Raw genomic sequence first — 55302 nt, 5'->3', positions numbered from 1 at the left:
TTTGGTCTAAAATATTTTAGAGATTTTTGGATTGCAATCCCCCTCAGAAATCTGAATTGCAGCCCACTCCTAATCTATTAGTAGCCTCCCCTATAAACGTCTGCCTGCCCGTGATCCGACATCATCCATGGGTAGGATTCCAGTCCACTCCTAGAAATCCTAACTCCACCTAGGGGTGGATTGAACGGTAAAAACCCCAAATATTTATTAGGTTGGACTGGACTCGATCCATCCACAACAAATTTATATTGGATTGGGTTGGATTAAGTCAATTCTAATCCATTTATATAAAAATATGTGTCAATAGACCAAGTTTGGATTGAAACTAATCTAAATCAAAAATGAATTTGAACAGATTGGACAGTCCAGACATTAAATTAGATTGGTCCAAATTAGTCCAAAACATAACTCACATTGGACTGGATCGGATTGGACCAATTCCAGTCCGATTAACACTCCTCTAGTAAAGTGACACATAGTAACGAAGAGAGTAAACTCCTGCAATAAGTGAAAAATAGAGGCCCAAGGTTTGTGACGCACAAGTTTCACCACAAGTGATTGGTTCTGAGTATACATGTCTCTAATCCTAATCCACCCTCTTCCTTGGTTTGAAGGAAGGTTTCCCAATTCTTCAAATAAATATGACGAGAATCATGAATCATCATGCCAACCCCAAATTAGTAATCAGGGGACCTCGGCCTAGTGGGTCGTAAGGGTCGTAAGGGACAATCCAAGTAGGTTTCATTGGGGTACATTAGAGGCACAGCAAGTAATGAGGCTAAACGGACCCGGCCTTGTCAATGAGTATTACAGAACCATATTGCAGATTTTGTAAAATTAAGGGAAAATTCCTTATCAGTAACATTTACTTTGGCTCGAGTGACAATTTGATCCCCGAACTTTAAAATGTGACAATTCAGTACTTATCTTTTAAAATGTGACAATCCAGTATCCAAACTTTCAAAATGTGATAATCTAATACCTGTCGTTAACCAATCCGTTAATCAACATATTTGAAAAGTCAAAGACACCCTAAGAATGTCATCTAATTCTCTTTATCAACCATTCAAATATTGGCAATAAAATGAATAGTCCCAAATCCTAGATTCTTCTAAACAGTCACCAACTTTTTTGAACAAAAGAGGCTAGACTTTGGGACTGTTCAGTTTTTTGTCAATGTTTAGATGGTTGATAAAGAGAATTACATGACATTTGAAGGACATTTTTTACTTTTCAAATGTGTTGATTAACGGACTGGTTAACAGCAAGTATTAGATTGTCACATTTTAAAAGTTCAGATACTGAATTGTCAAAATTTTCACTCGAGCCAAAGTATAGGATATTGATCGAGAATAGACTAACCTGACCAAGTACAGAAGGTATATAGGAGGCCTTGTATTCTGCGAAGTTCCCGTGTAGAGCTCCGACCAGTGATCAAGATGTCACTGCAAATAAAATGCTACTAAATTCTCTGACTCCAGATTTTCCGAGAGAAGACGTGGTCCAGCTGGAGTCATGATATAACATATACCATGTTGATCATGATATCTAGGTGGAAACCAATCATTCCAAATATGACGGAGCAAGGGAATTTGGATTGATTTTTTATTGGATTGGAGTCATTGTACTAGGATATATTCAAACTAATCCAACTAGAAAAAAAAAATTACTTTCAATCTATTAAATCTATAATGGATCATCCGAAGTTACTAGTTATGAGTTGGATTGGAATGGATTAAAATCCAATCCACTGACATCCTTAATGTTGACTATAATTTTGAAGAAATAAAGTAAAATGCATTCCACCAAAAATGTGTAGAATATGGAGGTGCAACTCGTGTGTGGTAGTGTCTGTACAGGGGATTTTTATCCTTGATAAGAAAACAAAAAGTAAATACATTTTAGCAAAAAAGTACAAAAAAGTATTCTATCTTTGGACAGATAGATTAACATGAGAGGCTTATAAAAAGAAAAAAAGAAAATAGTTTAACATGAGAGAACCAGGCTCTCTTCTGTGTGTGCGTGTGTGTATGAACGGGGGGTGTGGTAAGAGATAAGTTGGGCACTCTGCTTTAAACTGTAAAATACCCGGTTAAAACTTTGATGTGTATAGTAATTTGGCAAATCAGTTTTAAACTGTAAAAGACAAATGTACATTACACTGGATCTATCATCTTCACCTTCTGATCATCATCATGATACTATGTGAAATATCATGCCCCACCTGATTCCATTCATGATTCAACCTGCAAGCTGGTTGGAATCCATTATGTATAAGCAAATTATATCAACTAGGTTGTTTGATTTTGAAGGTTCTATCTGGTTTTTGGTATATATAGGTTAAAAGAGAAAGCTGAATTACTAAAATGCTATTTGGGAAGTGTGGACCATCCTTTTGGGTCTAAAAACATTCTCTTCATCTCTGAAAGTTACTGTTAAAAAGTTGTTATGGTATATGATAGCAGTTACAGATTGAAGACTTCCCCTCCATGGCCAATACTGTGTTTTTCGTATTCTGTTTTGGGTTATTTTCTCTTGACTCTTGCTCGTAGCTTTTAATGTTTCATTTTTTGCTTTTAATGTTTTATGTTTTGGCATTTCCCACAATGAAAATTCCAAAATTGAAGAAACCATTAACAATGACCAAAAGCAAATATAAATTAATGAATTACTTGTGTTGATATTCTCATTAGTAAGCACAAATATAACTCATACAATGTTTTTGTATCATCATAATCTGTGAACATGGCAGTAAATAGTGTCTCTGGTATTCCATTTGACTTCTGGAATTTGCAGTAATGCCTCCTTGTATTCACATGTCTTGGTAGTATTCTGGCTTTATAAATGAACAGGTTCAGAACTATATTTGTTTACCCAATGCTCTAGTAATCATTATTTCATGCTGCACATGCAGGAGGAATTTCAGTTAGTGTTGTTTAAGAACAGAAAGAAGGAGAACCTCTTTGCAAATCGGGTATTATTCTATATCCTTTTCATTTAGTTCAGAAGTATCATATCTTGACTACATGATCTTATGTTTAATTGATATTTTGTTAATCAAGCATGTTGGTGATAAGCTAAGAATAAATTGAAAGCATCATTCAACTAAGGTCCTGTTCACTTTTCGGTAAGTTACTTACCCAGGTAAATGCAGTTATTTGGGTAAGTTTTCCTTGGGAAACACTTACCCGAGGAAGTGTATTTACCCATGTTCTTTAATTTCTTATATAAATAAGGTAATGACCATTTTAACCATAAAAATCCATGGGCATTTTTGTCCCATTCAAGTAAAATCCATGGGAAAGTTATTTACCCTCCTAGGAGATGGGTATCACTTACCCGGATAAGTGATACCTGATAACCCTGCATTTTGATGCCCTTAAGGCATCAATTCAGGGGTATTTTCGGCCTCAGAATAATCAAAGTGTACCATTTTCTCAGTTAAAATCAATTATGTGACCTCTGAGGGTCTTTGTGCAAATTATGTAGAAAACTGAAAAGTTTTCTAAGCTGAAGTACAGTTTTTGGGAAGCTGATGTAAAGATCAGTTGAGAAATGGGGTGTTTTTGTAAAGAACTGAGAACAGGAGGGCGCCTCCTATCTACTAAACCCACTTGGTGCCCATCCTATTGTATTACCATGCTCACCTCTCCTTAGAAAACCCTACAGAGCCTTTTTAACCTAATCTTTTCACTTTTAGCAAACCCTAGCCGCCCCTAGGTGTTCAATCTCCACCCTCCACTTCTTCTAATCTCAACCACTCATTTTAGGACTCTTCTTTATAGCTTTTAAACCCTAGGGTGCCACCTATTCTGCTAATCCTCACCTCCAAATCTCAGCCACTCCCTCCATCTTATATCCCAACCATTCAATTTAGGGCACCACCTATTCTTTTAATCTTAACCCTTCAACCCTAGATGTTCTAATCTACACCCTCCATTTTTGGGCGCCCAAATCTCAGCCCTACATAATATTGGGCGCCCTCTCCTTTCATCTTCAGCCATAGGATCACGATAAAACCATCTTATCCATCCATTAGAAACCCTAGGGCATCCCTAACTTTGCTAAATCCCAGCTGCTGCCCCCATCTTTCTCCCTATTTCCAGTTGTGTCCACCCTTCTGTATAAAAAGGGTCCCAGGGGCCCTATAGAAGGGGTTGGTCAATTCACCCAGTTAAGAAAAAAGGCTGATCTTGAGAAGTTCAAGGGTAGAGGAAGAGGAAAAAGCCCGAGCAAGAGGAGGGGTTCCTACTTGCAGTTCGCCAACACCACTACTGCCACCTCTGGATTTGAATCCCAACCATTTTTTCTTCAGTTTTAGAATTACTTTCTGTTCTTTAATTTCTAGTTTATTTTTCCTTCCTGCAAATTTTACTTTTATTATATTTAATTTGTACTATATTTATTTTCTGTAGATCTGAAATTCGGCCAGGTAAGACGAAAGGCCTAGCTCGAGAAGTTCGAGGGTCGAAGGAGAGATCCAGAGACTGCTACCACTGATCGGATTCTTAGACATTTTTATTTCGTTCCTTTTATTTATTTGTTTTTATTATTTATTTTTATGCACTTGTTATTCTCAATGTTGTTCGAATTTGGTTTTAATGAATTCCATTTTCTTCTTTTTAATTAATTAATTATATATTTCTGCAACTCCCCTTTGTGTTGTCTCTATCGGATCTAAGTACGTAATTATTTTTCCCTTGATTCCCTGTGGATACGACCCGTTCTCACCCATTTACTATGTTTATATTTTTTGTGAGAAACGGTAAATTTATAAATATTAAAACTGGTGTTCCGAAGTGGCTAACGACACGCTTCCAGACACACCAAGTTTTTTGCGCCGTTGCCTGGAAAGCAACGGAGAAATTTTTTATTTGCTTTATTCGGATATGTTTCATTATTTTTTTTTTCATTTTATTACTTGATCTGTTATCTTAGTTTAATTCTTTTTTCTCTTTGATTCTCCAGAACGGAATAGCGAAAGGTGAGGTACCGGAGCGTTGCAGGACTATAGGACGGAAGAGAAGATAAGAGAAATTGGATTGCATTTCAGGTGTAGTCGTTCCATTATATTTTTTATTTTCTTATTTTTATTTTTAAACTCTTTTTTTGATAGAATAGTTATTTTTGAATTTTTAATTAATTTTTTTTCAAGATCCAATTTATATTTTTTAGTATTATTTTGCTTCCATTTTGTTTCTAGATCTATTCTTCTATCTTTATTTTAATTTCTTGTTCAATTTTTTTGCTTTATTAGGTTTATGTTTTTCTTTTATTTCAGATTTAAAAAAAAAACAAAAAAAAAACGTTTATTTTATTTTACTTTATCTCTTGCTACATAATTTTCTTTTGTTTATTTTATTTTATTTTACTTTCGATTTAAATTTTAGATTTGTTTTTTTCTTTTATTTTAGATAAAAAACAAAAAAGTAAATAAATAATTTTTTGTTTATTTTTTGTTTATTTTTTTTCCAGCATAATTTTCTTTTCGTAATAATTTTTAGATTTGTGCTTTTCTTTTATTAAAAAAACGAAAAAAAAAACATAAATAAAAAAATCAGCATTTTTATTTTGTTTATTTTATTTTCGGTTTAATTTTTTTTAGATTTGTATTTTTTCTTTTTTTTATCTATTTCTTGAATAATTTTTTTTGATCATTTTATTTTCAGTGTAATTTTTAAATTAGCAATTAGTTTGTTAGATTTTATTTTTGGTAGTTGTTAATTCTGTTTAGCACAATTAATTATTGTTTTATTTTCTGTTTGCAATTAATATTTGTTGCTTTATTTAATTTCTTTTCTTTTAGTTGTCTAATTAATTTCTAAATAGGAAATTATTAAAATTTTCGAATTTGAATTTAAATTTTAAATCTGAATTTAAATTTTAATTTTAATTCGAATCTGAATTCGAACTTGAATTTGAATTTCAAATTTTGAAATTTAAATTTTAAAATTTCGAATTTAAAGAAAATTGAAAATAAAAAAAAATCAATTTTAAATTTTAGGAATTTAAATCTCAAAATCTGAATTTGAATTTAAACTCCCAAAAGTTTAAATTTTGAATTAAATATACATATATATATATATAAATCGAAAAAAAATTTTGAATATTTCTCTTGCATTTTCATTCCATTATTTAGGGCTTGATATTCTAGAGCATGCATCATATAGGGTTATTTATTTGCTGAAATTATTATTGTTAGTTGTGAATGTGTTAGGTGTTCTTTTTATTATTTTAATTGTTCCTTTTGCTTAATTTGTTTGCCTTATTCTTTTATGTTTAATTGTTGAATTGCATCTTAGAAATAATTGTTCATGCATTGCAGTTAGTTGTATTTTGTCTTTCAGTTAATTCATTTAAGGGCATCCAACCTAAATAAGATAAGGTGGGGATTTCATCACCCTTCCTTGGTCCAAAAATCCCCACCCTTCACCTGCGGTTTACCCTAAACCCTAATTTAAAATTTGGATAGCAAGATCCTTTAGGGAAGCCTCACATTTGGTTCAAAGGTGTGTTCAATTTTAGGAGAGCTTGAAATTATTTTCCATAACCAGCGGTTGGTGTCTAAGGAAAGAGGTTAAATGGTTAAGTCTAAGCGGGTTTTGTGGTTACATAATTAGGTCCTTGCGAGAGCAAGGGGAGCCTCCCACATCCCCACCTCTTACCTGGCTAACCAAAGGAAGTGGTGTAATTCCAAGTGAACCTAAAAGGATTCACAGTGGTTGAACCACTAGTTTAGGAAACCCTAGGTCAGCCCCTAGGTCGTGTAGTTGATTTGTTTGCCTTAAAAAAAATAAAAAATTTTTAAAATTCAAATTTGAATTTAAATTTCAAAAAATTAAATTTAAAAAAAAGTAAAAAAAAAATCAAATTTGAGTTTAAATTTCAAGATCTAAGTTTGAAATTAAAATTCAAAATTTCAATTTCAAATTTCAAAAAAAAAGAAGAAAAAGGGAGTTAAAATAAAATGAATTCAATGGCCGGAGTTTGTGAAATGAGAAACTACTTTCAACTTGAGCCACAAATTGATTGGAACCATGTGTCTCGACAACTGGACAAGATTAATGGTATGCCCCAAAGACTTGACGAAGTCCTTGCACATCGTCAACAAAGTGGCCCATACCCAACCTTGTCATCCTATGCATCATGTTCCATCTATGCATGGCCGGCTCATCATGTCAACCAAGTCCATGAGGTCCATAGATTTTTCTAACCCAATGCTAACCCATTCTCTAGTCCATATAACCTTGGGTGGGAAAATCAGCCCAATTTCAATTATAGGGCCCAAGTCCAAGAAAACCCCCTGCCAAATATGCACTCTTAGTGGTCTGGAGCCCAAACTCACTGGGAGTACAATGATTATCATGGAACTCAACCGGCTTAATCATGTCAAACCTACACACAGTCCCAACAATATCAGCATTCATCTAACTCCATGGCCCACCAATTTCAGAGGCCACAAGTACAGAGTTCATTCCAGCAGGTGTACCCTAGGAACCAATCGATCCAACCGTATCAAACTTACCCACAACCTCCTCAAGCAAATACAGTAGATGACCAATTCATGCAGCTTCAGCGGCTGATCCTAAATCAGCAGTAGTCCATTGATAGATTAGAGAGTCAAATATGACAGCTAACCGAAGCCAAGGCGAGAAGAAGAATAGGGCAACTACCGAGTCAACCGGTTGCGAACCCTAGAAATCAGCCACCTGGTTTTCCTCCACAACAAATTCAGCTACCTCCTAAGAACCCTCAGTGTGAAAATACCAAGGCCATTACAACCTTAAGGAGTGGGAGGATAGAGGACCCGTGTGAGAAAAAGAGAGTTAATGAAAAGGAGCAGGAAGACCCTAAGTTGTGGGGAGAAGAAGAAGGAAAGGAAACTTTAGAAGAAGAGACTATAGTAAACCAACCCGTAGTTCCCTTTCCAAATACACTCACAGTTGGGCTAGTGCTAAAGAACAAAGAAACTCACAACGAGGAGAGCCGGGAAGTCCATATTAACATCCCTCCCCTCAATGCGATCCAACATGTCCTGGCCTATGCCAAGTTCTTGAAAGAGCTATGTACTCAAATGATGGAGCCACAATCGGCCCCACAAAAATTGATGCTCTCGGCAAATGTTAGTGCAGCTCTCCTAAATCAACTCCCCTAGAATATGAAAGACCTTAATGCTCCTCTCATAAGTTGTGTCATCATTAGAATCACCTTTGGTCGGGCTCTATTGGATCTTGGGGTCAGTATAAATATGCTTCCATCCATTCATGACAGGTTCAAGATCGGCGAGTAAGAACCTACCTTAGTAATTATGCAACTCGTTGATTAGTCAGTCAAGACTCCTCGAAGTGTTATTGAGGACGTCATTGTCAGGGTAGAGGGTTGTCACTTCCCAGTGGATTTTATCATCCCAGACATGACCTTAACTGAGGATCTGAACCATATCCCGATAATCTTAAGATGTCCATTTCTAGCAACGTTGAGGACGTCATTGTTAGGGTAGAGGGTTGTCACTTCCCAGTGGATTTTATCATCCCAGACATGACCTTAACTGAGGATCTGAACCATATCCCGATAATCTTAAGATGTCCGTTTCTAGAAACAACCGATACAAACACTAACTGTAAACTAGGGGAAATGGGCACTTCATTTTGAGAGCAGGAGGTCCAATTAAATGTTTTTAGTGCTTCCAAATATCCAGACCTAGGGAGAGATGGATTCACGGTAGATATAGTGGATGACTTTTTAGATGACTTGTCTACCCCTTGGTTAGCCCAGTTTGAACCATGTTTGTATGAAGATGAAAGTGAGTCAAAGAACATGGGATTCTTGGTCAATGGGAACAAAAATCCCATTGACCAACTTTCCCCCCTCTCAAAATCTTAAAAAAGAACACCCCTTAAGAGTTAGGTAATTTTACATTTCAAGGTCATCTTTAAGTGGGAATAAAGAACTTTATTATATAGGAGTAGCAAAAGAAGTGAGTGTACAATGGCCATAGTTTCCTTTTATTTTACAATGGCCATAGCTTCCAAGGACAAGGGAAGTACATTCTGACATTCCAACCTACAATGGCCTTTAAAATTGCAAAATATGCAGTAAACGAGAACAATATAACTACTTAGATAAAGAGGCACCCTTGACTAGAAAGTCCATCACTGACCAAATTAATAGACCTAATATCCTAGACAAATCATGATGAGATGTTTATCAACTTCTCTAATGAAGTGACTAGATTTCCTCAGGCCACTCTAGTAACAAATTGTCCAACCAATAACAACCTAAGAATCTTCACTTTTGTCCTCTTAAATTCCATTTCTAAGAAGAGTATTCACCCATGCCTAATCAGATTGCAAATGTTACTATGCAAGAGAAAGAGAATTGAATGATGCAGTTAATGTCATTGTTACTGTCACCAAACCATGAATACCCATCATTTCCCATTGAACATCTCATCATAATTGAAGTCTTTTTCCAACTATATGGGATCAGCTTCTTAGTAAGTAAACACCTGTTGTAATTAATTTTAGTGGCTTTTGAGAATAAAGGAAACAAGGGGAGTCCAGGCCTATCCAAAGTTCATATGGAAAGAATTTGATTTTGAAATCAACTTCCAATATCCTTTTTTTTTTCAATCAACATGAATTCCTCTTTTAAGTCCTCAGTAGTTGTTGAAATCTTTCCACTGAACAGTTGTAGCAGTGCTGAAAATAATCAATTCAATAAACTCAGCCTTATTCGTAAGTCTTTGGGGTCAGTAGTTGCACTACCATTGTTACTAATATTTTTACTAAAACTGCATTACATGTATCTGCCTTAATCCAACCTATCTTGAAACCTTTTGATCATGCAGCATTTCCCCATTGTTCTAGCTTTGCATTTAACTCATCTTTAATATTAATATTACCAATCAATACCATATCATCGGTAAACAACATGCTTTATAGGACCTCCTCCTATTCTGGTTAGTTCATCCATAACTAATTAAAAAGATATAGAGTGCTGACTATTGATCCTCGGTTGGGTACAATCCTAAACATTCCCAGAGTTTCTTTCCTCCTATATGCCCCCAAAAATGTCAATTTGCTTCTTAATAATCTGATCAATGATTATCCAAAGAAAAACTATTTTCTGAGTATCACATATTTTGTGTATGTTGGAAGTCATGGCAAGAAAGGGATTAAAGATCCTTTCAAAGAAAAGAAAGATCAATCAATAGAGTCTGTTCTAAAGTGGGGTCCTTCATCTTGTATAGGATCTTAGTGCTATGAATTCTGATGACATGGCTATAAGTTTATTATTTAGCAGGGGTTTGTGGTCTTCACTAGGTCTTGTGGATTATATTGTGTAGATTCTTGTCTTACTAATAGGTGTTTATATTTTTTTCTAGGGTTGTTATTTTGGGTTTCACCCCAACACCTGTATTTTGTTCTTTTTTTCTTCTTATCTATTCTTTTTCTCTTTTTTACTAGGGGATTTTTTATTTGTTAATCAAACATAAAGAAAAAAAAATGGTGATTGGGTTTTCTGTTGGGATGTGACTCACAATCTATAAGAAATCAACTATTGTGGTAATCCTCAATTGAATTGCTATGAACTTTAATTTCTGTGACACAGATTTTTGACCTATTTGATGTCAAGTGAAGTAGCTGGTTTTGGTAACAAGCAGCCACCAAGTAGCATTCATGCAAAGTGATTAGAGATCATGATGAAATCATTTTAATGAGCTACTCAGGGCTATCTGGTTTTTGTAGCTCTTTAAGAGATGAACTGTTAGCAGTTCTATATAAGTTAAAGTTAGCACACAACAATGGATGGAGTGGATTTATGGTAGAAGGTGATTGTCATGTGGTTGTAAGTTTGCTGCTGTCAAGGTCTGAAGGACTTTGGGTTTCAGATATATAACTAGATAAGTACTTGTATTAGATTCCAATCCAAATTGCTCATTCAGATGGATTCCCAAGTCTGCTAAACAGTTAAGCAGATATTCTTGCACAATTGGATGTTAACAAGAATGAATTAGAATGGGGATTGCTTGGAATATGTGTAAATTTATAAACCTAGCCGATATATGCATGTACTAGTGTATAGTTATAGTATTTGACTGTTGTGCACATTCTGTCCTAATACTCCAAGAATTTGCAAAGTAGAATATTGTTTTATATGATGGAATATTAATGATATTCACTGTGATAATGTCATTCTTTCCAGTATGTGAAGCTCAAAGGTTAGCACTTAGCACGGAGCCAATCCTAATACTAGACCTTGAAAAGCAAATAGAGTCAAGTGCATAGGGAAAATAACGGTTCAAGGCTATGGAAGAATTTGTTGTCCAAGCCTATAACCTTACCAGTTACCAACGTCAGAAGCATTAGATATATCTCCTACGACCGTGAAGAATTTGTTGGAACCAATATTCTTATATGCAGCTTTATTCCCAACCAATGGAAATCTTTGATCCATGAGACAAATCTACAAGAACTAGCTTGAAATTTCCAACCTCATCCAAGAACCCCTTAACTTTCTCAACAATGATATCAGATGCCTTCTCATGGTTGAATTGAAAATCTGAGGTTGAAATTTCCAATTCCTTAACTTTCTCAACAAAACTTAGCCGGAATGTCAAGCACTACAGCATGTACATCCACTTGATAATGGATGAAGTGGATGAACTAAATGACTTATTGCTTTGGGTTTTAGTGAATGTCAGTAAGTAGATTGTAAGCTCCTTAGTAACTTCAGCTGGTATCAAATGCCCATTAGTAGTGAATACTCGATTTTGTTATGTTCTACCTTTCTATGATGCATAAGTGTGTACACATTGTTTTCGCCCTAAATTCTCCATATTTGTCATTCTGTTTCCTTATTCATACTTGCTGTTTTCTGAGGCTTGTTGTCAAGCAAATAATTTGTAGAGATCATGTTTCTTGTGTGCTAGTATATAAGGAATTAGGGTCATTCAAAATGCTCCATTCCTCCATATTTGATAGTAAAAAGTGACAATAATTATACCAATAAAAAAAGAAATGGTGATAATTATAAACTCTTTCCCAGAATCGTTTAATCTTTATAGCATTCTACTTCATTGGAATATTCTTTTGCATGGATTATCTATTCCTTTCTCCTTGCGTATTTTTAGATTGCCAATCCTCATATCTTTTCCAATTGAAGTTCAGTCAAACTCATAACACAAGCCAAAAAATCAGTAAAAACATACGCCCAGAGACCAAACACCCATGGCGGGCCAAAGGCCCATGCAGTCTTTGATTATAACTGGAAAACCTGATTGGAAATAATTACAAAGGCATCCCTCCAAAGATAAAGAAGACCTCTTCTCAACTATCTCACAAGAAAGAGACTTTGTTGGTAGAATTTGAAGCACTTAATCAAAATGGAAAAATATATTAGAGAGAGAGAGAGAGTTGTCCCATACCATCATTTATTAAGGTTGATATGCTGGCCACTAGTGCAAATTTAAAATACTTGCTACCCATACGACATACCAAGGTATTGATAGGTGCAATTTTAACTCCCTAAGCCCAAAATTCCATAATGCATTTAATATAACCTCATAGTTAGAATCTTAAATTTATTGATTATTTGGTTCTCATTCCAAATATAGAACCTTATTTCAATATATCTTCATAGAGATTGTTCATCATTATCAATTATAAACAAAGAAACATAGGATAGTTGGGGTAGAATTAAAAACCCATTTGGTTGATACTCAGTATATTCTTTTTATCATTTTTGTCTTCAAATTGAATATTGGGTTCCCCGTCCTTGACAGAGTGATGGGGAGTGGGTGTCTTACTATGAACCCGCCCGACACTGGGATAAGGCAAGGAAACTTCGAGGATTCCCCGTCCCTAATGGAGAGTTGGTGCCTTGTCTTGAACCAACTCGACATCGGGGACGGGGCAGGGAAAATTAGAGGATTCCCTATCCCTGATGGGGAGTGGGTGTCTTGCCCTAAACCCGCTCGACACTGGGGACGAGACAAGGAAATTTGAGGATTCCCTGTCCTTAACAGGGAGTGGGTACCTTGCCTTGAACCCGCCCAACAACGGGGATAGGGCAGGAATGGGTTAGAACGTCTTGACTATGGGACGAGGACAAGGAGCGGGTGCCCCACCCCGAACCCGCCCCATAGCCATTCCTATATAATTATTCATTATTAGTGAAATTAATAAAATTAAATGTTAGCTTTTGTAATTATTTTTATTTATTTATAGAAAATCAAATTTTCATTTAAAAATACTAAAAATAATAATAACAATTATTATGTAAACCAACATTAAATAAAAATACAAGTATTAAAATTTTAAACATTAACAATAACTTTGAATATGTTTAGTTAATTAACAACAAAATTTTATTATTAATTTATCAATTGAATAATAATAAATAAAATTATTCAATCCTTTAGATTTTTCTATGCATCACACAGGTCCCCGCTAGTTATTCTATAAACTATTTTATAAGAATTAAGTGGATCAAAATTTGGTTTATTATAACTAACACTTTTCATCTTGGTGGGAGTTACAGATCCATAAGGTTTGAAAGAAGTTTTATTTATTGATCTGTTTACAAAAAATTTGCAAGAAGGATATGGATAAGAGTTGGATGACTAGGCCAAGGTATCTACTTTACTCTTAGTATCGATAACCTACAACATGAGATTATCTTTGGGTTATGGTTCTTAATTCCTTTTATTAATTAATGACTCTAGGGAAAGCGATGAATATGAGAATGGAGTAGAAAAAATCATAGAATTTGCAGTAACCTATGGTGAAGTTGATGGGGAGATTTATTGTCCATGCAAATAGTGTGCAAAGATATTTATGAAGACTAAAGAAGATGTTGAAGGTGATTTGCTTTGGAGTGGAATAAAGTTGGGTTACATGACTTGGCATTTACATGGTGAAAGTGGTACTTCATTATTACCCGACCCTTCAAGTCAAGATGAGCCACCTCATGATGATATGCATGGGTTAATACGTGGTGTTTTGGAATGACAACAAATAATTCCAATATGGATAAACCTACATCATATGAGAACTTTCATGAGGCCCCAAACCCTGAAGCTAAAAGCTTCTTCCAATTATTGGAAAATGTTGAACAACCACCATATCCTGGATGTAATAAGTTGGCAAAGCTTTTTTTTATTATAAAGTTAGTACAAATCAAGTGCATGCATGAGTGGTCTAACAAATCATTTGAGGATTTACTCAAGTTGTTGAGGATCACTATCCCAAGGGGTGAGACATTACCATTAAACTTCTATGAGACAAATAAGATTATTCGAGGTTGGATCTCACTTATACTAAGATTGATGCATGTTCATATGATTGCCAATTATACTGGAAGGATAAATCTGAGGATGAGAAATGTTCACAATGTCAAACTTCAAGGTGGAAAGAAAGTAGTGATGGTTCTGAACTTCTAATGGTGATGAAAATGACACAATTGAAAATAAAAAGAAGATCCATGCAAACACATTATGGCATTTCCCTTTGATTCAAAGGCTACAACAGTTGTTTATGGAAGTACAAACAGCAAAAAACATGAGATGGCATGCAAAGGGTCGGACTCAAAATGGAATAATGAGGTATCAAACAAACACACTTGCATGGATATCCTTGGATAATCAATATCCAGATTTGCACTTGATAGTTGCAATGTACGCCTTGGTCTAACATCAAATGGATTTAATCCATATGGGAATATGAACATATCCCATAGTACATGGCCAGTTATTTTGATACCATATAACCTACCACCTTGGTTGTGCATGAAACCAACATACTTTATGTTATCTTTGCTTATACCCGGTCCAATTGCTCTAAGTAATGATATTGATGTGTATTTGCAGCCTTTAGTAGATGAGCTTCAGATGTTGTGGAATGTAGGAGTCATCACATATGATGCATTTTTGAAAAAAAAAAACATCCATTGTGTGCAGTCATGCTTTGGACGATCAATGACTTCCCTGCATGTGCAATCTTGTCAGGATGGAGTACAAAATGTAGGTTAGTGTCCTTATTGTAACAAGGGTACAAATTCTTTGTGGTTGGATAATAGCAACAAGTTCTGATACATGGGACACTGTCGGTTCTTGAGCAAAGACCAGAGATTTAGGAGTGATAGAAGAGGATTTAATGGAAAGCAAGAATGGAGGGAGGCATCAAAGCAATTGTATGGGAATCAGTTGTTAGTTGAGGTCAATAGAATAAAAGTGATATCTGGAAAGAAGACTAAAAAGCCAACTCGTCCAAAGAAAAACAAGTCTAAAAATATGACAAAAACCAAAAGAGGAATCGAAGCAAAGCAAAGGGAGAAGCACCTGTGAAAGAAGCACCTACGCAAAAACAACACAATTAAAAAAAGAAGAGTATCTTCTTTAACTTACCACATTGGGCAAGTAATCTATTGCGTCACAATCTGGATGTTAATCACATTGAAAAGAATGTTTTAGATAACATCCTTAAGACTTTATTGAACATGGAAAAAAAAAGACAAAAAATCATTTAAAAACACACCTAGATCTTTGTGACATGAAGATTAGATATTCACTTCATCCACAAATTATGACATTCGGTAAAACATATTTACCCCCTACAAGATTCACAATAACACCAAAGGAGAATGAGGTATTTTATCAAGTCATAAAAGGTGTAAAAGTTCCTAATGGGTAATGCAAGTACTATTTCAAGGTGCACTAATGTTCAGAAGAAGCACATTTCAGGTCTCAAAAGCCATGATTGTCATATTTTAATGCAACAATTATTCCCAATAGCTATACGTAGGACACTATTCTTGAGCTAAGAATAGTACCCATACGTTGCCGCTTGGAAAAGATATTCCCACCCTCATTTTTTGATATCATGGTGCATTTAACTATTCACTTAGCAAGTGAGGCAAGACTGGCGGGCCCAGTACAATATCGTTGGACGTATCCAGTTGAGAGGTATTCACCAACTTTCTTGTTTCATTATATTTTGTTAACAATTCCTAATAAAAATAAAATAGTTTGGAATAACTAATGTAAATGTATTTTATGCAGAGAACATAAGTTGGAAGTTCAAAATGCATATCCTTGAAGAACACGTATGTTTAGGGAACAAATCCACAATAGTGACTTCCCAAATTGGTTCAGGGAATGGGTTCATCATGCCATAGGAGATGAAATTTTTGTAGAAATTATGAGCCTTGCTCATGGTCCTGATACTATTGCTAGAAGATTCAACGGATATATTGTTAATGGTTTCCGATTTTGTACAATAGTTCGTGATGTGGATAAAAAAAAAACACAAAATTATGGGGTTATTGTTACTGCAAAAACATTGAGTTTTTCATGTGCGAGCGATAGGAATCCAGTCGCAGAGATTTAGATTACGATCTTCCTTTGAAAAATAGATATAAAAGCTTTTGAAATAATGAACAAATAAGATATCAAGAAGGAAATAATGAGTTCTCTCTCAATTATACAAATAAAAGCTTTTGAAATTGAAATGAAGGATTCCGTTTGACTACACTGATGCAAATTCTAGTTTTTCTTTGTGTTGTGCATTGACAAATTGAAATAAAGAGGCATTTCTTCTTGATGAAGGTCTGGAAATGGTGCATCTCCTTTTCTTTTTTAAATTTATGTAAATTTCTTAAACTACCCTTGTGGTTTAGCTAATTGATTAACCCTACCCTTGTTGTTTACATATTGTCTTATACTACCTTTAAGTTTTATGACAATTAACCAAATCCTCCACACCACTAACATTTGTTAATGGAAAGATGAAAATGACTAATCTACCCATTATTCTTCTTCAAAATTTCAATCCTCTATTTACTATGCTTCAACAACATCAACTCGTTGCAGCTACCGTCGACCTCTCCTCGAAGGAAACACTACAACATCAACTTAAGAGGTTCTCCCCTTTATTTCTCTCGCTCTACTCTCATTGGTTTTGTAATCAAATGCAAATGTGGAAGATTTGTGCTTGTAAAGGGTCATGTAACTAGTTTTTTATTTTGATTTACTTCCGTTTTTTGAAGCTGAATATGATGGAGAAGTTTAAGGAAAATTTTGGGTGAACGAGAGATCTCTTAAGTGGGGATGATTTGTCCTTGTAAAGGGGTATGTAAATGGTTTTTTATTTTGATTTACTTCCATTCTCTGAAGCGGAATCTGATGGAGCTTTTTGGAAAATTTTGGGGGAACGAGAAATCTCTTCATAAGAGATACAAGGAGAGTGGGACAGAGAGATGCACTCGCACAATCAGCTGTCGAGTTGCAGTGACCACAACACACCAGCACCTTCAGCACTACAGTCGCCAAGGTATAGGTGGGGGAAGAGTAGAAGTTTTACAACTGGCCAACAACCTTAGATTGGAGACCTTAAAAATGGGCCAACAACCTCATACGGTAGCAGACGATGAGATTTCGAGCTGAATGGTCCAACCCTTAGTAGTAGCAGCTGCAACTCTGTTACCAATGATAGAAGACGACAAAATTTCAAGTTGAATGGCGTTCCCCTCCCTCTGTCTTTGAATGTCCCTTTCATTTCTATCTTGTTTTTGGGTTTTTGTTTTTTCTTTTCCCTTATTTAAGGTCAATCACCATTGCCACTGCAACTAACACAACAGCCTTTAAGATGTAGATCTTGTGGAAGATTGGCTCCAATCCCACTCGTAGATATCGATGACTAGGTTTTGCAAAGAATAATGTTGGAGTCAAAACTAGGGTTTGCCTCGAATTTAGTGAGTGAAAAAGAGGAGATGGGCGGAACAGGGGAGGAAGTCTTCCTCCATGGAGTTAATGATGTTGGGTTATGAGGTTTAATTGTTTAATTTACCCTTTAAATTTTTATCTTGTTTTGATCACTAATGTTTATTTTTTTTAGGGAAAAGTCCACTTTAGTACCCTGAACTTTGGGGGTCGTGTCAAGTTAGTATCCAAACTTTCAAACGTGTCACTACAGTACCTAAATTTTCAAAAAGTGTCAAGTTGGTCCCTGTTAACTGACCGCCAGTTATATGTTGAAAATGTCAAAACTACCCTTCAAAAAAAGACATTGTTCATTGTCTTCTACCTTGAGACTGAACCGATTGAGGTGTTTGAGATTCTAAATTGGGTACAACTAATGAGATTAACCTTGAAAGGAAGCCTCAATTTCTTATCATTTGAACCCAACTCACTATCTTCCTCAAAAGCAACTTTAGCAGGAATAGTTATACAACTTATCAGAATTATACTTGTAATAGGTTTTGTACTCACATGAGGAAGAACCCACGAGAACGATTAGTAGCATGGTCCTGCATGATTTGATGCTCATTGACCTCTCCAAACTTTGCAAAGAAATATTTAAATTCATCTGCCCCATTCAAAATAAAAATAAGATTTATGCTTGGATTAGAAACACGACAATCAACAAGCCTACATAGTTTAGCTAATCATTAGAGGTGTGCCTAGTGTATTTTGTCACCTACCAAATGTCAAACCTAAACTGAGTTTGCAGGCTTGTAATAGATAGATATTATATTTTATATATTTATGCTACTACATACATATATGCAATATTATAATCCAATTGCAGCTTTTAATAAACTATAATTTTTAACAAAACCAGTGCAAGAAATTTAGGTCCTCTAGCACAAAATCTGCATATTCAGAAAATCTCCATTTAGTTGAACATCGTAGTAGCAAGAGAGGGTCTGGGGTTATTGGACCAATTGAAACACTCAACAGTTTCTTTAATCTTGAAACACTTTGAAGAACAGGAAAAAGTAATAAATCAGGGTTTCCTTTCAAGGTTAATCTCATGAGTTGTACCTAGTCCAGAATCTCAAACACCTCAACCAGTTCAATCTCACAATAGAAGACAATGATTAGTATCTTTTTTTTAATGGTAGTGTTGACATTTCAATAGATAACCAATGGTCAATTAAGAGTAGGAACCAATTTGACACTTTTTGAAAGTTTAGGTACTGCATGACACGTTTGAAAGTTTGGGTACTAACTTGGCACTACCCCCAAAGTTCAAGGTAGTAAAGTGGAATTTTCATTTTTTTATTTACTTGTGCTTGAGAACATATATCCATTGATACCCAAAAATCTTGGCGACCAAAACTGAATTTCCAATATTTTGAAAATTTAAAAAATCAATGAGAGTAAATGAGAAATTTTAATTGGGCAATTTCCTTAAAATACCCATATTGTTTACCTAATTGACTAACTCCACCCTTACAGTTTAGCTATTGTCTTAAAGTACCCTTAATTTTTCTAGCAATTGTTTAAAACCTCCATTATCATTAATTTTACATCACACTTTGTTCACATGTGACATCACACGAGTGATAATTATTTTAAAATCCCTAAAATACCCTTATTGTTCAATGACCTCCCGAAAGTTGAATCAACAGAAGCCTCGTCACCTCCCTCGGAAGTCAGCTCACATGAGAAAACCAACATGAAGGCATGAACAAAATCAACACGTTTTTGAGAGAGAAGACAGGGCCGTCGTGGAAGGTACGAGTTGAGGAATTACCATTCTCTCTCGTATTAATTGTTATTTTTTTTCATTGTGTGGATCGGAATCGGAACTGGACTATCAATTTCAGAGAGTAAATACGCCGAGAGATAAAAAGTAAGTGTGCCGAAATAAGAAGAAGAAGAAGAAGAGTACGGACAGAAGTCTGCATTTTGCCTTGTGGTCCTCCAGGTTGACCAAACCTTTTCCCTTATTGGCAATCTTCCGTTTAATGTATCATATATTTATAAACCTCTCAACAAGAAATTCAAATTCCTCCCAGACAAAGCAATCATTCCGCGCCAGCTCCCTACCCCCCAAAACTAGCTTCTACTTACAACAAAACGTTTGGAGGTCTGTATTTTTAGTTTCATTGAGGCAATCAAGTCTCCAATACACAAATGGGAATCACAAAACCGACAACTGTTGGGTAAATCAGTATCGACTCATCGAAGCAAGGACCCGGCTGACCACGAAATACCCAAGGGAAAGTACAAACTCTTTACGAATCGGACTAAGAGCGACACCGGCTGTAGACATTTTTATACAAATTTTTATGCAGAAAAAAGCATGTACAAAAGAGTAACAAAAGCACCAAAAGGAAGAGGAAAACTAAATAAAAATCCTATTCCAACGCTAGCAATACATTCCCTGGCCCTAGAATTCAAGAACAAACCATAATCAAATTAGCTTAAGGAATTGCCCTCAAAATCTTAAAGCAAGGTCCTCCCTATCCTCCTCCAAGAGCATAGCTTTCATACAAAAAATGATCCCCAGTTAATGCAGGAAAATCGGAATGGCGAAATGCAGACTCCATGATATGCAAAGGAGTCACCGTTGCTAGAAGTTGCAGCGGCAATAGTGAAGATGCAAAAAGAAAGAGGGGAGACATTTTTGGGTCTGCCATGGGGAAAATGAATAAAAAAATAATGGATATGGAGAGAAAGAGAAAAATCATCATTGGAACTGTTCATCAGTTGGGTTTGTTTTTTAAATTTGAGGAATAATGGAGGGTAAATTTGATATTTTGTCTCTTTTCATAGCACGGTGATGTCAATTTTTAGAAATAGTAAGGGTACTTAAAGACAATATATAAACAGTAAAAATACAGTTAGTCAATTTTACAAACAGTTGGGATAATTTAAGGAAATTGCTAATTTGAAAAATTTTGAAAAGAGAGGAAAGGAGGTTTAAGTATTTAAGAGAAACCCCAGGCGGGAAAATGCGAATTCTTGAATTTGTATTAGTGGTGGACACATGTCACGTATTGATTTCTTGATGCAGCAAGTTCGAAAGAAAGCATAGATAGACAATCGATTTTTCTGAGACCGCGTTTTGTGCACCCCTCGAATGAGAGGCGAACACATCATCTCTCCATTACTAGTTGTTCGGTTGGTTGAACCGGCCATTTTTTACTATTAGCGACTCACGTCATGAACACATAAGCCACTGGAAAAAAATCCACCGTCCCCCCACACTCCCTCTCCTCAATTATCCCGTCCGATAGGAGACATTGCCATAGAGATTCGGTCCCATTTCCTACCCCAGAGATTTGGTGCTGATGATTTGCTAGACAAGGATCTTTGGGGCAGGAAATGGGACCGAATCTTTGGGGCAACGTCTCATATCGGACGGGATAATGGAGGGGAGGGACGGTGGATTTTTTCTCGTGTTGGTGGCTTATGCGTTTACAATGCCGGTGTGCAGTGAATCGTCAAGTCAAAAATGGAAAAGAGAGTCAAAATGACCGGTTCAACCAGCCGAATGACTCACACCAGAGAAAGCTTCTATTAATACGCCGTTAAGACGAATGAGATGACATGTTCGCCTCTCATTGGGTTAACCTTGGCTGTTGGGGTCTAACAACGTAGGCTGTTGAGATAGTTTATGGGTTGGCCACGTTTTGGGCAGTTTACCTATTCACGCCCATGCTTTGGTTTTTAGTCAAAATAATTTATCCATTCTCATGGTAACGTGCTAGAAATTCTCTTAACAACATAGGCTATTGGCCCCCAATAGAGGTGTAAGCTTGGCACGAACTTGGACCGGCCCAACACAACAGTTTGCGGGCCATGCCAAGCCCGACACGATCATGTGGGCCGTGCTAGGCCTGGGGTTTTAGGTCCACGGGTTAGCACAACATGACACGGCAGGACCCATATATATATATTTTATATATACTTATATTATATATATATATATATTTATATAATAATATATAGTATATAATATATTAATAAAATAAATATTTTTTAATTTTATCATACTAATATATTTAATTATTGTATATATAAGCAATTGTATACGCAAAATTCATATAAAATTAAAATTTTAAGTTTTTGTCAATTTTTTTTAAATAAATAGCTTTGGCCCGATGCACGGCTCGACTAGGCCCACAAGCCAGCTCGGACCGCGGCACGGAACCACACGGGCCTGGGCCATGCCAGGCTGACCCCCAAAAGTTTCACCAAAGAGGGCAGCACGGCCCGCACTTTGCGTGGCCCGGCATAACCCACTTTACACCTCTAGCCCCCAACAGCTAAAGTTTTTCCCCTCTCATTTTAGGGTGTCGTTGTCCAAGGCACCAATCGGTGCACAACACGGACTCAATTTTTTAGGATAAATTACAAAGACCTCCCTATACTTTGTTTTGCGACAAATCCGCCATTATAATATTTTTTAATCCCCATACTACCCTTATAATAACTGTTAGAAAAACATTGTTCATCCCAACCTCATGATACACGAACAGCAGCGGTGGTAAGTGTTGCAACGGCGACGGATTTTCAAAGTCCTCTCTCTCTCTTCTTCCCCTTCCCCTTTCTTCTTCCCGATTTCCTCTGTTTTTCATTCCTCGCAGGTGAATGATCTGAACCAGATTTGTGGTGGTGATGGTGCAGACTTCCGAAGTCCTCCCTCTGTTTTCTGTTTTCCTTGCCCTCCCCCAATGCTCCAGTTACTCACTCTGTTCGTAGTCCAGCCCCTCATATTGTCCTCTGTTGGGGAACAGTGAAAAACTAGATTCGAATCAGAAACAGTATTTTGCGGATTGTCCCTGCGTTCCTGTACTAAAGTATCAGAATGTGTATGGGGCAATGCTTTTTGACACACATAACAATCCTCAGATCTCAAAGCTTTGTCAGGAAAATTCCCCTCAAGCCAGCCTTCGTCTTTCTCATCTTGTTGGAAATCCGTGGAGCTGGAGTCGGCTTCGTTGAGGCTACTGGTTCTGGGGTCATCTTGGCCATATGACCGACCACCAGATCGGATTCGGATCCTAAGCACACTTGGTTACAAGGGCCATACCCTGATATTCGGCTCATAAGACCAACGCAACTCCCCGTATAACAACTTTCTCTGTAACCGCCCCACCACCATAACCGTCGTAGTGTTGATGATTAAAAAGGTTTTGAGAAGGGATCATGGTCATATCGGAGTACCGAGGAAACAAAATAGCCGGCGTCGATTTCTGTCTTATGTTTTGTCTTCAATCCCATCGATGGGAACTTTCAGGAAGGATGCCGTGACTGAGCTTTTTAAAATTGTTATTGTAAACAAGAAACTGTTGTATAACAGTGTTCAAAGGAATCATATTTAACGGCGAAGAGCTGCATCTTCTCCCTGAGAAGCTGATCGCTTTCTTTTCAGTCCACCAAACGTGCTTGCTAGTTGCTCTCTCTCTCTCTCTCTGCAATGCGTAGTTTTTCAAGAAACGAGGGGTCTTTATCCATTTATTAATTCGTCTATCGTCGATCATGCTCTAACTGGAAACTTTGGAATGAATGAAAATGATAGTTTAATTAAAAAAAAAAAATCATCCTTCCTCGTCCTCCTCTTCCTTTTTCAGTTGAGTGTCGAAGAGAGAAAATTAATTAAAGAGGAAGGAGGACAGAGCCACAGACATCGGCGGTGCAGAGCGTCGTGGAGAGGTCTCTGCATGGGCATGGGAGGAAGGAAGAAGCGAGGTTTGACGGAGATATGTTTGCTGCCCGCCCCCCGCCCGGCCGAAGAAATAAACAAATAAAGGAAATCAAAAAGGCCGCCAGTTTAAAAGAAAAGAAAAAGTCACCCCGAACCCCGAAGGATATATCAAGCTCAAGATTGTTCGGGCAGGGGCAGTTGTAGATATCTCCTCCCTCCCTCTTAAGTCTTAACTCTGTTTGTAGTTGTAATTGTTAATGTAAGCATTTCAACAAACCCCAACTGGCAGCACAGCTGGGTATATAATAAGGAGAATGGCCGCGCAAGGTGGGATGTTGTTTGGTGGTTGTACCAGAAGAAAATTGTATCGGACGTAGCCTATTGATCTGCGCATTCATTCAAATCTGCAGGAGTTTATGATTTGAATCAGGTGCCACCTACAGAGCAGAGCAGGTAGTTTCCTCGGAGGGTTGGGTACCTCATCAACAGGGGAATTTTCCTGACAAAGCTTTGAGATCTGAGGGTTGTTATATGTGTCAAAAAGCATTGCCCCATACACATTCTGATACTTTAGTACAGGAACGCAGGGACAATCCCCAAAATACTGTTTCTGATTCGAATCTAGTTTTTCCCAGTTTCCTAACAGAGGACAATATGAGGGGCGGAGTACCAATAGAGTGGGAGTAACTGGAGCATTGGGGGAGGGCACGGTAAACAGAAAACAGAGGGAGAGAGAGGAGTTCACATCTGTGCCCCACAAGGTCCTACAGTATATCCCCGCCTTGTGTTGGGAACATCTCCCGTTGATGATATCATTGGGTCTGGTATTATTATCGGGAGATGTTTCCAATACAAGGCTGGGATGTACTGTGAGACGCCCCCTAGTGGGACACAGATTTCAACTTGAGAGAGAGGGAGGACTTTTGAAGTCTGCACCATCACCACCACTCATCTGGTTCAGATCATTATTCACCTGCAAGGAACGAAAAACAGGGGAAGGGGAAGAAGAGAGATCGGGGAGAAAGAGGGAGGATTTTGAAAGTCCGCTGCGGTTGCTGTTTGTGTATCGTGAGGTCGGGAAAGATGAGTGTTTTTCTCCAATAATTATTATAAGGATAGTATGGAGATTAAAATATATTATAATGGCGGATTTTAATGAAAGTCTAATGGAAGGGGGTCTTTGTCTCACGGTCATATTACAAGGGGTTTTTGCCGCAAAACAAAATACAGGGGTGTTTATCACAGACCCCATAGTATAAGGGGATCTTTGTAATTTACCTTTCTTTTTTTTTTCTACAAGTTTCCACGTTGGCAATCCGTGTGTTCTCCGATCAGCGAAAGAGCGAATACTCGCACAACCCTCGCTTTCGCGCGTCTATATATACGAATCAATTTCCAATTGCAAATGGCCAAGAAAGATCAAACTCGAAGGAAGGAGCCGAAGAGGCGAAAAGCGAAGATATAGAAGCGAGAGAGAAGATGAGTTCTTCTGGTTCGACTAAGGGTGGGAGAGGAAAACCCAAATCCTCGAAATCCATCTCCAGATCTCAGAAGGCCGGCTTGCAATTCCCCGTCGGAAGAATCGCCAGGTTCCTCAAGGCAGGAAAGTATGCCGAACGTGTTGGTGCCGGTGCTCCCGTCTATCTATCTGCTGTGCTGGAGTACCTTGCAGCCGAGGTTTGTGATGCATTCTTTTGTTTCATCGACGTGTGTCATATTATGTGCCTGCGAAGCGATCTGATATGGGTTCTGATATGTTTTTGGTTTTTTTACAGGTTCTTGAATTGGCAGGAAATGCAGCAAGAGATAACAAGAAGAATCGTATTGTCCCTAGGCACATACAACTTGCGGTGAGGAACGATGAAGAGTTGAGCAAACTTTTGGGTACTGTTACTATCGCTAACGGAGGGGTTTTGCCCAACATTCATCAGACTCTCTTGCCCAAGAAGATCGGGAAAGGAAAAGGCGAGCTTGGTTCTGCATCACAGGAGTTCTAGGGTTTTCACCCCTCTTTTTTGTTATAGGAAAGATCTTGTTTGATAGTATCGATAATGGGATTTCTCTTGTAATCAACGAAACCTTATTTTTTCCCTTATCTTTTATGGAAATACAAAAAGAAATAATTTTATGATAGCGTGAACGATGGTTTTGCTTTTAGAAACATTTCATCATCAATGGGAATTTGCTGGAACTTTACTTATCTCTCTAACAGCATTGCCAAAACTTGATTTTCTGCCATCTTTACAGCCTTTGAAATAAACAGTCGTTGCCTTTGTTAATCCTCTGGATCTATTTTCTACCCTGGTTGATTTTCAATTCATGAACAGAGGCATGTTTTTGGTTTTCCCATGCGATTCGTTTACTAATTAATGGTTCATTGTCAAAGACAGAAAAGTCACAAATAGGTGATATCTATTAAAGTTTAGACTTTAGAATTCTAGTGTTTGAACTATGGCGCATTATGGTGGTACTTACCAATAGAAAATGGTGTATCATGGTCGTTTTCTTTCCCCACAGTTGGGGAATCGGATGACTAGAGCTGTATGTCACATGTTACCTGGTGTTTCGCTTTCACCAATTCAAGCGTTGTAAAATTTAGCTAAGGAACTGTTTACAGGGAGCGACAGGGCAGCTCTGCCTCTTACCAAAGATTTACGGGAGAAGCCTGGGATCTCTGCTGCTTAGACGAGGCACGGAAGCACGGACAGTTTGTGATTTGGCGTTTATGTTTTCCGATGTTTTCAGGAGTGCTTTTATACGTCCGTTTTCTGTGGTTCTCTATTTCCCGTGTGGTAAATGGATGGTTTTATACATGTGCAGTGCAGTATGTGCTTAGCATTCACTTTTGTTTCCTCCCGTCCATTCTAGCCCATATTCTGATGGGTCTCAATGCTAAATTGTATGAGGTGACTGGGTGATGGTGTTACTCCATTCTCTTTCCAGATACATTGATACTTGTTACAACATGCTCTTTGATTCTAATTCGTGGCAATTTTCAACAGCACAATTGCTGGAGGTTGAAACTTGTGAAATTGAGTTAGTTGCTTTAATTAGCTAAATTACTACATGGTGCAACTCACTTTCTTTGCAACACTGCAATTGGTATTCTTTGATTAGTAGGTTTGGCTGATCTCCATATTCCAAACTCCCTCTCTCTCCATGAACTAAAGGGTGTAAATACTTTATCTCTTCTATTACCACTTTACCAGTAGACGTGATATTTGGTTTGATACGAGAAATGTCTAACTTTCTGTGAGATACTTGTGTGCTTGAATACACAGCATGTTTTACACTTGGCTTAATTTATAAGTTAATTTGTGTGTGTGAATCTTCAAACCTGCATGGATCTTCTCTGTATTGTCTTCTTGATACATGATTACGGATTTTCATCTTCACATTCCTTGTGAATGGGTTGTGCTATAACTAGTTGATAGCTGCAATGCTTACACTAATAAAAGCAATCGATTACTTTTTGTTTTTCCACTTACCAGCTAAAATGTAGGATTTGGAATTTAGTCTTCTTTCTAGATACAATATACAAGTCTCTTTGTTTGTCATATGTGATTTTGGTATCCAATTTAATTTCCTTGCAAATCTTCTCTGCCTATTTCCTGTTAAATATGATGTAACATTTTCCAATAGAGTAATTGCTTCTCATGATGGAGCAGGAGTAAGTATTAAATTTCTGACTATTATTTATGCTTACACATTGAAATGTTGATTTTAAGAGCTGCTTTGTTTTTCTCATGAGATAAGAAAGTCCTTTTAAAAGTTATGTTCATTCCTGAGTTTAGTTTGCATTTTCTTTTATAGATTGCAATGGCTGAGGTTTTACTGCTAAAGAGTTGCTTCTTTTTCCTAAAAGAACCAACAATATTTCAAAATCCAGATTGGTCTTTGAACAGTGCGCTGTCATCCATTTGAGTCCCGATTGGCTTGAGGCAAAATCGTAAACAGTGCGCTGCTCAACCTATCACATGGTGCCCACGTGGGGCCCACACCTTATGCATACAGAACCTGGTGTGTTCAATCGTGATAGATTGCCAGCCTGTTTTGCATGTTTTTGTCTCCATCCCATCTGGTTCCCATCCCTTTAATCTATCGCTAACTGAGGAGCTTCATTCCTTTAACTTATATAGTTGTAGTTACATATGCAAAATAGAAAAGGGAGAAAAGAACCTCAATTTTTTAATGTCCTCTCCATTCTTCATTTGTGTTCTCATGGAACCATAAACAATGGAAATTGGGGAAAGATATTGTGCCCTTCACATAATATGTCTCTCTTTGCTAGAAAAGATATTGAATTCCCTTAAATTCTTCCAATGGTATAGATGTTGAATCTGGATTGATGATGAGGGTAACCAAGGTCATGGTGATATTGCTACTTCATGAATGAGAAATTTTCATTTACTTGGTGGTGTGTCAAGTGAGCAGGGAGGTATCAGTAGGCAAATCTTTGGGTTCGTTTTCTAGGGAGGGGAAGAATTTGTAAGGAAGGCCTTTGACCATTTTGAGAAATTCAGGAGAGGAGAAAAATCAAAAAAAAAGAAAAAATTGGGAAGGAAATGGAGTGGGATGAAGAAGGGGGAGAGGAGGAAGTAGGTGAGGATTGAGGGGAGAACTACCAACTTTGCTGTAAAAAGTAGCGAAGAAAGGATGAGGGTGATTTGTTAGAATGTAAGAGGTTTGAGAGAGAAGGTGAGGTGGGTGGTGGTGAGAAATTTAACCAGAAGTCATTCTCCTGAAGTTGTATTGTTACAGGAGACAGAACTGGAATATTTTACTTTGCGTTTGAAGGAGGAGATATGGGGAAGAAGTAGTCTGGAGTGGATGAAGTTGAATGTGGTGGGTCTGTCAGGGGGTTTACTCACTCTACGCGATGCTGGGGTGTTTAAAAATGTAGGGGAGAAGGTGGGCAAGTTTTCAGTATCTGTTTGCTTGAAAGAAGTGCATGGAGATTAGTGTTGGGTTCTAACAAATGCCTATGGGCCAAATTCAAAGGGAAAGAGGGCTGAACTTTGTGAAGAGTTGGAGGATCTGAGAAGGTTGTGGGGTGATCCTTGGTGTTTAGGAGGGGATTTTAATGTAGTTAGGAGTGAGATGATGAAAGGAGGGTAGGGATAAGAGGGTTACTGTGGGGATGAGGAGATTTGGGGATTTTATTGAGGGAAGTGGACTTATTGATCCACCTTTGATGGTGAGAGATTTACCTGGTCGAATGGTCAGTTTCCAGCGATCCTCAGAAGTTTGGACAGGTTCTTATTTTTTGGTGATTGGGTGGAGTATGTGGTGGAGGTGGTGGTTCAAGAAGCCTCGACACTAAAGATGTCAGACCATATACCTATATTTTTAAGAATTTTTTTGATGTGAATTGAGTAAGACCTTTCAGGTTTGAAAATGTCTGGCTACAAAAATCAAGTTTCGTGGAGTGGGCTGAAGAGAGGTGGAGGAGCCTACAGGTGGAAGGTTCAGCAGCCCTCAGACTGCTAAGAAAGTTTCAGTTCCTGAAAGAACTGAGGCCCCAAGGGGTAGAAGATTGGAGGTGTTTGGGGAAATAGAAGTAAGAAAAAAGAGTTGCTGGAGAAACTAACAGTGCTGGACAGGTTGGTAGAAGATGGGCAGTTCTTGAGAGAGGCTCTCATAGAGAAGGAATCCCTGGAAAGGGATTTGGAAAGATTAATCTTAAGGGAAAAAGTGAGTTGGAGACAGAAATCAAGGGAAATCTGGTTGAGGGAAGGAGATAGGAACACAACATATTTTCAGGATTTTGCAAGCACAAGGGAAAGGAGAAATTTTATATCAAGAATTCAGATGGGAGAGGAATTGGTGGATTTTGGGAAGAGATACAGAAAAATAAAATGGTGGTGGATTTCTACAAGAGCCTATTTACAGAAAGGGGTTGGAGGTGGGTGGCTTTAGGGGGTTTGGAGCCAAGGAAGTTAAGTGATAATTCAGCAAGATGGCTGGAAAGGGAGGTTGAAGTGGAGGAGATCAGAGATGCTCTGAAAATTGAAGGGGACAAAACCCCAAGGCTTGATGGTTTTAATTTTAGCTTCATTAAGGCTTGTTGGGGTTTTATGGAGGAAGATTTTGTTCAAATGATCAAGGAGTTCTCTGACTCAAGAGAGTTATTGAAGAGGCTGAATGCTACTTTTGTCGCTCTGATTCAAAAGAAGGATGGAGCAGTGAATATTAAAGACTTCAGACTGATTAGTTTAATTAGTAATCCATATAAATTTCTGGCCAAGATTTTATCGTGGAGGCTGAAAGCAGTTTGGCACGAAGTGGTAGGAGATACCCAGGTGGCTTTTGTGGAAGGTAGGCAAATTTTGGACAAGGTGTTAGTGGCCAATGAATGTATAGGTTCGAGATTGAGGAGTGGGAGATTGGGTCTGGTTTGCAAGATTGACATTGAGAAGGCATACAATCATGTGGAATGGGGTTTCCTTGAGGAGATGCAGAGGTTGACGGGCTTTGGAGAAAAATGGAGAGGCTGGATGTATGCCTGTGTCTCTTCAGTTGCCTTTTCTCTACTTCTCAATGGAGTCTCTTTGGAGTTCTTCCAAGCATCCAGAGGTTTGTGGCAGGGAGACTCGATAACTTTCTACTGATAAAAAAAGAAGTTTTCATTGACTTGATGGTGTGTCATAGAGAACCTCAATAAAATCTCCAATAGGGTTACTCATTTAAGGAATTTTCTAAATAGGATGCACGAATTATCTCATAGGACTAATTGTCAATGGGGTGTGATGCTGAAGAAAATTTCTTCTTTGCTATGACTCCGTTGAAGACCTTTGTGTTAAGTGTGATTCCACACTTGATTTGGGAAGGGAGGTGTGATCGTTTTCATTTGTTTTCCTAAGGTTTAAGCATCCCTAAGACTGTCCTACATCAGAATGAGAAACAACAATCACTAATTGTCAATGGATTTGACTGTTGCAGTTGCTATGTGCTGGGTTTAGAGATCAACTAGTGTTTTGGGTGCTTGTTTTTAAAACCGGAGCCAAATGAAAGATTTTTATTAGGGTTATTTACTTTTGATGTTCATGTTAAGTCTGAAGTATCGGAAAACCTGCAACTAGGCAAGCTTTAAGGGAGCAAACTTCTTTTATACCTTATAGATGAACAGCGTATTAAATGATTGTTAGTGGGTTTTGTTTGTACATTAAAGAATAATCTTAAATATGGCATTTAGTTATTCTTTTCTTATATGAATAAGAGTGGAATTTTTATCTGTATGGATTTATGTCATGGGTCTAATGAGTGTACATGTTTAAAACTTTACATCTATACTGATTTTCTTTTATGGGTATTGGGTCTTTGGAGATCTTCCCAAATTAAAGAAATAAGAATTTCTGGTTAGGTAAGTAGTCCCTTTTTCTTAGATGGGAGTCAAACTCCAAAGCAACATGATGCTATCTCTGATTCTTTGGTCATATTTGGGGGTAAGGATAGAGGATTGTATACTGGCGGCACCGTGCTGTTATAAAACCCTCTTCAGATTTTCTTTTATCAATCAACTCCTCTTTCTAGATCCTGGAATGCTCCACAGGACTATAACATTTTATGAAGGAATTTTTGTAATAGCCAATATATAATGCCTCCCATAGTTTGGTGATTGTTTTAATTTATTCACAAGTTTTTTTTCCTACTTGTTTGCTGTCTATAGACCTTATTATCTCTTAATGGGAGTGGAGTAAAATACATCCTTGTGTTTTCCACGTTAAAGAGCAATATTTAGCTAAAATATGGAAGTTCATTAGATTAGGCTCAGTTTGGAATGAGTACAAATATAAATATGTAGGTTGCAAAACCTTATAATAAGGTTTAAAATATTAGTTTAATAATAAAACAGACATTATTAAACTAAATTATTTAGTTTAGGGTTTAAAATATTAATTTCCTTTTAATGTTTTCTTATTTGTTAGGGTTCAAATATTCAATCATGCATGCCATTTGAACCCTCCAAGACCTAAAAACCTGAATAGATAAACAGGGAATGACTTAAAACTTTGTCCAATATATACATATTGATTATTATTTTCTTCTTTTTTAGGTCAAAAATTTTGATTATTATTTTCATCCTCAGTCCTTTCTTTTTTTCTGTATAAGTAAAAGGAAATTTTCAGAGGAAAAAGTAAAATTACAATGAAGAGGTGTTAAGGCAACACCTAAAATAACAACAAAACAAAATCAAACTAAACTTCTCCAAATAACCAAAATACAAATTTGAGATTCCAACGCCTCCCAAACACTACCCCCAAGGATATCTTTTATCAATTCAGATTTCAGACATCACCAAGACACAACCTGCAATAGAATAACCAGCAGCTGCTACTAACCTATTCAACCTCCAAACCTTGACTTCAGCTTGTCTACTATATCTTCTTCCACATTGAAAATTCTTACGGCACTCCTTACCTAAACCCTAACATTCCTTGATATCCAATTTCACCCTCCGCCGTCCTCTCTTTTTTACAATAAGATCTTCCACTCTTCTCCCACCAAATCTTCTTCCCTCCATTCTCCTTTCTCCCCCTCCCCACAAACTTTTTTTCTTTTCTATCTTAAGAAAATTCCTTTTGGCTATGTTTGGTTTGAAGGAAAAGGCAGGGAAAGGAATTGTAAAGGTTTCCCTTCCTTTCCCTGCATTTTCCTTCAAAGCAAACATAGCCTTTATTAAAACTGGTCCTGCCATGTCAGCATAGCTCTCTTTTGAAGAGAAACTATTTCTCTATTTTATCCAATTTTTTCATTTTTTCATTTTTTTAGTTTTAAAAATATAAAATAGTAATCATTGAACCAATGAGATTCTCCCATTCCCCAACAATCTCTTCTCCTAGAATTTATCCTAAACTACCTCCCCCACTTTATCCTAAATCATCTCCAATTCTTATTTATCTTCTAACTTATCTCTAATTTACTAGAGATTTTCTCTCCAAATTATTTGTAATTTCTACTTATCCTCTTTAACACTTTTTATCTATATCTATCTAAAGATTGTATAAATTAAAATTTTAAAAATTATTTAAATATTTAAACAAATTATATAATAATTTTAAAATAATTATTAAAAACACAAAAATAATTATAATAGATTTAATAATATTCATATTATTAATAGTTTTTTATTTTCACAAAATTCATCATGATATTATGTACTAACAATATAAATTATGACTTTCTAGATTATTCAAATAACTTTAAAATAATTATTTCAATATATCAATAACTAAATATCTTAAATAATAAAATAATAAAAATAGATAAATAATTATATAGAAAATATTTAATTATTTTAATATTTTAATAACTAAAAATCTTAAATTCAAAAAATGAGTATTTTTTAAATATTTTAAATATTATTTAAATATTTAAATAACTAAATATTTAACAAAATTATATTTTAAATAGTTAAACTAACAAAATTAAGAAATAAAATAAAAAATCATAACATAATATTCAAATTAATAATAATTTAATACTTTTACAAAATTAATAATGAAATTATGTAATAATAGTATAAACTTTAAAATAATTATTAAAAACACAAAAAAAACAATTCTAATAGATTTAATAATATTCATATCATTAATAATTTTATATTTTTACAAAAGTCATCACGAAATTATGTACTAACAATATAAATTATGAATTTCTAGATTATTCAAATAATAGAATTTAACATTAAAAAAAATAAAATAATATTTTGATATTAAAATAACTAAATATCATAAATTCAAATAATGTGCATTTTTAAATATTTAAATAACTAAGTGTTTTAAATAACGAAATATTTAACATAACTATTTTTTAAATAGTTAAAATAAAGAAATTATGCAATAAAATAAAACATAATATTCAAATTAATAATAACTTAATATTTTCACAAAATTAATAATGAAATTATGTTGAAGTCCAGTTTTTCCAATCCGGTCCGGTTTTGAAAACCAGGATATAAATCAAATAATATAAATAGCTTAAGGTTAAGCAATCAAAAAATTATTAATTTAAAAATCCACTAAGCTTTCATTAAAATAAATATTAACAAAACTTAATAAATATTAAGAATGTGTTTCAATTCCACTTAAAAAACACTAATAAAAATAAGAAATTTAACTATAAAAATATTAATTAATAGCTTCAATAATAATATTAGATAACTTATGAGTTGAGACCTCAATAAACGCTAATAAAAAATATTAATTAAAAATCCAAAAAATTTTGAAAAATCTAAACATGATTAAAATACTAAAATAATTAAAAAATATTGAAATTTAATAATATTTTATATTAATAAGGGTATTTACTGAAAATCCGAAATTATTGAAAAATATTGATAATTAGTTGTATTTTGTATTAATTATGGTATTTATTTAGTTATTTAATTTATTTTTACTGAAAGCAAATGCAAATTATTTTTGTAGTGACTAATACGCAAAAAACAAATGATGAAAATACTGAAAACTTTTGAAAAATACTCATATGCAAAAATTATTGAATAATAATGAAAAAACACCAAAAATTAATTAAAAATTCAAAAATTCTGAAAAACCTAAAGTTTAATTAAAATACTAAAAATATTAAAAAAATTAAGTTAATTGTATTTTATGACAAAAAATAATGTATTTTAATTATTAATAGTAATATAATTAACAATAATTATTTTTAAATAGTTGAAAATTACATTTAATTAGTTTTATCCAAGAAATTAGCAATATTTATAAAAATATGAGAATTTCCATAAATTATTATATTTTAAATAATTACAATAATTTAATAATTAATAAAAGGTAACAAATTGTTATCAGGGATATGCACCATGCCCACACATATCAGGGATAATTAAATTCAAAGTCTAATTAGGTATCAAACTTTTGGGGTCCAATGATGGTTTTAGTGGATAGGGCCCAAGCTAAACAACCCCTAATAAGCTCAACTTGGAAGTTACATGCATATATGGTAAATATTATTATATAATATTTAAATAACAAATTTTATATTAGTATCTATAGAAATGTTATATATCCATTTATACTAGACTAGAATTAAGTAAAATTTTTAATTTGTTAAAAATCATTGTTTTATAATTAACACGGGCATCTTTATCAATAGAAAATGTGCAAGCCCGAGCCCACCCCGACCATCAGGCCTAGATCTTGAGCTCAGCCTAGCCTTTATATAAAGCCTGAAGTTGGAGCTCGAGCTCGAATGCCAATCTCTACACAAAATGTCTTATTTTCAGTATACTTTTATAAACTAATATTATATTAATTTAGTAATAATTTAATAAATTAATAAACTAATTTATATTTCCTAATAGTAAATTGATATTTATTAATAATTTAAGAAGCATATATATTATATTTATTATATATAATAGTATCTAGCCGGGCTCGGGCTCAGGCTGGGCTTATTTGAGAAAGCTTGACATTGAGGAGTGGTTGCCTTGCCCTAAACCCGCATGACAGTAGGGACGGGGCAGGGATAGGGATGGGGTGCCTCGCCTTGAACCCACCTTGTTGTCATTCTTATATAATTGTTAATTATTAGTGAAATTAAAAAAATGTTAGCTTTTGTAATTGTTTTTTTTATTTAAAGTTAATCAAAATTTTATTCAAAAATAATAGGGAGAATGACAGTTCGGCCCAACGTACAGTTGGGCTAGATGCCAGCTCGAAATGGATGTCAATTCACGGGCGGGCATTGGTGCATAGGGAGGGGGTAATTGACATTTTGAAATGTTGTAGATCTAAAGTGGAAATCAGAATTCTGTAGTGGTTTTATCCGTACTTTTCCGAAAATAATAAAAATAATAATAATTACTAAAATTACTACAAATTATTAATAGAACTAAATTTATTAAAAATATTGATTCATCTAAATTAACAATAATTATTTTCTATAAATCAACATTAAATGAAAAATATAATTATTAAAATTTTAGACGTTAACAATAACTTTGATTACTTTTAGTTAAATAACAACACATTTTGATTATTAATTTAATATTAATTAAAAGTAAATGAAATTATTAAATCTTTCAAATCTTTTCGTGCATCGCACGGGTCCCCACTAGTTAGTAATAGTAATGAAAGATTGTTGTTGCCTTGCTTGCTATGGAACATAAGGAATTACCTTAGGATTCATGGTTTTTATTCAATGGAATCTATCACCTTGAAATACATGAAGCAAGTAGCAGCAAGGTGTTAAAACTTTTAATTTATTTTTTCTTTTTCATCTGTTGCCTTGTTGGGTTTGCAAGATGGTGCCAATCTGCCAAATTGGTTTAGTGTCTATTTGATTTCACTTCAAACAAGTATTTTCTCTATAAGTACTTAATAAAAATGTTGGGATCATACATTAAGTGGAAAATAAGCATTTATGGGTATTTAGTAAAAAAATACTTATTTGATAAAGAAATATTTATTAAAAAGCCACTTTAGAGTTACTTTTTTAAGTACTTGTTAATAAGTGGGCTTGCAAAATTTTTGGGACTAAAAGGTCCCTATTTATTTTTTTAATACCCAGAATGCCCCCGCCTCTCCTTAATCCCCCTTCTTCCTCACTCGAATAGGGGCGAACATACCAGCGATGACACCTTCCTTTGGAGCGATCAGTGATTGTGGAACGAGCTACTAACTCGCTGACGACCAAGTCGGATTCACGTTTGGACTTGTTTTCTACATATATTCTTGAATATTTTGGGTTTTTTTTTTGAGGTTTTAAATGCCTGAAACCCTCTTTACCAGATCTGGCTTTTTGGGGCAATTTCAGGCATTCTCACTGTGCTCTCGCTGATGACACTCAGGTCAGCCATCCTCCTCCCTCATCTTTGTTTTAAAACTATTTTTGTATTGATTTTTGTATGAATAATTAGTTAAATGTTTATATTTTTATTGATTTATGATTGCATTTTTCTTTATTTTTGATATGTACAGTTGTGATGTCTTTTATATCTTGTTGTGATAAATATTTAGTTAAATGTTTATATGTATTCTTGATTTGTGATTGCATTTTTCTTTTTTTTGTGAATATTTGTTATGTTTTGTATATGTTATTATGATTAATAATTAATGAAATGTTTGAATTATTTTTTGAAAACTTGTGAATATTTGTTATGTTATGTTTTTGTGATTTTTTTGAATAATCTAAATTTTAATTTGTTGCATTATCCTATTTTATTTTTTTAAATAGGATATTGGTGGTGTTTTTTATATTTTCTTGAATAATCAAAATTTCATTTTTTTGATTTATTTATAACATGTATACTTATGATATTATTGTTACTTATCAATATTATTCATTATTTGTTATTATTATTATTTATGATTATGATATTATTATTATTATTATTATTATTATTATTATTATTATTGTTATTATTATTAGGGTCCACATGGCACTTAACGTGTGGGTCCACGTGGGCTCTCAATTGTCATGATGTGACATTTTTTCATTGAAATGTATAGTATAATATGTAAAAAGCATTGTATATATGTATGAGTGAAGTGATGGCTAAAATTGTCATTTGTGTTAATATAAGCACTTATGGGGAAAGTAGCTTACTAAACATCCCCATCCCAATAAGTGCTTAAAAACATAATAAGTGACTTGGCAAGTGGGTTACCAAACAACCTTAAGTGGTTGTTAAAATAAGTATTTCTAGAAAGTACTTGTGCAACAAGTAATTCTTTTGACAACCACTTAATCATCAAACAGAACCTCAGGCGGTGTTTGGCATTGATGTTGTTTTCTAAGAAAATGGTGCCAAGTAGGTGTTATATCAGAAAAAGCGGTGCTTCAGAAAATGATCTCTTGTTTGGTACCGTTTTTTTCCAAAAATAAAAATTGCTCTAGACTACGCCTTGGAAATCAAGAAAGTGTGGTCTGAAGAAATGTCAAATTTAATGTTTTATCAGAAAACAACTCATTGCTACCAGCGGTGCAATGATGTGGCATCATCTTGAACGTTGGATAATATAGATCAATGCTTAAAATGGTTCTACAACACTAGTACCAAACAAAACCAGTGTTGTTAGCCCATGTGGTAGCACCATTTCCAAACAACTTAGAACTCTATGTTCCCAGCATTGATGCCAAACACCTATTTAATTGGCAAGGTCTCTTCGTGGTTGTAGCAGAAACTTGGGACTAAATCCCATTGTCATCACCAGGTTAGGGGTTATTGGTAGGGAGATGGGTTACCCTTGTTGTGTATCTTGATGAATAAGAAAAAAAAGTCATGGATATGCACACTGATTTGCTTTGTAGACCATGTAATACAATAGATCCAGATGGTGGTGTTAATGGGTTTAGGTTTAGGTGAAGATTGGCCTGGACAAAAATGGATAAATAAATGCCTATAAATAATTCCAAACTAGAGCCTATAGGGTCTATAACTAGGAACATCAAGTATGACCCAATAAGACCCAATTATAATAGACAACAACACTTTTAACCTATAATTTGACAATAAACATATTTATATGTTAAATTGACATATAAAATAATAGAGATCTTTGTACGGGAAAACATATAATAAAGACCTTAGGCTGCGCTTGAATGTCGTCATGGAAAAACCCATAGTGTAAAAGTCAATTGATGGAAAATTCATCATGTAAAAGTCCATTGATTTAAAATAGTTTGAATCGTTGTGAATTTTTAAGTGAGAATGGATATAAAGTACATCAGTTAATGATGTAAAAGTCAACAAAAAAATAGGGTTACATCGATTTTTATGTAACTTTTACACCAGAAACAAATGGGTGTAAATGCGAATTGACGGTTGAATTTTATTTTCATTTATTCACATTTACACCTTAATCAAACACAACCTTAGGACAGGTAATATGGTGGGCTTTAGAAAGGAAATGAATTCCAAATAGGTGTTGTACATAATTAAGGGGTATGTGTGAGGGTGCAAAAACTAATGCTTAGGACACTTGTGGGAGAGACATTGGGTTTTATAGTTACAAATGGGTTTTCGTTGTGGTTAAGTGCCTAGTCCTTAATTATTTGCATTGGTCATAGATGATTGACTAAACATATTCATGAGGAGGCCCCATAGTGCTTGATGTTTGTTGATGATATAGTATTGATTGATAAAACTAATGAGTAAAAGCAAAATTAAGTTTATAGATAATTGTATTAGAAGTATTAGATTTTAAAATAAGTATGACTAAAATTGAATACAATTTAACATGGCGTTGTTGGTTACTTTGGTTGAATAAGTCATGCCAATAGAGATATTGTGGATGATGTTGCCATAGAATTATGGTAGGATGGGCACAATAGAGGGATGTATCTTATGTCTTATATGATAGGTAAGTACCATCTTGACTAAAAGGAAAATTCCATGAAAGAATTATAAAGTTAGTTTTGTGCATGAAGCAGAGTGTTGGTTGGTTAAAAACAACACATTAAAAAAATGAGTGTGGCAGAAATATTAATGCTTAGAAGGAATAAAATGAGAGATAGTAGATAATGATGATTTGGTCATGTGCATAGAGAACCATCTACAACACTTGTTAGGAAAACTGATTTTGTTACAAGTTGAAGGGGTTAGAAAAGTTTGGGGTAGGCTGAAAGTGACTTGGGTGGAAATAATAAAAAATGATTTAAGCACCCATAATTTAATGATGGATATGGCATCATATAGAAAAGGAATGATTAGATAGGATTCATCATTCATATAGCGGTCTCCATATAGTTGGGGCAATGCTTAGATGATGATGATGCATGAAATTGTCATATTTGGACCTCATAATATATATGATAACTATTGCAAATACATCTATACCATCTAAAATCTGTTAAATTGTCTTAGGTTTCCTATAGGTCATAAAAGTGAAATCCAAATACCAATATACATTGTTAATACTTGCACACATGCATAGTATTAACAAAAGATATTTTTGTTAATGACAAAAGATATTTTTTAATGGTGAAGGGAAAGAAAAAAGTTAGGTGTTATATTGGGGATCATCAGGGCAAATATGTCTTTTCATGTTTTTTAATTGTCGCCCTATATATATATTAATAAAATCTAGCGCCGCTAGAATCTATTAAGCTCTCAACTCTTTCTCTTCTCTTTTCCCTTCTTCCTTCTCTCTTTTCTCTCTTCACTTTTTTCTATTGTTTTTTACTGCAAATAACAGCATAGTAACCTTGCTTTTAGTTTATATAACATCATACATGTAGACAATTATATCTGCATTTACATATAGTTGGTTATAATATTAATCGGTTTAGAGCAACCAAAACTGATTTTGGCACAACAATAACCGGGACACCTCATGCAGACTTCATGCACTATATAATTAGGTCGAGATGGACCATTTTGTTGGGCTTGCCCAAGCCATTGAAAGCCCTAGATCCGGACATATACTAATGGCCATCCTAATCTTATTATTCACTTTAGAAGCCATAACCTAACCTTGTACAATTACATTCCAGATAGATTTGTTCATGGGCCAGGTCTAGGCTTAGTTTTTGTCAAAAATTGAAAGCAGTGTAAAATGTTCATGGGCTGAGCCCAAAGCCAGGCCTGTGAACATGTCTTAATTCTAAGCCTTTTCATTTGGACTAATCTTCATTTAACTTTATGTAAAATGGATGGATGGGAAAAAAAAGAATCATACTAATTTTGTAGTGGATTGGTTGGTAAATGAAGGACACGTTGTTGGTCTTGCCTCTTCTCAATAAGGTTCTTGAATCAGAATCAAAATCAGAATTATAATGATTCAACTGTTTAGTTGGGTGGAGTTGGAATCCGATTCCCATTTAAGGGATGGCCATTCCCTCCCCCTCCCTTGAAAACAAGAATCCCATTTCAGCACATTTTGATTCCCATCTATTCTAAATGTGTGGGGAAATGGATCATTCCAATTCCAACTACAAACCAAACAGACCCCAAATTGGATTTTCTCTTTTATTTGTTTTATGATTCCTAGGGTGTAGATTACCATGTGTTGTGTAGCTCTTTTTTCTTTCTATTTACCCAACAAAAAGACTAAAATATTTCAATTGTTTATTCAAATATTTATTCTAGTTGCCTCAACCTATACTAAACCTTCTAAGGCACCAAAAGAAAAAAAAGTTTCACAATGTTCCAACATGATTTGTATTTGTGCATCGTAGACATGGTGGTTCCCAATCTCATGGAAAGATGCATTGTGAAAGATCATGCTGGTATTCTATTCATATAATTAAGGATGGTAAATTTCCCTGTAAAATGAGGGCCCCACCCCACCCACCTCGAATTGGGTGGGTTTTCCCCGATCTTAAATAAGGATAGGGCGGGTATGGGAAAAATAATTTTGCCTCAAACTAGGGATGGAGCTTGTATATAATTCCCTGAATCCGCCCGATGGTAAAATAGTAAAATTCTCAACATTTATTTCTTAAAGTACCCCTATGGTTTAAGAAATTGGCTCACCCTTATTGTTTACATATTCTCTTAAAGTACCCTTAAGTTTTCTTACAATTGTTTAAAACTTCCATTGCCGTTAACTTTCGTCACACTACGTCACATGCGTGATTGATCTATTTTCTAAAAAATCCTAAAATACCCTTTCTGAATGGTTGACCGCATTGCACTCATCGAATTTCTTGTAGCTTCAGTTAGTTACAAGCACCAGCACTTGAAGTCGGTGGTGGCGCACGGATGAGCTGTAGATAAACAAGTGAAAGATTAATAAAAGAGAAAACCACAACTTACCCAAAATTAAAAAAAGAAAAAAAATCCATAAAAATACAACCAAGTAATAAAAGTAGGAAGAAATAAATGAGGTGGACGTTGTTATTTATCACCTATTGTCATTAAGCGTTTGTTTGGCATCGATGTTGTTGCTTCAGAAAATGGCGACACACAAGCGTCACGTCGGAAAAAACACTGCTCCAGGAAATACCTGTTTGTTTGGAACCATTTTCCATAAAAAATGGTGCTCTAAGCCACACCTTGGAAAATTGGGAAGTTGTGGCTTGGAGCAACGCCGAATTTGGCGTTTCCTAGAGTTGCAACTCGTTGCTGCCAATAGGGACGTGAGGTGGCAGTGACAGCGACATGACATGGCATTGGATAATAGGTACCAGTGCTGAAAATGTTTCTTGGAGCATTGGTACCAAATAGAAAACATTGTTGTTTCTCCAGGAAACGTCATACCTAGCAGCAACTTTTCCAAACAAAAAAAAGACATCATTTTCTCAGAAAACAATGCTTCCAACCCACACATCAGCAACACCATTTTTGTATGCAGTGTCGATGCCAAACATATACTAATCTTTCACTTTCTTATCCATTGTTATCTATCACAGAGCCCATGACAAACTAATAAACAAATAAAGATAAACAACGAAATTGAAAGTAGTTATGAAATCCATAAAAGGCCGACATGTGAGCAGTTGTCATCGATGCAAATACAAATATCTTTTGTCAATGGCTTGACCTTTCCACTACAAATATAGGATAAAAATGTAGCGAAGGGATAACCCACCTTGAAATCTATGGTCAAATCCTTCAATTCAAATTTCCTACCCTTTTCTTTGGGCATTGAACTAGAGAAGACGGTCCTAAAAAAGGGACTTCAAGCCGAGAGAATGCAGTGATGAATGACAATTTCATGATCGTTGGAATTTAATCTCATTAGAGATTAAATCTAATGAGGTTTTTCTTTTACTAAAATCAGTTTTCAACTTGTCCCACATTGGAAAACTACAAAACTTGTTTTGAGTTTTTAAATAGGAGCTTATTTATAATCCTTAGAAATAAAGAAGAGAGTATGGAGGTCTACTAGCATGCAATGTGCACACACGCGTGTGTGCGGAGCAATGAGGCGCACTTTGCTCACGCTTGCGTGGTTCGTGAAGGGCGACTTTGACTTTTGGTGCGAGGCTGACCGTTGATGTTTCAATAGTCATGATTTGATCGGATGTGATCAAGAGGCACTATTCAAAGTTAACAATCCTTAACTGTTAATTACCTTTTTAACAATCCCAATGTTTGAACCAACACCTTTTTATGCTCCATGACTCCTCATAAATTATTTAAGGAGCGTTAATCAAGTAATTAAACACAAGTTTTCGAAAATCACTATTGTCACTCTCTGTCCTATCTGCTACTATCTCATAGAAGGTTTCTTCAGAGACTCTTCAACTTTGATGGTTGCAGATTCTCACCCAAGGCTCTATTGTATCTTGGGATGGATTTGTTTGTAACCAAACAATAAACTCAATAAAACTGAGTGTGGGCAAATAACATTCTAAAGACAGTGTCTTTAGACACGTCTTAGAGCTTCTCCAGGTTTCCGTGACCCCATATTTCCAACATGCACCAACTACGATTTTGGTGTCACTGCAGAAATCACAAGCAAGGGATTTGAATATAGGTTCTAGATTTTTAGAAAAACATCTTAAGGTTGTGTGATGTTTGGGGCATAAATTTACAAGGGAAAGGTCTTGGACCTCTCAATGCTACAAATGAAGCATATAAACACAATATCACTTGCCGCCATTAGTATCTCATTCACTTCAATGACAACAAGAGTGGGAATGCAAACTTGTTTACAATACATCCCACAAGTGAGAACGACGAATTGGCAGCATGAACCTCCACAATCGTTCCACAAACTTAGAGGAAAAAGTAAATAATGGGGAAAGCATAAATGGATAAATAGAGCAAATGAAATTTTAATTTTTCTATTTTTTACTATGATTTTTTTTATTATATATCAATAGATGGATTACTATAGTCTATAGATTTCCTTCTTATAGACCCTTAGGAAAAAAAATTATAAAGGGAGATTTCGATTATCAGGAACAAAAAAACTAAATTGGATCTACCATTTCCACCATCAGCTTCCTTGCAGAGGTTTGGCTAGAAACTAAAGGTAGGTTTTATTGCCTCCCAAACATCATTATTGGAGCCACAATCCGCTTTCTCATATTCCTGAATTTTTTCATTAGTTTGGGTTTTATTTTGAAAATTTAAGGAATAATGGAGGGTGAATTTGACATTTTTTTCCATTATTACTTAACAATGATGTTAAGTAAACAAGTAGAGTTAGTCAATTTCCTAAACCATAGGAGTACTTTAAGAAATTTGCCCATTTTAAAAATATCTCTAAGCTTTTCCCAATTTCTTAAAATCCTAAGATCCTATAATTTTCATTTCTAAAGTACCCCCAATTTGTTATACTCTAATTCCTAAATTACCCCCAATTTCCTATAATCCTATTTGTAAAATATCCACAAATTATACTATTTTCGCTAATTGCCTCAAGGTGGGAAAATTTTGGGGATTCCTCGTCCTCGACAAGGAGTCGGTTCCTCACCTTGCCATTGAGATGGGGTGGGGACAAGGTAGAGCATCTTGACTATGTGGTGGGGATGAGGAGGGGGTACCCCACCCCATTGCCATCATAGGTATAAATTTTGTTGCAAGGGGAACCTACTCCAAACCTTCAAGCTCTCTCACTTATGAAGTCTTTTTACTAATGAGGTGGTTGGCAAATTTTTTCGTGTGATCTTTTGGGCTTTTCAGAAAACCAAAAATTGGTATTTCTCTATTTTTGACAACGAAAGATAGAAAGCTAGAAAGCTAGAAAGGCCTATACTTTAAAAAGCTTGTGGAAGCCCAACATGGTAAAAAACCTAAAAGCTTCAAATACCTAAAATCTTTCATTTCACGACTATAGATTAGGGCAAACTATGATACTTATCGAATTGTCTAGATCGTTAGGCCCCGATCACTTTTTGGTAAGTTACTTACTCGAGTTTACCCATGTTCTTTTATTTCATAGGTAAATAAAATAATGACAAATTTAGCCATAAAATATTTGGGCCCGTTTGGCACATCTTTTAACGTGATCTTTCGGCTGTTTACAAGCCGGGAAGACTGATTTTTGGTCTATTCCCATTTGGCTGATGGAAGATCTAGCCGCCAAAAGATGGTGCGTCGAAAAGACATGAAAAGCCCATTTTGGGAAGCTTCAAATCGTCTTTCGCATTTTAATCTCTCGTGGAAAGATGCAGGCAGACGCACGGAAAGACGCGCGTCTGTCAAACTATCTTCGGGCTGCCCAAATCTTATGTCAAAAGCTTAATGCATCTTTTGACTGTCAGAGCTACAAGAGGATCTTCTCAAAAAGACGTGCCAAACAGGTCCGAAAAGGGCATTTTTGTCCCAAACAAGGAAAGTTAATTTATCCACCTAGGAGATGGGTATCACTTACCCGGGTAAGTAATCCATAGAAAAAATAAACTTTCCCTAGTCTCCACATAAATTTGGAAAAAGAAAATAGGTTTTTTGGTCACCCCCCCCTCTTTAAGACAAGACTCTTTTGGTTATTGGGAGATCTTACTAAGAAAACTTGCCAAATGATACTTAAAATAAAAAAAAAACTCACTTGGATTAGGTTGCATTTATTTTCTGGTATAATGATTTTTTATATTTTAGGCTGAAAATTTTCAATTATTATTTCATAATTTTGTAGGAAAGTTCTTTGTACTCTAACCCTTTTTTAATTTATTTTTACATATAGATGGCATGACAAAAAAGAAGTTACATTATAATTTTCCAAACTGAGAAAAAATCCTCTATTTTATGTCAAAGCCTGTAGATAGGGGCATCCATGGACCGGTTTTAGATTGGACCCTGTTCAAACCAAAATCAATTTGGATGGATTGGATGGACCAACAAGGACATTGAATTGGACTAGTCTAATGGTCCAAAGTATTTATTAGATTGGATTAGACTATATTCATCCATGAAGAATTTATATTGGATTGAGTCAATATCTTGTTCATTGATAGAAGATAAAAATATCGGTGTTAATGGATCAGGTTTAGGTTAGAATTAATCTAAATTAAAACAAATTAAACCGTTTAAAAATTGAATTAGGCCGGTCCAAAATATTCGTTGGATTGGATTGGATTTCATCTATTTGTACAAATAGACTCACATTACAAATACTCGTTAACAAAATGCCGCTACGTATTTGTCTGGTCGGATTCCGTGAAGCCTTTTAAAAATCTGGGCCTTTGGTGCGTTCTTATTGAAGCCAACGTTGTCCGCGCATTCTCTCTCCTTCTCTCTCTCCAACTATTAGGGCCTTTTTATCCTCAACGGGCTGAGCTAGGGTTCTGACTTCCGGCTTGGTTTTCTTTCACGGAAGTAGGAGTTTCTCCCAGGAGCCGGATCGAAGGATTCTGCTTTAATGGGAAGATACAGAAGCCGTAGCAGAAGCTACAGTCCCCGGCGTAGCAGAAGCCCTCCACGACGGAAGCGATACGACGACCCTCGAGAAAGGTACAGGGGCAGCAGGTCATACAGGGACAGGCGGTCCCCTGCTCCTTCCGGCTTGCTTGTTCGGAACATTGCTCTGGATACGAGGTTTGTTATCTTACTTTATTCTGTCCTCCTATCTGTTTGCTTTCATGAGATCTACCTTTAGGGTTAAGTAATTCATTTTCTCTGTCTCTTTTTTTTTCCCGGTTGTTAATCGAAAGTAGATTTGAATGTTTAGTTGGCCTCTTGTTCCCATATTTTTGCAGTTTGTCTTATTTGTTTCCCAATAATATATTACATTATTACGGCACTTTTCTTTTTAAGGTACATGGTCTCTTACAAGCTGTATTGCGTGTGGTCGACTGGTATAACATTGGCACTCTTTCGAATGAATGCAAATAAAAGAATTTCTTCCTTTTTTCCATTATCTCTGCTAGGCTCTACTTTTTTTTCCCCGTTGCCATTTTTATTGTTTGTTGCTGTGGGATCCTTGCCGTGGTTTGTAAATGGCCCTTTCTCATTCTTCGTGCATTAAAAAAATATATCAACTTTCTTTTGCCATCTTTTTTTTTTCGGTTTGATGGATTGGTGAGTTCACTTTTGGTTTTGTGGGAATCTAATATATCTCAATAAAATGGCGATAGAAATTGATAATATTTTTCTTTTTTGGTGTGTATGTGTGCAGGCCAGAAGATTTGAGGATTCCATTTGAACGTTTTGGTCCAGTAAAGGATGTGTACCTCCCTAAGAACTACTACACTGGGTTAGTTTTGTTCTTGTGGTTTCTTTGATATTGTAGTTGATTGTTTTTTTTTTTTTTGCTATTTTTTCACATGAAAGAGGTTATAACAGTGATAAGGAAATGCAAGACAATTTTAATATTATTCACTTTATTTTGAACAAATGATTGAAGGTCAATCAAAGCTGAGTTGTATTTATTTATTTTTTTTTATAGAGGGTTTTGAAAGAACATGCCTTAAAGTTGAGAATAGGGAGATGTCATGTTACCATCTTCCTGTGGTTTAAGAGTACTGCTGTTTGGTGCAAGGCTTGGGTACAAAATCCAGAGTTGAGAGCTAAAATGTGAAGCCATCAGCATTGATTTAAAAGGCGCATCTAGTCGCACAGGCGAGGCACATTTCAGGGTATGCACCTTGCCTAGGTCCTAGGTGCAGCCCTTTCAAAAGGCACACAGGCGCCTTGTTTGGGCTTGCCTCGAGGGGTGTGGCACAAAGGTGGCTCGTAGAATCAGGAATGTAATATGTTTTACATTACATTAGCTATGTGAAGTACTACAATTAAGTGAAAAAAGAGATTAGAGGTTTTACATGCTTGAAAATGTTTTATATGTTTGGTTTTATTTTTAAATTCTCATTTGAATATGCTTTACATCTTATGTTTATTTATTTTAATTTTAGATAATAGGTTTTTTAAAATATTATTTTAAAATTTAACTTTATATTTTTTAGTAATATTATGTTTAATATTTTTTGATTTTTTTTTTGAACTTTTGGCATTTTTTTGAATTTTCTGACCACACTGGCCATCAGGCCCATCACATGTTGGCACTGATGATTATTGTGATGCTGGGGATGCCAGAGAACTTCCAATCTGATGTTGGGACTAAATGCTGAGAAAGGGGAAGCCAAACTTGTATTTATAGGTCTTAATGGCTTTGAGTGGCTCATAATGGGATGGCAATTAGAAAGCTCAAACCCAATAAATTGTTGAGTTGGGCCTAATAACTACAAAGTTAAGCCCATTCCAGTAATCCTAATAAATCGGTTGCCAATTGAAGTGGATCTTATGTGATGTGCACACTACTAGTTCCAGTCAAATCTTAAAAAGATCCTTATGGCCAATTTTTTATGTTATGTTTGGATCCCTGAGATTTATTGGGTGTTTTGGAGGATTTTCAAGTTTTCTTTTATAGAGAGTGTTTCCTTTTTTAGTTTCATTATTTTAGGAAATAAATATTATTATGAATCTGAAAAGTGATTTTTGCATCCTTTGTATAACCATTGTAAGCACTCTTTTGTGCATTGATTGAATGAATTAGAGTTTTTCTCCATTGCTGCATTTAGTGCTGTCTAAGTGCTGACTCCGAGAGATACCTAGTGGTGCTGACTCTAGTGCGGTGTTTGCTTTGTTCATGGTTGTCTTCGTATTTCATCTGTTTCATGAACACAACTAACATTCTGTATGCTATCCCTGTTTTTTGCTCGTTTTGGAACCAACAATTTATGGTTCAAGACTCAGCAAAATGGCCATTTTTTGAACCGACTTTTATAGCTGTCTCAACCAGGAAACATGGTTATAGATGTAAGAATGACATTACATGGAAATTATATGGTTTTTCTCAGACCGATATGACTCCAGCCATAATGTCTCTATTTGTTAAAGATTATACAATCAGAAGTAGATGGTGGAAGCACATGTACAATGAATCATACAATCACTGCTCACATATCGTGGTTGAAAAAATTAACCATGGACAGGAGAGCCTCTTTTGTATAGTGTGGTTCTGAAAAATTTATTTTCAAAAAGAATTTTTATGGTTCTGGAACCATACCGCCCTTTTGTAGAACCATGAACCCAGCACCACCTTAAACAGCCAAGTAATAAATAAGCAAACTAGGGGCATTGTGGTCTTTTCCAGTCTGATTGTAATTTAATAACCATTCCAATCATCACTATTATTTACTGTTTGAAGGCCTGGCAGCATTATCACTATATGATTTTTTTTTTTAAATCCTCTACCAGGGATGGTTAGTGGGGCATGTCAGTTCAGTCTGGTTGACCTACTGATTGACTGCACTGAAATAGCAATAGCAGCTAGTTGTAAAGTATAAAAACAAAGATATAGATTTGACTTTGGTTTTGATCATTTAATTGTGATCAGGTTTTCTAATTAAGGAGTACAAATGACCTAATAAATTTCGATGTGGCAGTTGGAGCTCAAAAGCAGTCCCTGGATTCCACTCATAGATTAATGGAAAAGTTTAGACCAAAAAATACATTTCTACATTATAGAATAGTTCTATTTAGGGGCAATTATTCAATAAATTAAAAAACAATGAAAAATTATAGGCTATATTATTTAGCAAACAGATTTCCAATCCACGGATGAAAAAACAATGCTAATTTGGAATATAGGACTGGAGACATTAGACATGGTCAATGCAGTGTTTTAAAAGGTGTGCCTTAAGTGCTTCTAGGCACATTTTTAGATACATACCTTGCTTCAACTTAGATATGTCTTAGAAAAGAAAGTTTGTAATTCCCTATTCTAACTTATCCAGCCTAACATTTTTATGCTTGCAAGAGGGAGATGGTGAACTAGATGTTGAATAACTTTATTTTATTGCATAGATGCTCTATATTAAACTTATTTATGAGATTGCACCAACATGTTAAATTTAGACCGTATCTTTTTTTATTGGTCAGTGCATTGCATCTAGAGATTAGAGAGGCCAAAACAACTGGTTGTTGCCTCACTGCATTGATAGCACTGGTTTTGAGTTAGAATTTTTGTAGTTTTAGGACCCATTCTGATAGGTAATTGGTTTAGAAGTTGTTATTTGTCAAAGTTGTAATTGGTAAAAAATCAATCATTAGGATTTTTTTTATTATTAGTCAGATTTGAAGTCATTCCGGCCATAGGTATGAGTTAGTGAGATTAGGAAACTCTGAAGTCTGTTTTTGTGCTATAAAATAGTAGAATTGAAAATAATTTTTTAAGGGTAAATTACAGATAGGTACCCTGTACTTTGGGAGTAGTGACAGATAGGTACCCTGAACTTTCAATTGCAACACTTAAGTACCTTGAACTCTCAAAAATAGACACTTGGGTCCATCTGTTAGTATTCCGTCAGTTAAACATTACATAATGTCAAAAATACCCTTCTTGTGTATTTTTGAGATCATTATACGGAGTAAAATCACCACTAAAGAATGCCATCAATCTCCTGGTCCCCTTTTTAGACGAAATCTTTTTGACTGGGAGATGGATCAGCTGTTGGCACTTCTACAACTGTTACAGAGGCAATCTATCTCTGCTAACATGGAGGATGAATGGAGTGTAGATGGTGTTTTTACTGTTAAATCTTTCGCTTCAAAGTTGAGTAAGCAAGTAATTCTGATTTTCCAAGCAAGCAGGTGTGGAATTCTGTCAGTCCACCTAAGCATAATTTTTTGATTTGGTGATGGCTCTAAATAAGTGCCTGCTGAGAGCTAATTTTGTTAGGAGAGGGGTTCATCTTTAAGACCTTAGCTGTGGCTTATGTAGGTTTTTGCCAGACAGTTGATCATCTTGGCATCCACTGTTCGATCTTTGTAAGAGTTTGGGAGCACTTTCTTAAAGTAGCTGGGGTCTGCTGGGTTATGCCTGGTTCAATTAAGGATCTCTTATGCTGCTGGAATTTGCCGGGCCTGAAGAAAAAGGGTAATCTGGTCTGGAGAACTACCCCTGTGGCTGTCTTAGTAACTTTATGGACTGAAAGAAACAACAGAATTTTCTGCAACAAAGTGAGTAGTCCGGAGGAATTAAGTCAGGCTGCAGTGTCTAAGCTTGCTTCTTGGCTGTCAGTTAACTCTGTGTTTAAGGGCCTATTCGTTTCCTCTCAACTCTTATCTCTTAAGAGGAGTCTTTTAACTGTAAGAGAAAAATGGTTGTTCGTTTCTTCTTATCTCTTATCTCCTAAAGTGCAATCAGACAACTTTTTGTTTTCCAATGATACCCCCAAAAAAGACAAACAAAATTCTCATATATGGGGTCAAAATGGATATTTGATAATTTTCAGAATTCAGAATTTAAAACAACGTTCTCTGCATTCAAAGTTCAGAGGAAAGAAAAGTTCACCAATACCAATATACCTTTTAATGTAATTATTGCACTTTTAGATGTCAGACTTCAGAGCAAATGAACAGGCCCCAAGTCTCAGAATCTTTTCCATTTGCTTTGCACTCAGTCCATTTGGAGGCTGTAACATGTCTTCTTTCTGGGTGTGAGATGCCTGGAAACCATTGCATCTTTTTCATCATTTTTAATAAAAGTTTTACCTTCTCAAAAAAAAAATTGAATATGTAATTTACTGTCTATGTGAGAAAGTCATCATGAGGAGGCATTTGGTTACCTGAGAATGATCTCAGAAATATTCGAGAAGGGTATGATTATGTAACTCATTCCTCTACATGTTGAGCTACCTTTCCATTGATAGAGTGTCTATGTTTTTTTGGAGGGTTGCAAAAAAGTGTTGGGTTGATGTGGACTAATTGAAATCACATGGACTTTAGCATGTTTGTGAGTTTAGAGGGTCACAAGAAAGTACTGCGATCACATGGACTTGTCAAAATCAAACCTCCCAATCATGCAGTCACGGGGTGATTTGATTTTCCTTTTTATTGATAGCATGCAAGTGTTTTGTTGGTCATAAGAAAGTATTGTGGCCATGTGAACACATCACAACAAATGTTAGGCTACCTTGCCATTCCTTGATTGTCATATTATGGTAGTAGACCTTAGAGGTAGTTTCCATTTTTTTCATGTTAGTAGGTTATTTTTTGTATCATTTGGGGTTGGAATAAGGCATGCACTCATCGTGTGTTTTGATTGTTAGCATGTCTGTATTTTATTGTAGGGTTGCAAGAAAGTGTTGTGACTTGTGACCATGTGAGCTCATCAAAACCAAATCATCTTGGCATGCACTCACTGGGTGAATTAGTTTTTGATTTGATTGATAGCATGCTTGTGTTTCATTGGAGAGTTGAACAAAGGTGTTGTGGTTGTGTGAATTCATTGTTCAACATGTTAGGCTAACCTGGTATTTCCAAATTGTCATAGTAAGGTAGGATCTAGGCAATCCCTATTTTATCTGTTAGTGGTTGTTAGTGTGTCATTGGGGTTGCAACAGCAGGATGCACTCACTTGATAATTTGGTTTTTCATTTGATTAATAGTATGCCTGTGTTTTTATTAGAGGGTTGCAAGTAAGTGTTGTGACCATGTGAACAATTGAAACCAAATCACCTGGTCAAGCACTCACTGGGTGATTTAGCTTTTTATTTGGTTGATAACACTCACTAGGTGATGGTCTTTGAATAAAACCAAGAATCCCAAAGGCTGCTTGAAAACTGCCATTTCAATAAGAGTTCTTTGTTAAATGAATTAGCTAATAAGCCTTTTCAACAAGGCACAACAAGTCTGTTTAGCACACATTTATGCTTATATGATGCATTTATATCTATTATATCTAGTTTTTGGAGCGAAATGTCATTTCTCAAGATTTGTTTCGTGCCAAATTTAATTAAATTCCTATTATGTGCAATCTTTTTATAGTATAGTTTGTTAAAATGTACAACTCTGCATTCTTTTATAGTTTAAGGCTATAGAGTACATCTAGAAGTATCCATGTGGTATCTTGTATTGTATCTGACACTGTTATTCTAAACATGTACAGCTATTGGGGTATCATAGGTATGTGGTACTCCAAGACTGGGAGAAAAGATGTAAAGATTTTGTCATCGATCTGGAGTAAATAGAAATATGCCTTTCTTTTTATTCTGTAATTCAATTGTCTGGGTTGTAGGGATTCTTCTTTTCATTATAAAGAATTTCACTTTTTTTGTTGCTGATAAAAAAGAGCTATGATTATCTTGGAAAAGTTCCATGACTGATAAAACGTGAAATAAATTACAGACTGAAAAAAGACCAGAGAGGGGGGATGTAAAAGTTTTATCAAATGGTCCCTAGAAGAATACACAGTTGAGAGCATTATGGACAATAAAATGTTATTTTAGTATTTTATCAACCTAAGTTAGATATATAATTGGATACACAATCAGTTTGGAATTAAGGGTACAGGAATTGTTGTAAAAACTAATTATTTTGTACCTTGCTCAATCAACTCTTGATTGTGCCTGGTTCAAGATTCAACCCTATAGCTACACAATTTGGTTTGGTTGCAAGGACTGGTCCATTCTTTGCAGTGGTGTATCTGGATGTGATTCTTGCTGGCAGTTGCAAGGACTTGCATTTTAGCAGTTAATTTTGATTATTTTCATGGTTTTCTGCATCTGACAGTTCTGGATGTATTTATTCTAGGGAGCCAAGAGGCTTTGGATTTGTGAAATTCCGTAATGCTGATGATGCGGCCGAGGCCAAGCAACATATGAACCATCAGGTTATTGGTGGACGTGAGATAACAATTGTTTTTGCTGAAGAGAACAGAAAAACTCCTCAAGAGATGCGTACGAATGCACGCATAAGGTCCGGCTATTTCTTTTCTCTCCTATCATCATTTTTATTTTGTTCTGCTATTTCTAATAGTATTTTGGTTCTGCATCTGTAGTGGGCGATATAAAAGGCGATCTCCACCAAGGTCCCCAAGACGTCGATATCATTGTCAGTTTCAACTTTCAACTTCATCTTGGAAATTCACCTAAAATTCTTATAAATTCTATCTTTTTGTCTTCTAGGATGTGAATATATTCATGGGCAATAGTGTAAATGGTTTTATAACTTTGTCGTACTAATTCCTCTACCCATTGCTTATGAATTTTCCCCATGTGACAGCTTATTCACGCTCGCCGTCACCAAGAAATGACTCAAGGTCTGTATTCTATGTACTTTGGATATTTTTTGGATAAATGTGTTTGTTATGCATTCTTGTTGGATTATTGCAATGCTGCATCCTGTTTGGGATGCGTTATTGTTGTTGAATTGTTATTCTTTTTGTGGTTTCATTCTTTTTATCTTTTCGGTTTCTGCAAGGCTAGACTGCATTGCATCTTTTAGTTATGCATGACTTTCTATCATTTTTTATGCCGTCTGGATTTTTGTCTACTTTATTTTCAAAAGAAAGTGTTGGCAAATATATTTGTTTTAGATGCTTATTTAGTTATTTATGCATACACTACATGTGATCAGAAGTGCACTGGAGTGGGGATTATAGTTCTCTAATAGAGGCAACAAGCTTTATTTCCAATAATAACAGGATGTGACTACAGAAAATAAGTGTAGATGCAGTTTTACAGTACTATCAACTTTGGGGACATCGGCAATGATATGTATTAAATAGCCCATCTTTCAGTTTGGGTTGCAGGAATATATTTTAAACAGTGTACTGGCTTTGAACTTATTGCTCTACTCTAAGAGGGTCATGGCGCAATCCTCTTGAGGATGTTAGGGTTGATTGAATATACTGAGGATGCACAGTGATTTCCTGGATTATATTCCTTTTTCAGAGAAATTGGATTGGTATTATTTTACCTCAATTCTCAATTGGTTAATTATTGTATTGGAGGTTGGGTCAATATACAGTCCATCCCTCTGAGAACCCAGATAGCAGGACCAGCATGTGCAACAGCCCTTTTTCTTGGCTGTAGAGCTTCACTTCATCTTTTCTAACCTTGACATTGAAATTTTCTTTGCTAAGGATGTTAATGTGGTTGTTGTCGCATCCTAACTCCATCCCGTGAACTTTATCAATCTCTGGTAACAAGCTTGTGCAAGATTTATTAAAATGCATACACACAATTTTGTTGGCAAATAAATCCAAAAATTGGAGATTGAGCTTACAGGGCTATTGTGGTCTTGTAAATGCCTTTCTAGAGTTACTGGCTGAGTTATGTATTAAGTTGGACCTGCAGATTCCATATTTATTGATTCTGATTCTTTTTTCTTTTCCCCATATGTTGGCTTTGAGTTCCCACATGGTTTATCATTCATATGATTTGGTTTGTAACATTTGCTTGAACAAAACCCTTTTCAAAATGTTTTTGAGAAGGCCTGGAGGCCCGGGACCTGTTTGATATGTTACTCGTGCCAAAGCCACTCTAGGATTGTGAAGCATATATTGTATTCTTCAATCCTTAGGAAATATCTAAATTGGCTGTCATTTTTCTTATGACACTCTTTTTATTTTATATTAATATATTTGAATTAGCTGATAACTTGATAGTTTTCTTATGGCTTTACACAAGTTGTCCTCAATATTTCTGATTAGCAAGATTTTTCATGGTTATGTTCACTGTTTGACCTTTTATTGTTTTTGAATCTCTTTGTAATTCTGACGAACTACATTAAAGTCTTTGTTATTATTAACTTCTGGAAGCAATATGGTTGCTTGGCCATTATGATTCAAAGGTGTTAGTGGAATGAATCCATTCAACCATATAACCATAAATGGGTTGTTATCAGTGCCTTGCCTCTTCTTTTTTTTTCCCTTTCTCATCCAGGTGATGAATTTGGAAAAATTTCCATATTTCTTGTTTCTTTACCTGGAAGGCTTCATCAAGCTTTTGCATTGATTAATCTTCCTTGTCTATGATTTCTTGATTATGCTGCTTGTTCTCTCGGGAGGAATGTAACATGTGTTCCAATGGATTTGAATAACATCTGGTGATGGTATTGTTCGTGCAGATTATAAAGTGAATGAGAGACTTAAAGAATTTCATGGATTAGTAAAGACTAAAGAGAAAAGAGACATAAAGTGACTGACTACTTGCTTACTTATCTTTCAAAGCTACTTGAGAAGTATTCATTACTGATCTCATCTTCATCAACTGTAAC

General features: G+C 35.4%; 2 protein-coding genes across 2 annotated transcripts in view; both read left to right on the top strand.

Annotated features, from left to right (window-relative positions):
• Positions 1-24840: 24840 nt before the first annotated feature.
• Positions 24841-25644, top strand: LOC104613356 (histone H2AX-like). The gene is made up of 2 exons (XM_010281137.3): positions 24841-25121; positions 25220-25644. Exons 1-2 carry the CDS (start codon positions 24924-24926, stop codon positions 25439-25441), a joined length of 420 nt encoding a protein of 139 aa, XP_010279439.1. The 5' UTR covers positions 24841-24923; the 3' UTR covers positions 25442-25644.
• A 19778-nt stretch (positions 25645-45422) lies between these two features.
• SCL28 (SC35-like splicing factor 28) overlaps positions 45423-55302 on the top strand; it is an 11470-nt gene continuing 1590 nt past the window's right edge. Inside the window, exons 1-5 of the mRNA XM_010281144.3 lie at positions 45423-45837; positions 46418-46495; positions 52834-52998; positions 53081-53133; positions 53305-53341. Of these exons, the coding sequence (XP_010279446.1) occupies positions 45662-45837; positions 46418-46495; positions 52834-52998; positions 53081-53133; positions 53305-53341 (509 nt within the window). The 5' untranslated portion in view covers positions 45423-45661. The remainder of the gene's footprint in view (positions 45838-46417; positions 46496-52833; positions 52999-53080; positions 53134-53304; positions 53342-55302) is intronic.

The sequence above is a fragment of the Nelumbo nucifera genome, chromosome 4, assembly GCF_055504915.1.
Source record: "Nelumbo nucifera cultivar China Antique chromosome 4, China Antique-T2T, whole genome shotgun sequence".
In the NCBI taxonomy this organism is placed as follows: domain Eukaryota; kingdom Viridiplantae; phylum Streptophyta; class Magnoliopsida; order Proteales; family Nelumbonaceae; genus Nelumbo; species Nelumbo nucifera.
The sequence above is the reverse complement of the archived record's forward strand: the minus strand, read 5'-3'. Positions and strand labels throughout refer to the sequence as shown.

What these genes read in the sequence shown, in the direction of transcription:
- LOC104613356 (XM_010281137.3), top strand. Translation starts at nt 24,924, where the DNA reads ATGAGTTCTTCTGGTTCGACTAAGGGTGGGAGAGGAAAACCCAAATCC. An exon ending in TGGAGTACCTTGCAGCCGAG is followed by an intron (nt 25,122 to 25,219) that starts GTTTGTGATGCA and finishes GTTTTTTTACAG; the next exon opens with GTTCTTGAATTGGCAGGAAA.